Source organism: Arvicola amphibius, chromosome 3 (assembly GCF_903992535.2).
Source record: "Arvicola amphibius chromosome 3, mArvAmp1.2, whole genome shotgun sequence".
Lineage (NCBI taxonomy): Eukaryota > Metazoa > Chordata > Mammalia > Rodentia > Cricetidae > Arvicola > Arvicola amphibius.
The window spans coordinates 127,862,161-127,918,576 of NC_052049.1; the positions used below are offsets into that span (position 1 = coordinate 127,862,161).

The 56,416-nt window shown below is 45.3% G+C and overlaps 2 protein-coding genes across 2 annotated transcripts in view; one reads left to right on the plus strand and one right to left on the minus strand.

The window, feature by feature from the left end:
• Tmem202 (transmembrane protein 202) overlaps positions 1-4,642 on the minus strand; it is an 8,300-nt gene extending 3,658 nt beyond the window's left edge. Inside the window, exons 1-2 of the mRNA XM_038322221.1 lie at positions 4,565-4,642; positions 4,106-4,352 (exon numbers count right to left, since the gene is read on the minus strand). Coding sequence (XP_038178149.1) covers positions 4,106-4,352; positions 4,565-4,642 — 325 coding nt within the window. The remainder of the gene's footprint in view (positions 1-4,105; positions 4,353-4,564) is intronic.
• Positions 4,643-20,178: 15,536 nt separating this feature from the next.
• Hexa (hexosaminidase subunit alpha) lies at positions 20,179-52,186 on the plus strand. The gene is made up of 14 exons (XM_038323868.1): positions 20,179-20,622; positions 39,924-40,016; positions 41,504-41,569; positions 42,685-42,731; positions 43,184-43,294; positions 44,495-44,596; positions 45,730-45,862; positions 47,520-47,700; positions 49,090-49,173; positions 49,401-49,473; positions 50,008-50,191; positions 50,392-50,482; positions 51,036-51,140; positions 51,945-52,186. The coding sequence occupies exons 1-14, from the start codon at positions 20,370-20,372 to the stop codon at positions 52,006-52,008; spliced, it is 1,587 nt and encodes a 528-aa protein (XP_038179796.1). The 5' UTR covers positions 20,179-20,369; the 3' UTR covers positions 52,009-52,186.
• The last annotated feature ends 4,230 nt before the right edge of the window (positions 52,187-56,416 follow it).

Sequence of the window (56,416 nt, forward strand, 5' to 3'; positions counted from 1 at the left end):
AGCAACCTAGAACAAAGAATTTGTGTACCAAGACTATTTTAATTTGTTAGGAATGGTGGTGCATGCCTTTGATTCCAGCACTTGGGAAGTAGAGGCAAGCAGATCTTTGTGAGTTCAAGGCCAGCATAGTCTACCTTGTGAGTTCCAAGAAAATCAGAGGTACATAGTTGAGACCCTGTCTTAAAACAAACAAATAGATTATTTCAATTTTATCCAGGTGAGGTGGTACACATGGGTAATCCTAGCATTTAGGATGTACATGCAAGAGAATCAGAAGTTTTAGGTTAACCTCAACTACATAGTCAGCCGGAGGCCTGAGAAGGCTACTTGAGACCCTATCTTTAAAAAGAAAAAAGCAAGTTAAACAAAACGAAGCTTTAAAAAAAAAAGATATGCAAGATTTGCCTCATAAATTTCATTTTATTCTCTCCAGCCTGTTCCATATGATAAAAAATATAATCATTTCCATTGATAGAAATTATAAGCCTGACCACAGAGGTGAATTGCTTTGAGGCCTCCAACAAGTTAGCACATGAAAAAGAAAAGAATTTAAAGGTAGCATATATCCTAATGACTGGGACACTGAAATTGAGCAGGCCGTGTAAACTTGAGACCCATCAGCCTAGATGGTTCTGTGTGAAGCCCTGTCACCGAGGTAACTTTTGCAATATTTAACTCTCAATATCCCAATCAGTCCTTGTCTACAGCAGGAAACTTGGCCCAAGTTGGATCGATTTGATTCCTATGCTTGGAAATGTCGATTTCCTCTTTTGCTTGTGTGAACTAAAGAGCTGTAAGGCTAAGCTTGGAGATCATTTTTCGGCACCGACACACTAATAAACAGGAAAACCTGGACTGTGGAGATAAAAGAAAACATAAACAATGATGAGTGTCAGCTGGACATTAGAGAGCCTGGGTGACTCCGTGGCTTGGTTTTTCTTGTCTGGGAGCCCGGTCTTGAGTCCCTTCACACCCTCTGCCCTTCCTGGCCTTGGCAGCTTATGACAGTCTTATCTTTAATAAGTTCAACCTTAGGCTGACACTAGTTCACATGATTCTGATGTGTGTGTGTGTGTGTGTGTGTGTGTGTGTGTGCGCGCGCGCCTGTGTATGGGTGAGTGGGTGATGTGTGTAGGCAGCAAGATGGCTCAGTGGGTAAAAGGCGCTTCTTGATGCCGAGACTAAAAACCTGAATCGCACTGGGCTGTGGCACACACCTTCAATCCCAGCCCTCAGGAGGCAGAGGCAGGTGGATCTCTGAGTTGCAAGGCCAGCCTGATCTACAGACCTAGTTCCACAACAGCCAGGGCTAAGCAGAGAAATCCTGTCTCCAAAAACAAACTAACAACAACAACAAACAAAACACAAACAAACAAAAAAAAAACCCACCAAAAAATCTGAGTTGGATCCCTGGGACCCATAGGGTGGGAGGAGAAAACCAACTCTGGATAGTTGTGCTCGGACCTCCACAAATGTGCTACAGCATACACATACCTATGTATGCATATGAATAAATAAATAAATACATAAATAACACATGCATGTCAATACACACACACAGTGTTTGAAACAGGTCTGGCTATGTAACCCAGGCTGCTCTCAAACTTACAATCTTCCTCCACCTTCAAGGAATGAGATTATAGGCATGTGCTAGCATGCTTAATATACTCCCCCCCCCCTGAAATAGATCACATGATAATTTTTTTGAGATAGCTTTGTGTGATAGTTTTGTGTACCGCAGGCCTTCTCAAACTGACTTCTGATCCTCCTGTCTCTGCCTTCTGAATATTAAGATTATAACCAGGTGCCACCACACTTGGCTAATGCTTTGCATAAACCTTGCTCATGGTAGGCAAGCCTGCTGCCTACTTAACCACACCACAGCCCTCTACATTGAGACAGGGTTGCTCTATGCGGCCTTTTGCTGTCCTATAACTCACTACGTAGACCAGGCTGTCCTCAAACTCACAGACATCCTCTCGCCTCTGCCTCCCAAAAGTATGCATCACTAAGCCCGGCACCCTTCATTTTTATTTTAATTTTTCTTTTGGCAGAACTGGGGACTTGTGATGTCTTCCTGCTGCATCAACTACTAGAGATATTCCCAATCGGAGTTTAGTATTCAAAGGATGAAGGCACGCTGCTGGGAGTTCTTTCTAAGATGCACAGTGCACACTCCCTTTCCCCATAAGGAGAATATGCCCTTCTTTCATCTCACAACCTTCGCTAACTTCACCTCCTCAGCTCCTGCAGAGCTACATGAATCCTTGCAGCTTTGTGGGAGCAAGCAAAGCTTGGCCTCACAGAGTCTAACCCTCTCAATTAAGCAGTTCTACTCACAAGAATTGTAATGCCACAAAAGACACAGCCCAGTGAAACGCCTAACTATAGAGTTTAAAACATCTGTATTTGATTAGCTCCCATTTAAAACTCTGTATTTGATTAGCTCCATGGTTTTGTCTTTCAATCCATCTAACAAAAAAGTAAACCAAAGCCAAATGTCCTATCAATCACTGAATTCCAACCTTCATCTCCTAGAGAACCAAAATTCTCTACTTTTCAAAGAGATTTCTTTTATTTTCTTTCATTTATTTTTATTTTATGTGCATTGGTGTTTTGCCTGAATGTATGTCTGTATGAAGGTGTCAGATACTGGAGTTACAGACAGTTCTGTGAGCTGCATGTGGGGTGCTGGGAATTGAGCCCCAGGTCCTTTGGAAGAGCAGCCAGTGCTCTTAACCCACTGAGCCGTCTTCTCCAGCCCCAAATACTTTTTTTTGAGGGGGGAGGGTTTCTCTGAGTAGCATTGGAACCTGTCCTGGAACCCACTCTATAGATCAGGCTGGCCTTGAACTCACAGAGATCCGCCTGCCTCTGCTTCCCAAATGCTGGGATTAAGGCGTGAGCCGCCACCACCTGCGCCGGAAGCTTTATTTTCTCTTTGTGTGGTAAGTGAAGTGTGTGACACAAGTTGGGATTGTGGTGCTGTAGAGTGGTGTCAGAGGCCCTGAGCTGGAAGTAACTAGCACAGCCCTCGAGCTATCTGACATAGGTGCCAGGAGAACCATAATCTGGGTCTCTGAAAGAATGAGCAAGCACTTTTAATCCCTTGGCCACGGCTCCATCCTGATTTTGAGACAGCATCTCGCTAGTTGCCCAGAATTAACTAGAATTTGCTATGTAGACCAGTACTGGGATTAAAGGCAAGTGCTACCACACTTAATTCAAAAAACATTTTTTTGGCTGGGCGGTGGTCTACAAGAGCTAGCTCCAGGACAGGCTCTAAAGCTGCAGAGAAACCCTGTCTCGAAAAAAAAAAAAAAGGAAAAAAAAAAACATTTTTTTTTTCTTTTTGAGACAGGATCTCACTATATTGCTCTGTCACGGAATTTACTATATAGCCAAGGCTGATCTTGAACTCACAGAGAACCTCCTGTTTCTGCCTCCTGAGTGCTGGAATTTATGGCATATTTCACTATGGCCCACCCTTAATTCAAAATTTTAAAGTAAGACTTGTGTGTGGTGAGTGTGTGCACACACATGCATGTGTGAGTGAGAGAGAGTGAGCGTGTGTATGTGTGTGTGTGTGTGCATGTGTACACATATGCAGCACTGGGGGCAGACCCCAGGGCCTTGTATTTGGTAGGTGTGTCTTCTAATAGGTACTTCATTCCCAGCTCAGACTTCATCTTTCAAAGGGCAGAAAGTTTAGCTGTGAAAGTGTCAAAACTCTTAGAAACCCTGGTACAAAAGGGCCCACCTGTGTGTGTCAGTAAGAAGCCTAATCTAGAGAGAGGAGTCCAGGTTAAAAAAAAAAAAGGACACCCAAGTATCAATGGTGTGAGTCACTTGTATTCAAACCTGTCTTAAACTTACATAGTAGCATCTTCTAAATATCAAAAGAATACCATCAGCTCATAATCGTTTGGGACAGGAATCAACCTGAGCTAGGAAAGAGGACATATACAGGATACCAGCAGAAAGGGAAGTCACATTCACAATTTGTCTCAGGTCCAAAGATCTTGAAAGAAAAAAGGTGAAAGCACAATGTGGCAGAAAACTCTGGAACCGTAGGGCCTGTGACATCAACTTTCGTGGCACTCACAGGGTGGCTTGGGTGCGTGGCTCCAGCACAGCTCATGGTTGCATAAGGTCCAGAGTCCTGCGTTGAGCTCAAGGCCATTGTTGGTCACCAGGAATTGCACCCAGCTCAGGGGAGATGTGCAGATCAGCACCAGGAGGCTAAAGCCAGAGAGGCTGCCACCAAACATCCGGGTGTAGGTGTATCCCTGATCCACATACTGCTGACGCATCTGGGCTGGCATCGAGTGCTTGTTGGTGGGAAGGGTAGGCTACAAGGATGAGGGAAATAGTGCCCGAGAAGCTAGCCCCAGGTCCCCAAAGTCTCCTCTCTCTCTACCTCAGTATCTCCACGTGGGCTTGATTTGTAGGCCTGTTTTCTTACCTCTTGTTTAAAAGTCAACATTTCTAAGGTGGTCTTTTCTGTCTAGCTCTGTCTTCAAGTCCCCTTCCTTTCCTCCCCTCTGACTTTCTGTCTCCTCACCCTTTGGTATTTCCGGTCCCCTTTTATTTTGGTGACCTCAGGACTGTAGAAGGTCATGGTTTGTTCCTTCCTCTCCATCTTGGCAGCCAGTTCACTTTCTAACTGCCATGGAATTTGTCGCAACGTCTCCTCACGCATGGCCAGAAGAATCCTTGGTACACATCCTGATTCTCTTTCATTTTTTTCCCATTCTTATCACACCAGGAAGAAATCACTAGTGTGTGTAGTGTGTGTGTGTGTGTGTGTGTGTGTGGTGTGTGAGATAGAGATATGTTCACTACATTTCTGACTTTATTAAACAAATTTACACACCTATTCTCAGATGTTGTGTGCCAGACTTCATACCAGCCCCTGAAATATGAAGATGAAGGCACAGTTCTCTCAGAATAAATTTTAATAGTGTAACTCAAATTTTCATTGTTTTGTGATTATAACTGAAGATTGTGAGTGCATCCGTAGGCGTAGCCTACGCAGTTCTTGCTTTTGCCAGAACTCTAAGAGTCTTTGATATTGCTATGAACCTGTCAGCCACGGCCCTTTGTGCAGCATCCTTTTCCTCCCTTCTCACTCGGGTTCCCTTTTATTTGAAAATAACTAAAATTTTTTATTAGGCCAGTTGATGGTGGCACATGCCTTTAATCCCAGCACTCAGGAGGCAGATGTGGGCAGATCTCTGTGAGTTTGAGACCAGTCTGTTCTACAAAGAAAGTTCCAGGACTAAACAGCTAAACAGTGAATCCCTGTCTCAAAAAAAATTGTATTGGTACGAGTCTGTGTGTATTCGTGTGTGTATGATGGGTGATTTGGGGCATGCATGTAGAGGTCAGAGGGGCGTCCATTTTTCCTTCTATCTTACATGTGTTCTAGGACCCTAACTTGGATCACCAGGCTTGTACAAAGTGCCTCTACGTTCTGACTCATCTCGCTGTCCTCTCATTCCCTCTTTTCAGTATCTTCTGCTCATGTAAGGACACTCTACTACTGACACACTGCTGGCGGGACCCACTATATTGCCAGTAGTCATTGCCCTGGACATGAAAATCTGATGTGCTAAAGGTAACCACTCTTCAAGATACTGCGGTGGTGTAGGCTCTATATCTTTCCCGGGTCCAGCTCAGTCCATCAATGCCCTAATGATACTTGTCTCCTTCTTAACAACTGTCTGCACCTGATCCGAACCCCTCACCTCCTAAGAACGCAAAAAACCAAAGACACAATGCAGAGGGCAGTCTGTCCTTCAGACTGATGGTTGTTTCAAATCAATACTCTGCCACATTACCAGCTCTGGCTTGGTACATATATAAATGCTGGTTCCTGAAACTGGTTTGAATCTAGATGCCTGACTATAAGCTTGTCCTAGCACACACTCTTCCTGACTCCCATGACCTGCTTAAACCTGTTCTGTAGTCTGACTGGTGAGATCCACTAGTTCTTTATATCAATCCATGCCCACGCTGTAGCATACAGATTTCTTTGTGTGTGAATAATGTATTTGTATGTGGCATGTATCCACATGTATGTACATACATGTGATGTATATGAATACACATGTATATGGAAGCCATAGGTTGACATCAATTGTCTCCCTCAAGAAACCTGGAGCTTGCCAATATGGCTAGACTGATCAGAAAGGCCCAGGAAGACTAGTATCTCTACTTCCCCAGCACTGAGGTTACAGATTCACGCCACTGTTCCAGGCTTTGTGTGTGAGTATTGGGAATTGAACTCAGGTCTTTGTGCTTGTGTGACAAACTGTAAACAGAGGCTGCACTTTCATTTCCTGGCTTCCCAGACCTGAATAATCACACAGAAACCATATTAATTATAACACTGTTTGGCCAAAGGCTCAGGCATATTCCTAGCTAGCTCTTACATATTAAATTAACCTTTTTCTATTAACCTATGTATTTCCACAAGGCTGTGGCTTACTGGTAATGTTCTGGCATCTTTTTCTTCCAGAAGCTACATGACATCTCCTCAACTCCACCTACTCTCTCTCCACATCCCTGTTCAGATTTCCCACGTAAGCCATTGACAGAAACAGCTTTATTCATCAACCAATGAAAGCAACATATATACTGAAGGACATCCTGCATCAACAAACACTTCTTTTCCCTAAGGTTTTGTTTCTTTCATGTTTAATGACATGTCTATGTATGTTGGTATGTGCATGTCAGTGCAGATATCTCCAGAGACCAGAAGAAAGAGGGTCATTCTCCTATGAACTGCCTGATGTGGGTGCTGGGAACTGAACTCAGGTTCTCTGTAAGAAGAGCCTGAGGTGCTTCTTTTCTAACTGAGACGTCTCCCCCACTCCTCTGGTGTATCACAGGCTGATCTCAACCTCACAGTCCTCCTGAATCTGTCTCTTCCACACTTGCCTACTAGTGGGTACCAACACAGTCAGTCAGACCTCCTTCTGCCAAAGTACTATTCGGCTTATCCCGGCATTCGTTCCACACATGGAAGCAGAGTATTCAGTGATGAATGGCTGGATGACTAACACACTTTCAGACACATCACAGAGGTTGGAATGGTTAACACTATCAGAAGAAAATAGAGAAGCTGTGTTTTAAGGGATCGCTCAGGTAATCAACATGGGGAGGTGTTGGGGCAAAGACATTTGCCACGGCAGGAAGCATTAGTAGTGTGACTCCAACAGGTACAAAATAAAGGTTACAACCAGGTGTGGTGGCTCACACCTGTATCTCAGGAGTCATAGGGAGGATGATTACCCATGAGCTTAAAGCTAGCCTGGGCTACAGAATAAGTTCCTGGCCAACCTGGATAAAGTGTTAGATACTAAAAATACAAAACAAAACCATACCTTGCTTACCACAACGGGACCTGACCTTGGGACTTCCATTCTGCTGGCTAGCTTTCATAGAGTCAACAGGTACTCTGCAGGCTGCTGGGGGAGAAGCGACATCAGCAGCCTTACCCAAGCCTGGATCCTGGGGAAGATTCTGGGTAATGATACAACATCAACGCCCCTGTACTCTCTTTGCAAGCTTGATTGAATACAGTATTGGCACAAGCCACATTGAGACAGATGAGATACTAATATTGGTGGGGAAACTATGCTACCCCTGGGATCCCTTCAGCACTGGCATTAAACAAGCACACCACCAAACAGATGATGTTGATGTAATGTGGGGTATCAGGCCATTTGTGAACAGTGACTCATTTCTGGAATAACGTAATGCTGTACCCTTTAGAGGAACAGGTTGGCATCATCCAACTCTCAGGCCTACCCTGAGTACTACCCCAAAGAGCAGGACCATGTGACTAGCTAGGAATTTGCCAGGGTCTGTGATGGGTATATCAAAACAAGCACGTACATCTGGTGGCTGTGTGTATTGTCATACAGTACACATTCAAACCACTGTCGTTGTTCTGAAAAGCAGTTTTGTTAGAAGAAAATATGGAGTAACATCTTTTTTATTCTGAAAAACCTAATGGTTTGGCTTTTTTTCTTAATAAAACACAGTTAAAATATAAGCTCTAAAGAAATATCTTGTCAATGGGGTGACCTTCAGAAGGAGAACTTTTGCCCAGCAGATAACGGCAGCAGAGTAAAAGGGCTGTGTGCACAGCAGACAGGTGGCTTAGCATACGCCTATCTAGCTAAGGACTTGCTGTTAGGGGATGTAAAGAATTCTTTAGGATTGAGAGACCACTCAGCAGTTAAGGGCAAGTATTGTTCTTGCAAAGGACAGGAGTTCCCAGCACCCAAATCAGACTGCTCACAACTGCTTGTAACCCTAGTTCCAGGGAAGTCAACTCTTCTGGACTCCACACACACCTGCACACACATGTACATACACACACAGATATAAATAAATAAGTCTTTTTTTTTTTTTTTTTGGTTTTTCGAGACAGGGTTTCCCTGTAGTTTCTAGAGCCTGTCCTGGAACTAGCTCTTGTAGACCAGGCTGAATAAATAAGTCTTTAATTAAAAAAAAAAAAGAATTCTTTTACCAGGCATGGTGTTACGTGTCTTTAATATCAGCACTAAGGAGGCAGAGGTAGGCAGATCTATGAGGTCAAAGTCAGCCTGATCTACATGATAAGTTCTAGAACCACCAAGGAAACACAGTGAGACTGGGCTGGTAAGAAGGCTCAGTTAAGGCAGTGCCTGCTATGAAAGCTTGAGGACCTGAGTATGGATCCTGTTACTCACATACACAAAGCCAGGGGTAGTGGCATCTGCTTGTAATCCCAGCATGGAGGGAGCCAAACCAAGAAGATCATGGGTCTCACTGGGCTGCCAACCCAACCTAACTATGCAAGCTGCAAGGCAGAGTGAGAACCTGAGCAAAAAAAACAAAACAAAACAAAACAAAAACAAAGAGACCAGCACCAACAGAAAAACACCTGTAGTTGAATCTGACCTCCAGGTGCGTGTGCATACATATGCATGTACACCTGTACACACAGGAATACGTAAGAATTTATGTCTAGGATTTAGATAATTTCAATGATGGTTCCTGTGCTGGAGCTTGGGTCCTATCGTTAGGAATAAGGTCATCCTGGAAAAAAGCTGTTGGTTCCTGTATGGCTGAAGTGGTAAGCTGAGGATTTTACTTTCCATACACAATATTGTGATGACTGAATGTATGGCTTCGATAATACAGAAGCGATGCCTGGCTGTGGTGGCACACACCTTTAACTGGAATTAAGTTAAATTCACTCGGGAGGCAGAGACAGGTGGCTCTCTTGAGTTTGAGGACAACCTGGCCTACAGATTTAGTCCAGAACAGCCAAGGCCACGCAAAGAAACCCAGTCTCAAAAACAAAGAAATCCAAACAAGCGAACAAAAATAACAGGACTTGCCTAGCACGCACAGGCCCTTGGCTTGATTTCCAGCACTGAAAACAACAGCAACATGGCACTTGAGACAAAGTAACTTTTGAAAAATAGATTATATTCTTTATTTTTTGTACATTGGTGTTTTGTCTGCATGTATTTCTGTGTAAGGGTGTCAGGGTGCCAGCAACTGGGATTACAGACAGCTGTGGGTGCTGGTAATTAAACTTAGGTCCTGAGGAAGAGCAGCCAGTGTTCTTAACTGTTAAGCCATCTCTCCAGCCTGCAAGAAGTGATATTTTAACTGTGCTTTTAACACACACACACACACACACACACACGCACGCACGCACGCACATATGCACTCATGCACACACACAAAACTACCTGAAGAAATCGTCAGTGAAATGTGCTATTTGGAAATTTTATTTCTTTATTTTGTGTGGGTGTGTGCATGTGTCCCTGGTCCCTCCATCCACCATGTGAGTCCCAGGATTGAGCTCAGGTTTCAGGCTCAGCGGCCAGTACCTTTACCCACTGAGCCATCTCACCAGCCCAGGAAACTACCACAGTAATATATCACTCCTTTTCTGAAGCCAAACACTAGGATAGATAGTCAAATGGATATATGCTGTAGGTTTCTAGTCACTGGGCTGGGCTGTTGGGTTAGTCAAGGAAGGGAGCTAAAATGGGGGAGCACAGGCAGGGGAGGATGAGTGGAAGACAAAGAGTGATTGACAAAGTTTCCAGGAGCAGTTAGGAAATCCCAGTGAGCAGCAAGGCCCGGCTGGAATGATGTCCTGCAATCAGCCCTTGCGTTCTAAGTCAGTGCTGTCATACCTTCCCTAGGGGAAGGGGTGAAAGGGTTTGTGTTTCAGTGTGGTGCCCGCCGCACAGGAAATGCTAGCAACGCTGTCCTCCTGGCATTAATATGAGGATGAAAAAAGTGCCATTCCTGGGACAAAAGAACAAAAACCTCAAATAGCTCACATCTGAAAAGCCAAGTGGTGTGGTGCAGGCCTGCAATTTCAGTACTGAGGATCCTGAGGCAGGAGGGTTTCCTGTTTCAGGCCAGCTTTGGCTATGTAGTAAGGTAAGACCTTTCTATTAGAAAGGAAGGGAGGGAAGGAGGGAGGAAGAGAGGGAGGGAGGGAGGAAGAGAGGGAGGGAGGGAGGGGGGGAGGGAGGGGGGGAAGAAAAGGGGGAGGGGAAGGAGGGAAAGGGGGAGGGGAAGGGGAGGGGGAGGGAAGGAATTAAGAAAGGGAAGAAAGAAGGGAGGGGAGGAAAAGGGGCTGAATAAACATCTCAGCAGTTAAGAGCACTAGCTCCTCTTTCAGAAGACCTGGATTCAGTTCCCAGCACCCATGTTGAGTGGCTCAAAACTGCATGTAACCCCAGTTCCAGGGAATCCAACATCCTCTTCTGGCCGCCAAATTTTTAAAAACGTTAATATTTAAAAAGAAAGAGAGATAATAAAGAAGACAAAAAAAGGTGAAATTAAATTATATAGGTGGCATATATTTACCCGTTAAAAAAAAAGAGGATCTATAGGGGAGTGCCCCCTCCCCTGCTATGCTTGGCCTCTCAATTACCCCTCAGAAGCAGTCAGTATCACCAGTTACCCACACCTGCTTCAAGAGACTTCCTAGGGAAACAGATGTACCTCGTGTTCCCTCCTTGGAGTAGCCTTTTTCTCTGAAAGCCTGGGAGATGCTTTGTGCTTTCTTACCGAAACTGCTAGAATGCTTTGGTCAGGAGCACGCCCTGCCAGATGCCTGCTCAGTGCAACCTCATAGAGAGGCGGAGGACATCATCCAGTGTCAGCTGACAGCATCGTCATGTTTCCAAGGCTGCTCTTGTGTCACTTACTTTTAGTTTTAATTTTTCTTAAAAATAAAGGACATTGCCAAGTATGCTATGACAGTTTGCACATTTAATCCCAACACTGGGGAGACAAGGGCCGGTGGAGCGCTATGAATTCAAAGCCAGCCTGCTTTATTTAGTGAGTTTCAGTCCAGCCAGAGCAACATAGTTAAGACTGTCTCAAAACAAGCAAAAAAATGAACAAACAAAAAAATAAAACCACAAAACAAAAATTAAACAAAAACAAAAATTGAGGTTTTTCTTACTTTTGACTTTCAGTTAATATTTCACAATATCTCATGATCCAAGAGTCGTCTTTACTTAGGAAAGATTTTCAATCTAGTACAGTAAAGGAAAATAGAGGTTTAAATTAAATTACTGGGCAACATAATTTTTTAACAGAATATAACTTCAGAACCTGAAGACATTTTAAAATACATTTAACCCATCATCATACAGATGAAGAAACACGGATTCGTGTTATGTATGAGTGTGTGTGCACATGAGTATAGGCGCATGTGTGCACATGTGAGGCCAGAGGTGTCAGATCTCTCTGGAGCTGGAGTTACAGGAGGTTTTGAGTCACCAAGGATGGGTGATAGGTTTCAAGCCTGGGTCTTCTGCAAGGGCACTAAACAGTCTTAACCACTGAGCAATCTCTCCAGCCCTGAGACTACAGACTTTAAGAAACGTAGTGTGTAGGCCGGGCGGTGGTGGCGCACACCTTTAATCCCAGCGCTCGGGAGGCAGGGGCAGGTGGATCTTTATGAGTGTGAGGCCAGCCTGGTCTACAAGAGCTAGTTCCAGGACAGGCTCCAAAGCCACAGAGAAACCCTGTCTCGAAAAAAACAAAAACAAAAACAAAAACAAAACAAAAAAAAAAGAAAAAAGAAAAAAGAAACCTAGTGTGTGAATTCATAGGCAGAATGAAAACTGGCACGGGCCTGCTCTACTAACCTGCCTTATCACTAACACTGCAGTTTGTTAATCTCACAGTCAGTCATGTTGCTAGCAGAGCTTTTGTTTGTAAGTGCCTCTAACCAACTCTAAGGAAGCCAAAACTGCAATCAGTGGAAAGGTGCAAACAGGCAGAAATCACATAAGTGGAGCTGCTTGTCCACTCGATCTTTAAAGGAAACATCTGAGCCAGGCCACAGCCACACAATCCCAACGGCCACCACTAGCACAAACAGAACATCAAATAAGGTTGTCCAAGCTGGTGCTGCTGAGTCACGGCACTAATCACCCACGTGCTGCCATCTGGCAGCAGGGGTAGCAAAGGTCCAATTAGTCAGGGTGATGGCCATGCAGTCCCAGCTGTGCTGCCGTTAAAAAGACAGAGTTATTTCAAGATCAACTGGCTGAGACGGTCTTAGAAACATTTCTCCCCATGACAGTCACTTCAGAAGTTGAGATAATCCTTCTTTAAATACATTGCCATACACTGGCAAATTGGATTCTTTTTGGACAATTTATTTGAATAGCCAATGATGAATAACCAGCAACTCAAAACAGACAACTAATCCCATTTCTCTGCCTAGAAACATAATATTTTCAAACATGGGAAGGGAATTGTCTTCATGTGTGCCTCAACATGATTCCTGGGCTGCCTGAGGGGTAGTATGTAGACCTTCCAAATTTACAGCATCCAGCTGCCAGGCAAACCTCCAAGATGGATCTTACAGGACTCTAAGAATCTTTGGATTTCTGCAAAAGGGATCACTGCTCCGGGTATGTTTTTTGATTGTCAAAAACATTAACATCTAGACTGGGGAGATGAGATGGTTCAGATGTTAAATGCCTGATGAGCAAGCCTGAAGAACAGAGTTCAGATCTCCAGAACCCATGTAAATGTTGGGTGGTTATATTCGTTCACCTGTAATTCCAACTTCAGAAGTCGAAATAAAGGATTCCCAGAGCAAACTGGCTAGCAAGACTAGCCATATTATGAACTCTGGTCTGACGGAGAGACCATGCCTCAGTGATGAGGTGGAAGGGAGATTAAGGATGATTCTGGGCATTATCTTCTGACTCCCACATCCATGCACGCCCACACAATGTGTTCACACACATGCACACTGATAGAGAGCCTTGCTCAGCCATTATCTGTCAACACACAGAAAGGAATGTCTATTGAGACAGCCTGTCTTCCAAGGTTGTCTGTTTTCCCTGGGAAAACATTTTCAGGAAAGAGAGACATGTTGCTCCCTACAGTTCAAACAATTTCCTCAATCCCAAACCCCTCACCCCATCCCTATAAAGGAACACAAATATTTTGACCCCGGCAGACCCCATATTTACCTCACCATGAGCATTAATAAACACAGTCCTATCTGTTGAAGGTTAGACTCAGGACTCTTTTTGCCTTTTGTCTCTTTACTCTGCCTCAGAAATCTAACACACAACACACACATGGCGGGGGGGGGGGGGCGGGAATTAATAGTCAGGCATGGTGAAAGAGGCCTGTCACCCCAACATTCAGGAGGCTGGGCTATGTATACCAACAGTCTCAGAAAACAAAACCAGACAGATGTGGTGGTGCACACTTTTAATCCCAGCACTGGAGAGGCAGAGGCAGTTAGATCTCTGTGGGTTTGTGGCCACCCTGGTCTATATAGCAAGTTCCAAACCAGCCAAAGTTATTTAGTGAGACCCTATCTCAAAATAAACAAACAAATAAACAAGCAAAACAAAATTTTACCAGTAATAATTTAATTAAGCTTAAGAGTCAACTTGATGCAAAGTATTATGCAATATACTAAAAGTGTATAATGATGGTTAAAATATAGTCATGTGATTCATGGAGCAGGGGCTGAACATATATATTCATTATCACATGTGATTAGCTGTAGTGTGGGGCTGTGGGCTGCGTTCCCGCCGCCCCGCTCCCGGCTGCCTGCTAGCTTATGCCCCGAAATAACAACACACAAACTGCATTCATTTAAACACTGCCTGGCCCATTAGTTCCAGTCTCTTACTCACATCTTGATTAACCCATATCTAATAATCTGTGTAGCACCACGAAGTGGTGCCTTACCGAGAAGATTCTAGCGTACGTCCATCTTGGGCTGGAGCTTCATTGCGTCTGGCTCAGAGAAGAGAGGCATGGCATCTGTCTGACATAGCAGAGGCATGGCATCTGACTGAGCCATTTACCTCACTTCCTTCTTCCTGTTCTGTCTACTCCACCCACCTAAGGGCGGGCCTATTAAATGGGCCAACACAGTTTCTTTATTAACAAATGAAATCAACACAAACAGAAGATTCTCCCACATCAATTAGCTTCAGGGAAAGATATAGTTAGAACCAGACTATGAAATTACAGCAAAGAAACTGGATCTGACTGGGGAAATAAATGCCAATTTCCCTTACCTTTGGGGGACAGTGGGATCTCCAGGTACCAATCATGGAGTGGATGACCCTGAAGCTAGAAAATCAGGGAAGTCAGATAGCAGGGACCACCATGCATGAAGGAAAGGAATTTCATGTCATTTCTAGAAAACATTATCTTCTGAAGGGCTATGCATGGCCATGCAGAAAAGAAAAAGGATTACCTTTAAAAAAAAGAGCAGAAATTGGGCTGGGGAGATGGCTCAGTGGTTAAGAGCACTGACTGCTCTTCCAGAGGACCCGGGTTCAATTCCCAGCACCCACATGGCAGCTCACAACTGTCTGAAGATCCAGTTCCAGGGGATCTAACACTTCATACCAATGCACATAAAATAAAACAAGTTAAATATATAACAAATGTTTTTAGGGCCGGGCGGTGGTGGCGCACGCCTTTAATCCCAGCACTCAGGAGGCAGAGGCAGGTGGATCTCTGTGAGTTCGAGACCAGCCTGGTCTACAAGAGCTAGTTCCAGGACAGACTCTAGAAACTACAGGGAAACCCTGTCTCGAAAAAACAAAAAAAAAAGTTTTTTTAAAAAAGAGCAGAAATTAAAGAGCTAACCACTGTCATTTCATGATATTTGTTCTTCTCTGATGCACTGGCTAGGTTTTTGGTTCTTCTTGTTTGGGGTTTTTTTTTTTTTTTGTCAACTTTACACAAGCAAGGGTCATCAGGGAAGAGACAAGGACAATCAAGAAAATAGCTCCATTAGATTGGCCTGTAGGCAAGTCTGTGGGACATTTTCTTGATTAATGACTGATGTGAGAGGACACAGCCCACTGTGGGTGGTTTCACTCCTAGGCTGGTGGAACTGAGCTGAGCCAAGCCATGGAGAGCAAACCAGTAAGCAGCATTCTTACATGATCTCTACATCAGTTCCTGCCTCTAGTTCTGCCCTGAATTCCCCCAGTTACAGCCTGTGACATGAATGATTTAACAAAGTAAACCTTTTTTCCTCAAGTTGCTTTTGATCTTGGTGTTTATCACAGTAATAGAAAGCAAACTAGGGGCTAGGAGGTGATGGTGCACGCCTTTAGTCCCAGCACTAGGGAGGCAGAGGCAGGTGGATCTCTGTGAGTTTGAGGCCAACCTGGTCTATAAAGCAAGCTCGGGGATTAAGAGCACTTATTGTTCTTGCAGAGTACATGGTTTCTGTCCCCAGCATCCATGTGGCGGCTTCCAGCTGTCTGTAACTACAGTCTGGAGCCCTTTTCTACTCTGCGGGCACCAGGCATGCACACAGTGCTCTTAGACATACGTGCAGGAAAGCATTAAAATACACTAAACAATCAGAATCCTGGAGCCTGAGCCGGGCATGGGCGCAAATATTTGTAATTGTAGCTACTCAAGAGGCAGAGGTAGGAGAACCACAAGTACTATTGGCCTGGGTAACATAGTGAGACCCTGCCTCAAAACCAAAAATGTTCTCTTGCAGGAAAATGATTCAATCTGATGTATAATCTAGAAAACTCTGACAATGGTGCAGAAGTTAAAGTGAGCTGGGGATGCAGTACCCTCAGTGGGGTTCTGGGTTAGCAAGCATTAAGCCCTGGATTTTTTAGATTTGATCCCTGGCAGCACATAAACGGCATGGTGGCACACATCTGTAGTCCTGATCACACAGGAGGTAGAGACTGGAGGGTCAGAAGTTCAAAGTCATCCTCAGCTATACAGTGAGTTCGAGGCCAGCCTAGACCGCGTGAATAATAAAATGAGACCTTGCAAAGGTCTTTTCTTGCTTTTCTACTCGTTTCCATCTCTGAACCCACTTGTTCAATCAAACCTTCATCAAGTTATTTTAATTCTGAGTGGGAATTTCAACATTTATGAAAAAAATAAGATAACTTGTCATAATTAAACTTTTTTTTAAGTTAGAATCTCACTATATATCTCTGGCTGTCCTGGAACTCACTCTGTAGACCAGGCTGGCCTCAAACTCAGAGATTTGCCTGCCTCTGCCTCTGCCTCTTGAGTGCTGGGATTAACGGCATGCGCCACCACTGCCACATGGCTCCTAAGTTGTCTTTTATCACAACAGCAAGACAAGTAATGCACATATATCTGGTACAGAGCACAGCACTCAGGAACTTTCCACTTCATTTCACGATCCAGTTTCATCCAGCCAAATACAGCAGTTCCCTGGAGCCACCACAGGCCTCTGCTTTGGTTTGTCTATATTACTCATCCAACACACACTCCTGAAATGTCTGCTATGTGCCTGGCTCTCCTAGGGTCTTGGGTCCTTGAGTGAACCCATCACTGTTTCTTCTTGACTGCCATCACCCTCCACAAGCTGCCCTCTTCGCTATACACTGAGTAAGGCTGGCCTTTGAAATCCAACACCAGTGCTTCCTTCATGTGCTCGCTGGACAAACACTAGCTGAGCACTTCCTGCCTGCAGAGTCCTGGCTCGGGCAGTAAGGGCACAATGGTCTCATTCATCATGTGGTCTGATGGGGACATGAACAATCAAAGGGACCAAAATGAACCGTGTGAAATGGAGAGGAGGTGATGCTTCACTTGGGTCTTCCCCTCACAGCACACAAACAAGATGGCTGTGCATCATTGGACAGGATTAGCCAGAATGCTAGTCTCCCTGAGTCCTGTCACCCCAAGAATGAATCACTGTTTAGGAAGATGCCCCAGAGACTTGCCTACAGCCTGATCTCGCAGAGCTATTTTCTCCACTGAGGCTCTTTCTTCTCCTATGGCTCTGGCTTCTGTCAAGCTGACATGAAGCTAGCCAGCATACCTGTACTTTTTTTTTTTTGAGACAGGCTCTCTCTATGTTGTCCTGGCTGTCCTCAAACCCAGAAATCTCTCTGTTTCTGCCTCCCAAGTGCTGGGATTAAAGCTGTACACTACCACACCCAGCCCGTCTCCTGTCCATTTGTCTATCTTTACTTGAGTAAGAGCTGTGGGGGCTGGAGAGGTGACTGAGTGGTTAAGGGTACATACTGCTGTTGCAGAGGTCTTGAGGCCAGTTCTCAGCAGGCAGCATGCGCTGTGACTGTTTATTCACTCAGATTTTTGCTGCTCTCTATGCTGGATTCTGCACATTTGTTTGCATTAAGTTTTTATAACCATTTACAGTCCATACTTCCTGACTACCTGATGTACTAGAGAGTAATCGAAACATTATGGACTATTGTCTCAAGAAACTCTAAGTGCTTTGCTTGGTAATTTTCCTTTCTTCTTTTGGGTGTAACTCATTCACCCTGTGACGCTTTCAAGTAATTTTTTTCTTGGGTTCAGGTGAGGTGTCACATGACAAGATGCCTGGGCACATTCTCACTCCTCAAGTCCTATTTTGTTCTATTGTTTTTACCTCTGACCCTGTTTTGAACTCTCCTCAACTATCAGTCCTGCAGACCTGATTGTGAACTTGGCTCTTCTGACAATGGCTCTGGAATTCCCCCTCCTCCTTCCTCTTTCCAGCCTAATAAAAATAGAGAAGCAAGCGCACTGCCAGGGTTAGCAAATCGCTGCCGGAATCCACATTTCTCAATGTGACTCTATGCGAAGTCTCTCCTGACTGGAAAAGTGAGTATCCGAACCCTAGGAGCGCTGATAAAAACCTGAGTTTAACCAACGGAGGAATTAAGAATGGGGATTTGGCCCAGATGATGTGCTTGCCTCATAAGCATGAGGCCCGAGTTCAATCCCCAGAACCTATGAAAAAGATGGTACAGGCTTGTTATCCCAGTGGTGGGAGGCACAGACAGGTAGATCCGGGAACTCACTGACAGACCAACCTGGCCTAACCATGGAGCCCCAGGCCAGTGAAAAACCTGGTCTCAAAAAACCAAGGTATATTGCCGGGTGGTGGCGGTTACACATCTTTAAACCCAGCACTCAGGAGGCAGAGGCAGAAGGATCTCTGTGAGTTCGAGGCCAGTCTGGTCTACAGAGTGAGTTCTAGGACTAGCTCCAAAACTACAGAAAAATCCTGTCTTGAAAAACCGAAACCAAAACCAAAAGAACAAAACAAGGTAGACGGAGGTTACCTAAGGAATGACATCCAAGGTTGTCAGCTGGTCCACGCACACAAGTGACACATGCACACATGCACCCCAAACACACAAAGAATCCAGGAGGGAGGGAGGAAAGGCTTAGGATGTAGTTCAGTCAGCAGAGCGTTTACCTTCACAGCGTGCATGAAGCCCATTCACACCCCACAGCTCTATAAATCAGGTGTGGTGGGCACAGGCCTCTAACCCTAGCACTCAGGAGAATCTGAAGTTCAAGGTCATCCTCAGCTGTGCAGCAAACAGTCTGGTTACATGAGATTCATGCAGAATTTAGGACCTGAACTATGACTGTAGAAATTATCGCTCTCTGGATACTCCGGGTCTAGCCTATTAACGACCTAGCAGAAATTTCGTCTTTTCTTCTACTGTTCCCCCCATTCACCCTCAGGGCTGAGGGCTGAACCCAAGTTCTCTTGCATGTTAGGAAAGTTACCACTGAGCTACACTCCCAGTCAAGAGAAACTGCATTTTTCTTTTTTCTTTTCTTTTCTTTTCTTCTACTGTTCCCCCCATTCACCCTCAGGGCTGAGGGCTGAACCCAAGTTCTCTTGCATGTTAGGAAAGTTACCACTGAGCTACACTCCCAGTCAAGAGAAACTGCATTTTTCTTTTTTCTTTTCTTTTCTTTTCTTTTCTTTTCTTTTCTTCTTTCTTCCTTCCTTCCTTCCTTCCTTCCTTCCTTCCTTCCTTTCTTTCTTTCTTTCTTTCTTTCTTTCTTTCTTTCTTTCTTTTTCCCTTTGTTTTTTCAAGACAGGGTTTCTCTGTGTTACAGCTTTGTCTGTCCTATCCTGGAACTCACTTTATAGACCAGGCTGCCCTTGAACTCACAGAAAGATTTGCCTGCCTTTACCTCCCAAGAACTGGGATTAAACGTGTGCACCACCACCACCCGGCTCAAAACAAATTTCTTAATAAATTCTCCTAAATTATGTAAGTGAAAATGGCCTTGAATTACAGTCATCTTTATGCTTGCCCAGGCTGGCCACAGACTTAGAGCAATCTTCCTGCCTTTCCCTCACAAATTCTGGAATCACAACCAGAAACCACTACAAACGATTTCTAAAGCATACAACTTTGGGTGTTTTGTAGTTGCTTCCAGAACAAAGTCCTGATTCTTAGACTTAATATGTAGTTCCCTGCAGGCCCAGGCCCCAGGTTATTACTTGGGGGCATTTTCCATCCTGCAGCCCAAGACCCAGCTTGTATCGCTGTCTGCACTAAACACACACCACGGGGTGTGGAGTTGTGTGTGAAAGGAGGGGCAGTTTCAGGTAGGTAATAAAAGGGTATTTGTAAGTGGTCCCCTCTGGAGGCAGGCAACGGGGTGTCTCCAAACATTTTTTCCTATCCAAGATCACACTGTTGTTGAGTCCTCTGGAGTTGCTCAAGTGCCTTTTGTGCCACGTGACTTAGACTCTTGTTTTCCTTCTGCTTTTTCCTAGGCTGGGTTGGTTCTCCAACCGTAGGGGCGGCGCCTGTCCCTCCCGGCCCAGCCCCTAGGCTTGGATTACTGAGGCCCGGCCCGGGCGGGGACCGCTCCTTCACAGCCTAGCGTGCCGGAAGCTGCGGTAAACGGGGCCTAACGATCGCGGAGGTCGAGCTCAGCGTCCCGCGTGCTCACGTGACCCTTCGATTGTCACGCGGGCGCCGCTCACCTGACCGGGGTCTCACGTGGGCTCAGCCTGCCTTGAGGGCGCTTGCCGGTGGGCCATGGCAGGCTGCAGGCTCTGGGTTTCGCTGCTGCTGGCGGCGGCGTTGGCTTGCTTGGCCACGGCGGTGTGGCCCTGGCCCCAGTACATCCAGACCTACCACCGGCGCTACACCCTGTACCCCAACAACTTCCAGTTCCGGTACCATGCCGGTTCAGCCGCGCAGCCGGGTTGCGTCGTCCTCGACGAGGCCTTTCGACGCTACCGTAACCTGCTCTTCGGTTCCGGCTCTTGGCCCCGACCCAGCTTCTTAAGTGAGTCACAGCCTTTTCTTCCCTCCGAAGGAGCCGCCTTCTGTGGATCAACCCCGGCCCGGCTCCCAGACTTCCTCCTCATGGCTTCTGCCCTGCCCAGCCAGTCACCTCCCAGGTCCCCTTTTCCCCTTGCTTTTTCTCTAGCCGGGTACTCAGCCTCCCAGGCTTAGCCGCTTCTCCATTTGCCCCTTCATTAATCAGACTTCTGGGGTCTCAATTTGCCCTGAATCTTTTCTCTTGGACTGTAGGTTTTCTTTCTTTTTTTTTAAATGCCTGCTGTAGGAAAGACCACAGTTCAACCAGGCTGTTAAAATATTGAAAGTATGATGCCAATAGACATTTAAGGTGATTCTTTAGGTCATGCTCCAGTGGTAACCGGTCCTTGTGAGGCAGTGACCAGGGCTGCACAGTGGAGCTCAGCATATGTCTGGCACATAAGTTGCTTAGTAAATGTTTAAATTGTGAAAGAAATCATAGAACACAAGGCCCTGAACTTGCGGGGACCGCGACGGAGGCAGCTTGACTCTGACACGGATGAGACGGTAGATGTCGGGAAGTGGCAAGGGATGGAAGAGAACAGTGTTGGGTTCCGGTTGTGGGCCCTGGTACTGTAGATGCTAAGCAGATGCTAAGGGTGCCTCTTCCCAACGCATTTATTCTAGAATGAAAGTAAGAGAACTGGTTCTTCTGCAACCACTGTCGGTATTTGATTTGTTTAACCTTGGGTAGTAAGCAAGTGACTTAGTAAGTCACACGTGCCATTACGGTCTGAATCCTCAAAAGTGCCTCCTTGGGCCCTTTCTTCCCTGTCTCCGTAACATAGTGGGTTTTGCGCATTTGTTGGTTCTGTTGTGTTAAAGGACTGTTTGGTGTAAAGTGTGTACTTTCCTCATAGCTGTGAGCGAAAACGGCTTTATTGTGGCTCACCGGCAGAGGAAGTAGTCCATCATGAGAGCGTGGGAGCCTGAGCTTCAGGCAGCCTGTCACAGTGCACAACAGCCAAATAGCAAGGAGAAGAATTCGTCCCCCATTTCCCCTCTTTTCTTCTGCATCGAAGACTATGCCATTCACAATTGGGGTGGGTCTTTACTTCTGAGTAAAAATCATCTCTGAAGGCACCCTCCCAGACACAGCCTTGCAGGACTGAGCATCCTGCAAGGCCTCCTCGTTCTTGTGTCTTTCTAAGATCATCAATAGGAAGATGATCGTCAGATTTCAGACTTGGAGTGGAGTCTGATTGCGAGAAAGCTGGAGGAGCACAGGATGCCAACTTGTAGTCTCTGCTCTTGTCACAGAATTGGAAATGCATGGAGCAGGGTTGGGCAGGAGTAATGATTAGAGCTTTCCACTCTAGGGGCTGGGATTTGTGCGCAGTTGGGAGGTTAGGTAAACCCTAGGTTCAGAAAGCCTTGGGAGGTAGAGCCAGGAGGATCAAGAGTTCAAAGTCATCTTTGGCTCCCTAATGAATTTTAGGTCATCATGAGCTGACAGAGACCCTTTCTCAAAACAAGCAAAGAAACTCTCCACTCTTAAGTGGCCTGATGGTTTGTTCTTGTAGAAGACTGGGCTGCCTTTAAGTGAACTGCTTTCAAAGAGGAAGAAGTTTTACGATGCCGTTTATAATGTATGTGGAGAATGGATTTGGTACCTAATGAAAAATAATGATGAAACTATCTTTGGAGAGGAGGTAGGTACTAGGATCAACTGTATTTGGATGAGGTTCAGAAGTATACATTGATCTGTATATTAAACTCTCGGACTTTGGGTTAGTTATGCCCATAGTCTTCCACAGGCTGGGTGACTTTCCCTTCTATCTAAATCATAATCCTTTCACAGTAATCTGGCTAATTCTGAGCCTGAGAAGCTCACCTTCCTAGGGTGTGTATGACTAGTTTGGGTCTGGCATATGAAATCTGAGATGCCTTCCTTCTACTTCCTTACTGCGTACTTCATTCCAGACAAAAGTAAAATAGGAGGGCACTGGTGGGCTGGCCAGCTGACCTGTTCGTTGTCTTGGGCGCTTAGTCTCGCACTTGGGCATGTTGTGGCTTTTTTTGATTGTTAAAAGTCAGAGGTTTTGATTCCCTCACCCTTAAGAAAATGTTTAAACTAAAAACCAGGCATTGTAGCCTCTGTCTCGTGAGTGCTGGTTCGCATAGTAGTGTGGTCCAAGTCAGCCTGTATACTTAGTGAGATCTTGTCTCTAAGTGAATGAATAAATATAAATAAACAAGAGTTTAACCAGTCTGGTTAGGAGCTTTCTCCCACCACTGTTGGAGCTATTGACAATTGGAGCAGCTCAGGAGAATCAGTTGGGTATATAGACCTGAAAAGTGTTTGCGTGTGTAAAAAAACTTTTGTGACCTGCTCCAAGGTAACAAAAATCCATTCTCCTAGAAACATTGAATTTTCTTCTCTGTTCCTAGCTGTAACAGATAGCACCATGCTTAGGGAGGTGTTCTCTTGGGTTTTTGTTGTTGTTAGGGTTTTTGTTTTGTTTTGACAGCTGTCTTAAGTTGTAAATAGGTTTTTCCAGCTAAGTGTTGTATGTCCCTTGTTTGGGCTTGGGCATGGCTGAAGTTCGTTTTTGGACGTTGGCTCAAGTGCAGGAGGTAGGGTTGCTCAGCAGCTCAGCAGTCAGAAACAGCCTGATACTTCTATAAAACTTTAGGGGTGCAGATGGGGAACCGGCTTACCAGACACAATGCTACCCTTCAAACCTCCCTACTGTCCAGTCTTAACTTTACAGTAATGGTACTAAGAGCACACATTTGTGGCTGTCTTCCTTCTCTGAGTCTGGAGGCCTAGATTGGGCAGTTTCAGAGTTCAAGTCCACGTCCCTTTATATGTTGAAGTTGCCAGACTGTTTGCAATGTGTGCCATCACACAATAGTGGAAGAAGCCCTTGAGAGTAATTGTTACACTGTAAGGCACCCACTCCCAGGACTCCTCTGGCTAAGTGCTGCACAGTGGGGTTTGCTGTGGCAAACCTGACTTAGTGAAGGGCAGTGGAAAGCGGAAGGAAATGAGCATGTATGAACAGCTGGCACTAAAGATGCAGTGTGTCTTGTCAGCCAGCTCTGTGGGGTGGTTGTCCTGTGTTCAGAACTGAGCTTGAAGGCAGAATGACTGCCAGTCGTTTACAGCTCGTGGCTGTGGTAGAGGATTCCCTCTAGGTCTGTCTGTCCTCTAAGATTTCCTCCCTTCAGGGCAGTCTTGCAGTGCTCACAAAGATCTTTGTCAGGACGATTAGTCATTTGGAAAACTGTTAGCCTCTGGGAAAATTAAGATCTGATCATAACTTAGTGTTAGTGACTTCAAATAGTAACTTCTAACATCTAACTCCTTTTCATTATCATTCAGGTCATGAATGTTTTTTCTCTGCTCCATTTATCATTTTCCAGAAGTATTTCTAGCCACCTGCCTTCCTTCCATCTTTAATGCAATTAGTGCTTATTAATCAACTATGATTAGTTAATAGTGCTAAGTCTAAAGACTATGTTAATCAAATAGCTCTGATCCCTAGATAATTTTCAGTTATGAACTGGGGATGTAGCCGAGATGATAGAGCGCTTGCTAAGCGATCACAAAGCCCTGGGTTTGATCCTCCCCCACGGAAAGTGGGTGTGGTGGCAACCTCAGTGCTCAGTTGTGGAGGAGGATCTCAAGTTCAGCTAGAGTAAATTTGAGGCCAACTACGGAAAAAAGAAATCACAGTCCCTTGAAAGTGGGACTATACACATACAAAAAAGTAATTTTTTCCTGCGATATTTGAAGCACAAATGATTTTCAAATACAGAACATGTTACCCAAGTGTAAAAACACTGGGCAAGTGTAGTTTGAAAGGCTTTTCTTAGGTGTTTAATCAGATATGAAAGTAGGTGTTGGTGACGGGAGGTAGTCCATCTTGGAGAACAGCTTGTGGAAAAGGCCTCCAGGTAAGAAGCCTGCAAGCCTTATTCAAGAAACTCAAGATCAGTGTGGTTGACGCTCAAATCTCAGGTAGGTCAGCAAGTTCTGAAGAGTCACGAAGCTACCTAGTGAGCACTAAAAGCAGGAGCATTAAAGGAAGGCCAGCCAGGGTTGCTACACAGGTGGCACTGGCTAAGCTGGCTGCATGGGGGCATCTGTGGTAGTAAGACTTGGAGGCAAGGAAGGCAGTTGTTGTGGTTGTTAGTGACAGCAGTCCCTGGACTAAGTTGATGGCTACAGGGACATGGCCTCTCCGGACTGCACAGACTTCAGAGATGTGCTTGGATGCCTAGTGTTAGGATGAGGTGCTAAACATGGCTGCCAGTTCTCATTTGGTGACATGAGTGTGCATTCTCACATGTTGCTGCATCCACCAGGATAGAGGAAGATAAAGGAAGTACTTAAGAAGTATGCTGAGAAGTGAAAAGAGAAAGAATGGAAGTGGGGCGGAGGGGGTGCATGGACAACCAAGCCTGATCGACTGTAAGTCTGATTTGGGATGTGTCCATTAAGAGGTATCTTAACAGACGGCCAGTTGTGTGGTAATAAAACTTGGGAAATGAGTTTGGCTGTTTCTAGAGACAGGAATGTTCAGCAGGTGACTGGAGGCTGGTTGAGGAGGAGGGCGTTACTGATATTACTGGAAAACTGCTGAGCTGGTGTGTGGGTTAGTTCCTCCTCCTGAGTGTCCAGATCATCTGACAGCCACGAGACTCCAGGGCATGAGGTGTAAATACCAGAGTGACTAGGAAACTGCAGAGACTCCAGATTCCACAGCCCGACGGCCTGAACCACAGACCAGCAGGGAAGCCGGGTCTGGAAGTAGCACTGAGTCTCAACACCTAGTACCAGAAGTAGTTGCAAGGGAATTGGTATTGTTCAGGGAAAACCAGGGCTACATTTAGGGCAGCAATGGAAAGAACTGATAGCATTGGGAGCTAAGTAGGGTACTTGAAGAGTATTTGAAGGTGGGTGATGCCCTGTGCCGGAGTTTTGTAGAGAAAAGGAAGTAACCTTTATAGGAATGGGGAGTGTAGGGTCAAATGAGCCAGAGGGGTTTATACATTTCTTTGACCATAAAATTGCCAGGATGATGACCATCAAGAAGAGTTCCTGTGGAAACCCAGGTGTGGTGGCTCATGCCTTTAATCCCTGTACTCAGGAAGAAGAGGCAGGTGAATGTAGTGAGGAGCTGCAGGCAGGCCTGCTTTTCATCCTGCCTGGCTCCCGGCCACCGGCTAGCTCATGCCCCAAAATAATTACACAGAAACTGTATTCTTTTAAATACTGCCTGGCCCATTATTTTCAGCCTCTTACTCACATCTTGACTAACCCATATCGAATAATCTGTGTAACACCACAAAGTGGTGTCTTACCAGGAAAGATTCAGCATGTCTGACCTGGCGGCTGGCTTCATCGCATCTGTCTCCCTGAGCAGAGGCACGGCGGTCTGCCCCAGAGAGGAGAGGCGGGGCAATTGTCTGAGCCATCTACCTCACTTCCTTTTTCCTGTTCTGTCTACTCCACCTATCTAAATTTTGCCCTATCAAAAAGCCAAGGCAGCTTGTTTATTAGCCAATGAGAATCCTCCATCAGGTGAATCTCTGAGTTCAAGGGCAGCCAGGGCTACACAGAGAAACTCTGTCTGGAAAAACAAAACAACAGAAAAGTTCACGTGGGTACTTAACATGTGCTAAAGACTGTGTTTCTAGTCAACAGTGAACAGCCAATCCATCAGTGAATAAGCATGATTAGATATCCATTTGGAAAAAGTAAAATCTTTATCTCTTGCCAAACATAAAATAAATTCCTGGTAGATTAAGTATCTAAAGATCAAAATCTCTAAGAACAGCAAGGGGATTTGCAATTCTAGGACTTTCTAAACAATGGGGAAAAAACAAAGGAAAAGCTACCAGAAAACTAAAAAAACCCTGTGAGATTAAAGAACAAAAGGGACATGTGGCTTACATCTGTAATCCCAGACTCAGGAGGTTTAGGCAAGATTACCCAAGTCTGAAACCAGCCTGGGCTACCATGAGACACCATGTTTCAAAACAGCAAAACCCAAAAATAGCATAGAAAGGAAAAGTGGACAAAATAGGCCCAATATTTGCATCTTAAAAAGATAACATTAAGTGCTGGAGAGATGGTTCAGAGGTTAAGAGCATTGCCTGCTCTTCCAAAGGTCCTGAGTTCAATTCCCAGCAACCACATGGTGGCTCACAACCATCTGTAATGGGGTTTGGCGTCCTCTTCTGGCCTCCAGGCATACACACAGACAGAATATTGTATACATAATAAATAAATAAATAAATAAATAAATAGATTTTTTTTTTAAAAAAAAGATAACATTAATTCCATGGGAAGTACTCAGTGGTAGAGCACTTGTCTAAAACATGCAAAGCTCTGGGCTTAATAAATAATAAATAATAGAATAATAAATAAAGGAGGCAAGGTTAAGATCTAGAAAGAGCTCCATATATCAATAAAAGAAAATTAGCCGGGTGGTGGTGGCACATGCCTTTAATCCTAGCACTCGGGAGGCAGAGGGAGGCAGATCTCTATGAGTTCAAGGTCAGCCTGGTCTACAAGAGCTAGTTCAAGGATGGGCTCGAAAGCTACAGAGAAACCCTGACTCGAAAAAAGAAAAAAAGAAAATTAACTAGCCAGGCATGGCGGAACACGACTGTTAATTCCAGACTTGGGAGGTAGAGGCAAGAAGATTGGGAGTTTAGAACTAGCCTCAGCACATAGCAAGTTCAAGGCTACGTATGAGAACTCCAATTCAAAAAACAAACAAAAAATAAAGTAAAATTATTAAGTGGTATACAAAGAATCTGGCTAGTGATTACAAACAATGCTTAAATTTAGTTGTTATTGAGAAAATGCTAATTATAGGTATGCTTTTGTTTGAATGTTCCTATATTAGAGATTGTGTGTGTGTGTGTGTGTGTGTGTGTTTGTGTGTGAGACATGTGTAGGGTACTCGCAGAGTCCAGAAGGGGGCATCACATCCCATGGATCTGGAGTTATAGCTAGCTGTGAGTCACTCCATATGAGTGCTGGGAACTGAACTCCGATCCCCTGGATGAGGAGCGAGCTCATTCTTAACCACTGAGCCATTTTTCCAGACCTTGTTTTCTTTTTTAAAGTAGCAAGCAGAGGTAGAATTGAGGTGGGCTAATATTGGAAGAATGTGGAGAATGGGCCCACATCTGTGGGTTTGGATTATAAATTAATACAATATTTTGAAAGTATCATAACCAAAATTTTAATATCTTTAGTATTCTTGTCCCTTAAAAAAATGTGAGTTCAAGGCGAGCCTGGTTTACAAAGCAATTTCCAGGATAGCCAGGACTGTTACACAGAGAAACCCTGTCTTGAAAAATAGATATTAGAGAGAGAGAGAGAGAGAGAGAGAGAGAGAGAGAGAGAGAAGAAAAGAAGAGAAAAAGTAATTGCTTTGCAAAAATGTTAAACTTCATACACACCTGTTTATTAAAACATTGTTTATAATATAAAAAATTTAGAAGCATGGGGGACCTTCAAATCAGCTTAGTAGGTAAAAACACTTGTAGCAAGCTGGACAGCCTGAGTTGTCTCCAAGACATGGCATGGTGGCGGAGAGAACTGACGTCAGCAGTTTGTCTTCTCACTGCCACACACGTGCTGTGAAACTCCGCTAAAAACAGTAAAAATGTTTTTAAATAGTGGGGCATGATGGTGCCCTCCTTTAATCCCAGCACTTGGGAGGCAGAAACAGGAAGATCTCTGAGTTTGCTGCCAGCCTGGTCTACAGAGCAAGTTCCAGGATAGCCAGGGATGTGAACAAACAGGAACCCTGGCAGGGGTTAGAAACATCAAATGTCATAAATATAAGTTAGGTAAATTAAGGATTATTCCATCAATGGTTTCATTCAATATTTACAAATAATGATGGTGGATTTCTCATTGATATTTAAATATCTCCAAATCAGTTTGCTAAATAGAAAAATGTCATAATCTAGGATTCATTAGGACACATTTTGTTTTTAAAATTAGGTGCTGTTAACTGATGGTGGTGGCACACCCTTTAATCCCAGCCCTCAGGTGACAGAGGCAGGCTGATCTCTGTGAGTTCAAGGCCAGCCTGTCTACTTAGCAAATTCCAGGACAGCCAGGACTATTTCACAGATTAACCCTGTCTGAAAAACCAAATAAACAAATATATAGTTTTTCTTTGACCTGTATGAAATTGTTAGCTAAATTTCTCTCCTGAGATTGAGAATTGTGGGGAGATGTGCTTTTTCTGGTAGTCATGGCATTGGAAGGGACAGAACAGATTTTTAAAGTATGGAGAAAAAAATCTGATTTTTACAACAAAAGATGGGTTGGGACTGAGTACTCATCAGTGTTCTTTGTCAGTGCTGGGAGAGAGTGCACTTCTGAGTAGTTGTTAGTAATGTCTGGAGGATGAAGACTCTTGGGCAGCTTGGTTGAGTTTAGCAGATTAGCATCAAGGAGAGGCCCTAGGCTCAGGGCACTTGACTTCTGAGACTGCTATTGAATTGGGGGGTGGAATTGGTCCTGCAGAGGTACCTGATAACTGTGACTCTAGTTCCAGAGGATCCCTCACCCTCTTCTGACCTCCTTTTGCACTAGACACACATAATTTAGACATGCCTGCAGGCAGAATGCTTACAACATAAAGTAAATCTAACATTCCTGCCTGCCCTAGTCACACCTGTGGACGTCCATGCTGCAGATGGCCTCTGCAGACACAAGTCACATTCAGATCACATGCAGGAGGCTGCAGAGCCTTTCCCCCTCTCAGGAGGGACCGCCAGCAGTCTGCCTTAGCTCATCAAAGGTTTAGTCATTGTTACCTCCTGCTGAACTGTGAGCTCCTCATGGGCAGGGACCCCAGGGCAGGGTCTTCTTTTTACTGGCCCAGCCCCTGTACCAGTTCTTGATGCACTGACAGTGTGGGATGTGTCTTAGTTAGGGAAGGCCCGAGTGCGTGAGTGGGAAGGTGCGGAGAGAACAGTGTGGTCACGGAGCAAACCTTGTCACAGTTGAGGAGTACCAGAGCCTATGGGAGCATGGTAGGCATTAAAGAGTGGGAAGATGTCCTCAAGGGGTTTGACTTTCCTAGCTTCCAACCCAGAGGCCAAACCAAATGCCACATTATAACACAACCCCATACATTTTCTCTGCATTGCTAGGGTTTTGTATCTAGGGCATGACAGATAGGGATGCTTTGTTTAGGGGAGGAGCAAGCTGGGTAGAGGGGAGAGATGGTGTTGCACTAAGGTAAAGATTTATAGTCTTCAGGTACCATAAAAGTAGCAAATTTTTCCTTCCAGAGAAGTGAAGGACCTAAAGCTTTGGATTTACACCCCCAGAATTCTTCAGAGCATGTCTGAAAAGGCGCTTTGTACAGCAAGTCTGGGTATCTTCTTAGCGGCCCTTACCCCAGCCTTAGGACTTCAGAAATACTAGATTTGTGTGTAATTGATTCTTTAGGTTAACTGTTTGCTTGCCATTTATGCCTGACCATTGTGTACCACAGTCATTATGCATCCATAGCATTAAATGTGCATATTTTAATTCTAGCATCATTCATTTTTTCAGCAAACACTTATTGAATGACTGCCGTGTATCAGGCACTGGGAATACAGACACAGATTGGTCCCTGCTGTTGAGGAACTCACAGCCTAGGTGAGGAGATAGACAGCTTATGTTAATATAAGTTTTATGAAAAATGTATGTGTACTCCATGATCACGTAGGAAGCTCTCTTAGGAAAGGGTGGGGGAATGGCCAAAACAGTTTTATACATGGAAAACCAGAACTGTTTCTTAGCCAAACAAGTGTGGAAGAAATGCAAACTTTGTTTCAATTGGAAGAAGCAATCTGTGATGAGAAAAGAATGGAGAAGACAGGACAATTCCAAGGGTCTGAAAAGAGTTCACATCATTATAAAGAGAATTCTCAAATAGAGCAAGAGAGAGAATGAGTTTCCAGTGTCTTCTGGGCTTTACCTAAGAACCTTGGGGCACCGTTATACTAGGGGACATTTTTTCCCCCTTTGGTGCTAAGGGTCAAACCTTGGGCTTTATGATCTTTATTATGCTGGACAAGTGATCTATCCCTCAGTTATATCCCCTGTCCCATTAGGAGGCTTTACACAGGGATTGTAATAATCAGATATACTAAGAGCTACCAGAAGACGGCAAATTGGAATGAGGATTAGGTGGGGATGGGAGGGCCACCTGGGTGGTTTTTACCATCACCTAGGAGAGAACTGCACCTGGCTGAACCTGAGGTTCAATCCCAGTGAGGTGGAAAAATGGCACAACACTAAGAGTTCGTGATGATTTTTGTAATTGTAAGATTTAATTGAATCTTCTTTTAAAAAACTGTTTAAACCTCAGTGCTTAGGACAATGTTTAATGCATAGTAGGCAGTCTGTAAACATTGTTTTGAGTGAGTAAATGTGTAGTCTACTCAGGTGGAGAGTGTGCAGGAGGAAGCTTCTTGTTTGGGAGATTAAATGATGCTATGCTCAAACAGAGAAAGGCTCAGCCAAGAGAAGTAAAGAAAAAAGAATTCACTTTTGCATTGAAGATTCAGAGGCTCTTGAGACAGCTGAGCCAGAGGTGTTCAGTTTTATAGCTCCACAAAAGGGACTGGCTTGGAAAATTAGATTTGGAAGTCATGAGCTTATTGTGGGAGTAGATGATGTTGTCCAAGGAGATGGTAAATGAGGAGGAAGAAAGAAGGCTGGCGTCTGAGAGGAGGATCATGTTCAAGGATGGAGAAGGGAAACCAGAGAGCAGAGACCCCTACGTCAAGATTGTCTTTGTTGTGAGACAGGGTCTTGCTGTGTAGCCCTGACTAGCATGGAACCCACTACATAGATCAAGCTGGCCTTCAATTCACAGAGGTCCGCCTCTCTCTGCCTCCCAAGTGCTGGGATTAAAAGACTTGTGCTACCAGAGGCCAGGATGAGGGAGCTTTGTCAATGCCAGGGATGTTTGACTAGTCCAAAATAAGATAGTTGTCTCCAGAATACAATCTCCCTGTATTTATGATCACCGCTGTATTCCTGGCACTTAGTGAATAAGCCTAGCACATAGTAGGACTCAGTAAATAACTTATTGAATGAATGTGTGAATAAATTAATTAGAGAAGGTCCCATGAACCTAGTTACTGTAAGCGTGAATTTATTTACTATAAACGGAGGTGGAGTTTTTCTTTCCAAACAACCCAGAACCAAATAACCACACAAAAGCTTATATTAATTACAAAATGCCTAGCCTATTGCTCAGGCTTATTACTAACTAACTCTTACAACTTAAATTAACCCATTTTTATTAATCTACATTTTGCCACGTGGTTTGTGGCTTTACCTGTCCTCTAGCATGTTTTCCCTCTGGCAACTGGCTCATATCTCCCCCTGACTCCACCCTTCTCCTGTCTGTATTTTACGTTTGGCTTTCCCACCTAGCCTTATTCTGCCTTGATAATAGGCCAAATCAGCTTTATTATCAGCCAGTGGAAGTAATACGTATTCACAGTATACAAAAGGATTATTCCACAGCATTTTCCCCTTTTTATCTAACCAAAAGGGAAGTTTTTAATTTTAACGTAGTAAATTACATACAACAAAACAATTATCAAGTAAGAATTACAATTACAATATCTAATCTATTTGTATTTGACAAAATTAGAGAAAATATTTAATTATGTATCCTATCTTGGTGAGTTTAAAGTTTTGTATCTAATTTATCTTTTATCATAACTAACAAAACTATAATTATAATTATCTAGTCTTCAATGCCATCAAAGACTTGAGAAGGAAATAATATTATCTGAGTAAGCAGGAAGTGCAGCCAAGTGTCTTCCAAAAAATATGAGAAATGACAAACAGATGACTGCTTGAACAGTCACCCAAGGTTTCTCTGTAACATTGGGACATCCTACAGGCCTAGCATATCTGACAGACTTTTCTGTGAAGCAGGGAATTTTGAAGGCCTGTTGTACATTGTCTTGGCAAAGTTCTGTAGTCATCTTTCTTGTGTCCTGCTGGTTTAGTCTGGACAATAACTGTCAGCAATTGAAGCAAGGGCAATTTCTTTGCCCACATGACTAGCTTTTGCCATAAAGAAAATAAACACCATATGGAGCTCCTTTGATGCCCATCATCCTCTGGAGTATGTTGGTACTGCCAGGAGCAGATGTGTCTTGCTGTCATGAAAAGTCTTAAGTTATTAAACCATTTTAAATGCCATATTTTGTAGGTCTTTGAAATGTTTGAAGAATACCTATCTATCTGAAATATATCTTTGTATAGCTAGAAAATCTAACTATAAGTTTGACTATTAAAGATGACTGTTTTTGTAATTCAGTATTTCTTAATTATACATGTTTTTAATTGAGCTGTATAAATGAAATACCTTAAACAAGAGTAGAAATATATATATACATATACATACAGTATAACAAAATTAACCTTAAATTTTTATCAATAAACTAAAATTCATATCATTGTAAAGTATTTTGAGATTAACAGTTGTTTTCTTTTGATTAAAGTAAATTCAACCTACCCTTTCTCCCCATAATTTCTATATCATACCACCTTTCATCTTTTAGAAAGAGATTGACTATGACCAATAATAATTTGTAAGCAGCCCCCTCTTAAATGAAACAATATTTTGGGAATTTTGGCATAGTTCTCTAGACTGCTTCCTGCTGATTGGTGGGCACTGGTGATCTTTGAGGAACTCTTAGGAAATCAGAGTAAGTGTTAAGTCTTGGCTAGAGTAGACTGTGAGGCTGGATCATCTCTGTCAGCAGCCTTGAAGCTGTTTTGGATGTTGGATTATCTGGGTCATTTTTATTGGTGTCTGATCCCCTTGTTCTGAAAATACATAAAGTTTTTTTTTTTTTTTTTTTTTTTTTTTGAGATAGGGTTTCTCTGTAGCTTTGGAGCCTGTCCCGGAACTAGCTCTTGTAGACCATGCTGGCCTCGAACTCACAAAGATCCACCTGCCTCTGCCTCCCGAGTGCTGGAATTAAAGGCGTCCGGCCACCACCACCCAGCCAATACATAAACTTTTAAAGATAACATACATATCTGTATTAATACAAACATAAGCTATGCATTGTTTACAAGTCAGCCAAAGATAGTTTTTGTCTTATGTTTAAGCAGGTAAAATATACATAACATATCCTGTAGTTACTTTAGATTTATTTTTCCATGGCTGTGATCAGGATTTCAGAGGGTCTCTCTCCATCAAACATGATCACCTTTAACTTTGAATGAATCCACAGCCTTTACCATGGAAATAATGGCAAAACCTCTCCCCCAAAGCAACATACCTTTTTGACTTGAATTGCGGAGTCAAGATATTTTTTAAATATATAGGTTGGTTTAATTTAGTAGCTTTCACAATCAAATGTCTCTCAACAATTATTTGTTTATTAACAGTCAAAAATCTAAAGACAGTACAATAATATACATAATCCAGATTCTGTGTATTTTCCATATTTATGTGGTTTATTATATTTTTATTACTCTATTCCCTTTTGAGAACTTTATTATTTTTAAATTATTTTTTAAATCTATAACTGTTTTTAACTTTTTTCTTTTCTCTCCTAAGCCTATGTACTTTTTTCAAACATGCCGCAACCTGTTTAGAGGTCTTTTTGTCTGAATCTGTCCTTACTCTGCATCTCTAACCCTTCTTGTCTGTATAAACAAAAACCCTAAACCCACTATGCAGCACACGGCTGGGAGACGCCTCTCTACCATGGCCTATGTGAGACTTCAAGAATCTACAGCTCAAGCCTGTACACAGTGGCCTGTGTGAGAGACATGAACTATGAAGCTGCTCTTGGCTCCGTTTTTGTGTGTTTAGAATTGTTTTTTAAGCTTTGTTAGGTCTTATGTGAAAATTCTGACCCCATGTTGAAGCACCATATGAAACAGAGGAAGAGTTTTTCTTTCCCAATTGCCCACTTCCAAATAATCACACAAAAGCTTATATTAATTACAAAATATTCAGCCTATAACTCAGGCTTATTACCAACTAGCTCTTACAACTTAAATTAACCTATTTTTATTAATCTACATTTTGCCACATAGTTTGTGGCTTCCCTGTCTTCTAGCACTTCTTGTTCCTCTGGCTGCTGGCTCAAATATCCCCTGCATCTGCCCTTTTTCTCTCTTTATTTTCTGTTTGGCTTTCCTTCCTAGCCTTATTCTGCCGTGCTATAGGCCAAATCAGATTATCAAACAGTGAGAATAATACATATTCATAGTGTATAGAAAGATTATCCCACAGATTTTCAGAGGACTGTGTTGAGGGAAGTTAGGTCATAGTGGATTGTAGAGTAGATGGAGTGTGAGGAAGTGGCTAACAAGAAAAGGCAAACTTGGTCCAGGTGCCAGATACCAAAAGCCCTTGGCATGTGTTAATGTATTTACCTTGCTCTTATCTACTGGATAAGATAGACGCTTTCACAATCCCCATTTTACAGATGAAAAACCACAGCTCAGTGAACAACCTGCCCAGGGCTTTATAGTAAAAAGAGATAGCATCAGTATTTAAATTCTGTCTGTCCAGTCCCAACCACCCAGACGGCATTTCCTCTACAGTTTCTCTAAGGCAGGAAACCTAGAGAAAGAGAGTGTTTAAGAAGATGTGCACTTAAGGAAGATGCAAATTTTTTAATGCTGGTGGGAGTCAGTGGAAATAAATCACTTGAAAACTTGGTGGGGGGGGATAATTTATACAAGAGGAGCCTGAGGGGAGACCCAGAGTGCATGTAAAGGGAAAGCTCTTCCATTGAGGGAGCGAGGGAGGTAAGGACAGGTGCAGTGTTGCAGGTGTTCTGTGAGGTGGGAGGAAGGTAAGGACAGGTGCAGTGTTGCAGGTGTTCTGTGAGGGAGAGAGGAAGGTAAGGACTGGTGCAGTGTTGCAGGTGTGCTGTGAGGTGGGAGGAAGGTAAGGACAGGTGCAGTGTTGCAGGTGTTCTGTGAGGGAGAGAGGAAGGTAAGGACAGGTGCAGTGTTGCAGGTGTGCTGTGAGGTGGGAGGAAGGTAAGGACAGGTGCAGTGTTGCAGGTGTGCTGTGAGGTGGGAGGAAGGTAAGGACAGGTGCAGTGTTGCAGGTGTGCTGTGAGGTGGGAGGAAGGTAAGGACAGGTGCAGTGTTGCAGGTGTGCTGTGAGGTGGGAGGAAGGTAAGGACAGGTGCAGTGTTGCAGGTGTGCTGTGAGGTGGGAGGAAGGTAAGGACAGGTGCAGTGTTGCAGGTGTGCTGTGAGGTGGGAGGAAGGTAAGGAAGGACAGGTGCAGTGTTGCAGGTGTGCTGTGAGGTGGGAGGAAGGTAAGGAAGGACAGGTGCAGTGTTGCAGGTGTGCTGTGAGGTGGGAGGAAGGTAAGGAAGGACAGGTGCAGTGTTGCAGGTGTGCTGTGAGGTGGGAGGAAGGTAAGGAAGGACAGGTGCAGTGTTGCAGGTGTGCTGTGAGGGAGAGAGGAAGGGAAAGACAGGTGCAGTGTTGCAGGTATGCTGTGAGGGAGAGGAAGGGAAGGACAGGTGCAGTGTTGCAGGTGTGCTGGGTGGGTGGGAAGGGAAGGTAAAGTGTGTGGGAGTTCTCAGTCTGTTGAAAGTAGGGAGGTGGGACCAGGTTAGACTTGATGAAGGTGGCACAACCTTGAAATGGATGCCACAGAGAATAGAAGGGGGCAGTAGTGTACACAGAAGACAACTTTCTTGGATGGGGGGGGTTGTATATATGGTCTATGTATGTGTGTGCACCTGTCCATTTGTGTGCTGTAGGGGCCAGAAGTTCATGTCTGGTGTTTTCCACAGTCCCTCTCCTATTTTTTGTACAGAGTCTCATTAACTCTAGAACTCACTGATTGGACTAGACTGGCTAGGCAGCATGCCTCCAGGATTCTCCTGTCTTTGCCTCCCAGGCCTTTGATTGTAGGTGTGCACTGTTACCTCTGGCTTTTTTGGTGCAGGCTGGGGATTCGAACTCAGTTCCTCATTCTTGTGCATCAAGGACTTCAGCATTGAGTCATCTACACAGTCCTGTTTTCTGTCTCTCTCACAGGCCCCAGGAGACAGGTGCAGGAGGCACAGGGTTGAGGCACAGCTGGCAGATGTTAAACTGATCAGGATTAAAGATTTTGCTTGTTGGGTGTGATAGACAAGCTATTGAGAGTATTGTTGAGGTTATACCTGCATATCTGGCCAGCAAGGAAGGAAGTCGGGATGGGAGAGGACATACTGACAGGAAACGGAGGAGCTGTGTGGTAGAGTCCAGAGAAACTTGGTCTGTGGGCCTTCTGTAATGGGCCCTGCTCTCAGAACTCCATGTCTGTGGTGAAGAGGCAGTGTGGTGTTATCAAGGTATTGCAGAAGTGGAAGCTTGGCAGTGAGAGGATGAGGAAGGATGAAAACGACGTTTATAATTTAACCCTTAGATGCCTTTGGACTGCTTTAATTTTCCAATTACGTCTTTAGTTAGAAAAGCATACAAGCTTCTGTAACCCAATGAAGAGAACACTTCATTTAAACTGATGAAATGAGGGTGCTGAGCGAGGTAGGCAGTAGAGGGCGTGTGCAGTAGGACCCTGGAGAGCTTTCCCTTTTGGAGTCGCGAGGTACTGGTAATAGGAATGTGGTCCCACCCTGCCATTGTTTACAGGGAAGTGGAAGCCCACGACCTGTTCAGCTTGGTGGTAGCAGAACCAGCTTTCCCAGCCCTCAACTTAAGCACCATACCACTGGGCACCTGAGACTTTACAGCTTCCTGTTCTCCCAGCTGATCGCATGCAAACATGCCCAGGTGTTTGCTAGCTGAGCAGGCTCTTTGCCATGCCCGGCCTCCACTCCTCAGTTCTCAGGGCAGGAGTGTTGATGAGTGTGGAGGTGGCTGGACTGGCTCCTGCCTGCTTCCTGCTCTCTCCAGAGCCTGGCACAGCGGCCACATGGAGGCGGAAAACAGTGCCAACACACTGTTTACATCCTTTCCAATGACCCAGTGTCCCTCCTGTTCTGCCACCTCCCCCAGACCTTCCCTCTGGGAGCTTGTTTAACCCAGGCCTCTGAAGGGACTTCTTTATCATCCCAAAGCTAGGCAGTCTTGGGAGTGCTAGGATTCATCTCCACAAGATTGGAGGCAGGCGCAGAGCAGTTCATAACTGAAGGAGCCCTTATCTGAGAGACATTGTTCTGGGGGCAAAAGTGCTTTCCTGTTCTTCGGGTCTTTAAAGGCATCAGTGACACAGTCCCCTTGCCCAGATTATAGACAGCAAATGTGTGTGTGTGTGTTTAGAAAGAGGAAAATGACATTTAACAAAAAATGGGAACTTTCCTGCCTTCCAGATGGTGGCTCAGCAAGTCTGGTGTTTGCAGCCCGCCTCCTTTTGCCATCAGGGCAGTGGCTGTGGTAATGAAATGTGGGCACACTGAGGGCCGAGAGGATGATAGGGACTTTCCCTGCCTTGGGGTGATTGTCAGCACACAGTCAGAGGAGCCTCTGAAGTCACACTCCGCCAGGGAATGTGAGAGGGTGAGAGTGGCTGGCGGCGGGAGATGAGGTGTGGTTCACAGAGCACTGTACTCCTCAGCTTTCTTCGCCTGACTCCAGCTTGGGATTTGTGGATATGTGTTGGGAGAGCTAAGCTCCTTTGCTTATAAAGTGTAGAAAGACACTACGGACTCTGAAGGATGGAGCTGCAATGATAAATCTGAGTCAAATTCCTTTCCGTAGGGGTTTTAGTAGGAATTAGCGGGGTGGGGATACGGGATACTTAGTGTGAGGTGACAGATCCATTTGGCTCTTGTTGGGGTGTGATGGGAGGACTCCTTTACTGACTGGCTGCTTGGCATCCTGTAAACAGATGTAGACATAGAGGTAGGGCCTAGCATCCTGTGTCTGGCTTTCTTCACATGGTTTGTGTTTGGCACTTGGGTCCCTTCTGCTTGGAGATGGATAACATTTGGTGTTGTACTCTGGTTCTAAAGACTCTCTCTGCCTTCTGCCAAGCCAGCCTATCCCTGACTTTGAGTTTGTAGGGAGTCTCAGTGTTGTAGGGTCAGCGGCATATATATAGCTCCAGGAAAGAGCAGAGAGAGTTTATTCGATCCCATTGAAGGCAATAAGATCAGAACATTTGCATGCTGGGTAGATGTGCATACCTGAAATCCTAGCACTCAAGACTGAGGCAGGAGGGTTACTGTGAGTTTGAGATCAATCAATAACCTGTCTCAGAAAATAAAACAACAACAAAAAAAATCAGGTCACCCTGAAATTCACAGAGAAGGTTGGAAAATGGAGAGAAATGCATGGTATTTTGGCTTTGGCATTTTTATCTGCATGGCCTTGGGCCTGTAGGGCATCATTACAGAGTATGTTGACTAACGCAGGATGGCTTTTGCCTTTATGAGCAAAAGGGAAAAGAGTGGAAGGAAGCCGGATGGGCTGGTGGCCACTAGCTTTCACGGAGGGCATAGTTTCTTCATGTGAGACCCACTCTCATGGGTCCTCCCGTCTCCAGTCCCACCTGTCCCTCACCTCGTGGGCTTTAACAAATGGGAATGCCTTTACCCGGAGCTTTGAAGAGCAGCACTACATACAGTGTGCTAGTCTACAGTGAGGTAAGAATACACAGCAAAGAGTTGACCTCCCTTTCATGAAAAACAAATCTGGGTATGGACCTTAGGTATGGGAGCTTTATAGCTATAATTCATAACTAAAACCCGCACCCTCAGGAGGCAGAGGCAAGAGGATTGCCACTAGTTTGGGACCAGCCTTGTCTACGTGTAGCAAGTTCAGAACCAGCTAGGGCTACATAGCAAGATTCTGTTTCAAAACAGACAAATAAATTAATCATGGAAAAATGATTGGAGAGGAGCAAAACTATCATTGAGTCCTGTGACAGCTGATGTGCGTCACAGCCTTCCAGCAGTCTCGGAGTCTGCCACTCAGCGGGTGCTGCACACCCAGGTGTTCTCAAGCTGTGTCTCATGAGAAGCCGTTGTTGGGATCTTGGAATCATGCTTGGGGCAATACAAGTAGCTAGAAATGCAGAGTCCTGGTTAGGGATAGCTGCCAGCTTCTTTAGACAGGGTCAGAGCAGGCTGCTGGGGGAAGTGGGAACACAAGCAGACTGAAGGCTAAACATGACCAGGCAGGGCCAGTGCCAATGGTAAACGCTCTGTCCTCCTTTCCCTTTCAGAGGGGCGAGCGCTAGGGACCTGTGTGGAGAGCTGTGAGTTACCCTGCTGCTGCTGGGGCAGGTCAGCACTGAGCATTATGTCTTCACAGAAAAACAACAGACTTTGGGGAAGAACGTTCTGGTTGTCTCCGTCGTCACAGCTGAATGTAACGAGTTTCCTAACTTGGAGTCGGTTGAAAACTGTAAGTACCACACATGCTCCTTGTCCTCAAAGCAAGCTCTTGTCTGGGACTCTTTAAATTTATTTATTATGTATTAGTGTTCTGGGCACCAGATCTCATTATAGATGGGTGTGAGCCATCATGTGGTTGCTGGGAATTGAACTCAGGACCTCTGGAAGAGCAGTCAGTTCTCTTAACCTCTGAGCTATCTCTCCAGCCCTTGTCTGGGACTCTTTCTGGCTTTCCTGGGCTAAGCTGCTGCTGATTAGGGACTGGGGCTCAGCAAGTGTCAAGAGCAGACACAGAAAATGTCACACAGACTCTTCACTGAGTCCCAGGGGTGTGTTCTTTGCCTTCTGGACTGAGCAGGGGACTGATGAAGAAATGTGGACACATATCCAGGCATGGTGGCACACACCTTTAATCCTAGCACTTGGGAGACAGAGGCAGGCCAGGTCTACAAAGAGAGTACCAGGACAGCCAGGGCTACATAAAGAAACCCTGTCTCGAAAAAGAGAAAAAAAGTGGGTAGGAGAAAATATGGACACTTTGCTCCCCCCCCCAGGACATCTTATACTGGGGGAGGAAATTTGGGGTCATTTATACTACAGTGAAGCCAAATCCTTAGTCCTGAGATTCACTTCCCTGAGCACTGGATTTGGGACTTAGAAGTCTCCAGTGTGAACATCTCGGTCCTGGAATCCCTCAGATTCTTGAGTGAACTGGCCGAGGCCTGGAGGAAAAGGCAATGCAAGATGGCTGCAGAGGGCTGTCAGTGTTGCACCCTGGACTGTGCAAGATGGCTGCAGAGGGCTGTCAGTGTTGCACCCTGGACTGTGCAAGATGGCTGCAGAGGGCTGTCAGTGTTGCACCCTGGACTGGACTCTGCAGGCCTTCCAGCTCCCTCTACTTAAGTCAACGTCATACTTTTCAGCTAAAAGCTGATAGGAAGGATCTCATAGATCTGGTGGGGAAACTAACCTGCAAGCTGGGTGGAGTTTTGCAGGACCCTGCCTAGCTTAAACCACATGTATCATCTGCCAGGCCTGCAGAACCAGTGTGGTTTCTACCCTGCTGGGTGGTGGTGTTGATGACTGATTTATTCATTTGTATGTGTGAAATATGTATGTTTGTTCATACGATTGTGTGCAGTGTGTTCTTGTGGGTATGTGTATACTTGTGTATGTGCAAATGAAAGCTGTACCTTAGTATCGGGTGTCTTCCTCAGTTACTGTCCACCTAATGTTTCTTAAAAGTGTCTCTCGTGAGGTTGGAGCTCGTCATGTCACTAAACTGGCTGGCTAGTGAGCTCCTGGGATCTGCTTGTCCCATCCCCAGCACATCGGTTACATGTGCCACAGAGTCTGGCTCTTACAGGAGTGCTGAAAACCCAAACTCAGATTCCTTGTGATTGCAGGCATTTTACCTATCCTCAGTCCTGTTCGCTTGCTTGCTTGTTCAGAGATTAAAATAGAATACCTGATCTAGTCTCACTTTTGTCATTTCAGACACCCTAACCATAAATGATGACCAGTGTTTACTTGCCTCTGAGACTGTCTGGGGTGCACTCCGAGGTAAGCAGGTGGAGTAGGAGGTGACAGTGAATACCTATGTAGGAAAAAAAGAGGGCGGTTGGAGTATTTCCTCAGTTTGCAGCTGTGCATAACTTTACACTTGGTAGAGCGTAGCAGCACATATGGCAACAGGAGATAGGACCCTGCCACAGACACTGTCCTCACTCAGTACGTGATTGCAGAGAAAAAGTAAAGCTAACCCAGGCCTGCTGGAAGTGCATGCTGATAGTCCCAACTTATTGAGGAAACTAAAGCAGGAAGATTGCTTGAGCCCAGGAGTTCAAGGTCATTCTGGGCAATTGAGGTAGACCAGCCATCTCTTTAAGAGAGAGGACAAAAGAGGTGCCAGGCATTGGTGGCACACATGTTTGTTTGTTTGTTTTGATTTTTTGAGACAGGGTTTCACTGTAGCTTTGGAAACTGTTCTGGAACTCGCAGAGATCTGCCTGCCTCTGCCACCCCAAAGCTACAGAGAAACTCTGTCTTGAAAAAGAAAAAAAAACTAGGTGTGGTGGCTCATGCCTGTAATACCAGCTCTTGGGGGCCAAGGCAAACACACTCGAGTTTTTGTCATTCCAATGCTTGACCTGTATTCTTTGGAGAAAAAACACAGCCCCACTCTGTCCTCTGCTTTCTTGCACAAAAGGTGCAAGGCTTCAGGTATAAAGCATTTGAGCTCCCACTCCAAGTGGGGAGAGGCCCAAACAATACACAGTAATGTGCTTCAAGCCAGGTTCTGCCTAAACACTAAGGTCTTGTGGAGCCTTCTATTTTGAAATCTGGGGACATTTTTTGTGGAACCTCTATTGAGTTTCCAGAAGTAGGACCGTTGAGAACATGGAATATTCTGAACTCAGTGTACCTGGGCTTGGGCCTTGCAGACTCCAAGCCTGCTGCAGTTGCGTCTACCATGCCTCAGCCTCCAGCAGCTGGGTCTCCCCTCAGATACAGAGGAGGCCCAGTTACAGATACAACTTCCTTGGAATTCGGTGTTGTGATTCTTTCTTCACAGTCCACTGGGAGATGTGAAGTGCAGCATACTGGGTCCCCTTTTCTAAGTGGATGCATCGCTTTTACTCCCTGGGTCTTAATTTTGCCTCTCCCCTTCTTCACAGGTCTGGAGACTTTCAGTCAGCTCGTTTGGAAATCAGCTGAGGGAACAGTGAGTATGGATTTTCCAAGAGGGCATTGGGATTTCCTCCAAAATCTATCATGTCTTGCTTTAGATAGAGTCTTGATGGCTCCAGATTGCCCCAGTGGGAGTATTGGAAGAGATAAGGGTTGATAGAACTGGTCTGTGTAGAGATACACTAATGTGGGTCCCTTGGGTCATTTAGTAATTATCTTGATGCCACATTGCTTTGAAAAAAATAAACTTGCTAGCTTCAGGAAGATCCAGTATGTAGACCGAGTAGTTCATGGAATGCTTGTGTTTAGTTGGCATGGGACAGTTACTTGTGGGTTTTGATGCAGGGAGGTTGGTGGGAAGGACAGGATAGTTTGGAGAACATTCACACATTGATTTTGGGGATCTTGGGAGAGTTCCTCTAATTCTTCTGTCACCGTGATAAACTCCCTTTGAATCCTGAAGCATTTAATGTTTGATCCATGCAGTTCTTTATCAACAAGACGAAAGTTAAAGATTTTCCCCGCTTTCCTCACCGGGGCTTACTGCTGGATACATCTCGCCATTATCTGCCGTTGTCTAGCATCTTGGACACACTGGTAACCAGGCCTTAAGGCCTTCTTCATTTCAAGTATTGGTTCTGAGGTAATGGGGCAAGGGATAATATATGTCATATTCCTAAATAAAAGAGACGATGTCTAGGACTGGAAAGATGACTCAGCAGTTAAAAGTACTGGCTGCTCTTTCAGATGTCATGAGTTGGATTGCAAGCAATCACAGTGGCTCACAACCATTTATAGTGGAATCTGATGCCCTCTTCTGTCATAAAGGTGTACATACAGCTACAACGCTCCTATAAATAAAATCTTAGCACAGGGTGGGAGGTGTCTATGTATGACTGTATGAGCCCCTGGGGAAAGTGCAAAAGACTGCATGCTCCAGGATGAGAGTGGTTTGGTTACAGTGCTGCTTTTACTGTTTTGGAGGTTGGTTTCTCTTGCTAGGAAAAGCTGACTGCAGTTTAATCAAGTCACTATTATAGGAAAGTTTATACTAAAACTTTTGCGGTGGAAGTTCCTAATGCTCCTGGATTTGCTGGGCAGGCAGCTCATGTGGCTGCCTTTTTTCCCTCTCTCTCTCTCTCTCTCTCTCTCTCTCTCTCTCTCTCTCTCTCTCTCTCTCTCTCTCTCTCTCTCTCTCTCTCTCTCTCTCTCTCTCTCTCGTTACCTGCCCTGGAACTAGCTAGCTCTTTTTTTTTTTTTTTTTTTTTTTTTTTTTGGTTTTTCGAGACAGGGTTTCTCTGTAGCTTTGGAGCCTGTCCTGGAACTAGCTCTTGTAGACCAGGCTCACAGAGATCCTCCTGCCTCTGCCTACAGAGTGCTGGGATTAAAGGCATGCATGACCACCGCCTGGCTGACTGCCTTTTTCTTTGTCCCTTTGGGACCAAGGGAGCTACATATATGTTAGCCTTGGCTTCTGGGAGTTAAGTGATGTGGCTGCTGAGTTCCCAGCAGGCCTCCAGTCAGATCACAGAGATGGCAGGGGGACGTGTTGCTCTGAGATATATGGGGATTTTTGAAAGACAAGAGGGTTCTGCAGCGGCTGCAACTCTTCTCACAGTGTGGCCAGAATTCATCTGGGAGAGAGGAGATGTCAGTGGGCTCTAACCTGCTCCCCTACAGGAAGATCTGACTTAGAGTCCCTATGAGTAAGTCCCTGGAGCTTAAGGAAGGTTGAGTTTGCTATTATGTGTAGAGCAGTCTGCCAGTGCAGGGCTCACTCTGTGCTCCAACCTCCAGGACGTCATGGCATACAATAAATTCAACGTGTTCCACTGGCACCTGGTAGACGACTCTTCCTTCCCGTATGAGAGCTTCACTTTCCCGGTGCTCACCAGAAAGGTAGGATTTGCTCTACTGAACAGCTTCCAGATTCTCAAGAGCGGTGCTTCTCATCCCCAAGCAAAGGATGCTTCAGAGTCAGGACCCAAGGACTCAAGTTCACACATTAATTTGTTTTGGAACCATCAGGAGATAATACCTCCTGGTTTGGGTTTTGATGTGTTATTTACATACATTCTATTAAATGGACATCATTCTTTGCTGTTTATCTCATTGGCCTTATAATGCTCAGATGAAACAGTAGATGTGGCACTGGGGAGATAGGTAAGTCAGTAAAGTGTCTGCTGAGCAACATGAGGACCTGAATTCAGATCCCCAGCCATGGGTGAGAGTAGAGAATGGGAAGGGGGGAAGTCAAAATAGGTGGATCCCTGGAGCTTACTGGTGAGTTTTGGGTTCAGTGAGTGACCCTGTCTTAGTCATTGTTCTGTTGTTGTGAAGAGATACCATTACCACAGCATTCTCCAGAAAGGGTTTCTCTATGTTGCCCTGACTGTCCTGGAACTAGCTGTGTAGACCAGTTTGGCCCTGAACTCACAGATCCAACTGCTTCTGCCTCTTGAGTGCTGTGATTAAAAAGGTATATTCTACCATCACCCAGCAACCATGGCAACTCTTATAAAGAAAAGTATTTAATTGGGGCTTGCTTACAGTTTAGAGGTTTATTCTATTGTCGTCATGATGGGAAGCGTGGCACATGCAGCAGACATGGTGCTGGAGAAGTAACTTGAGAGTTCTACATCGGGATCCACAGGCAGAAGAGTGGGAGCCGCTGGGCCCGGTTTAAGCTTCCGAAACCTCAAAGCCCACCTCAAGTGACACACTTCCTCCAAGGCCACACCTAATAATGCCACTCCCTGGTGACCACACATTCAATCTATGACCCTATGTTGGCCATTCTTATTCAAACCACCACAGTCCCCATCTCAGAAAATAAGAAGTCATATGGGACACACCTAATGCTTACCTGGGTCTTCCACTTCCACATTTGCACACACTTCAAAAGAGAGCAGCAGATGTGTTAATTTGGGGGAAATTATGATAAAGACCCTTGAAGAAGTCCCCAGTACACATGGGCTGTAGACGAGTGTTCACAGGGAATGAGAATCCGAAGGGTTTCTTCTGTCTTTCAGGGGTCCTACAACCCTGTCACCCACATCTATACATCACAGGATGTGAAGGAGGTCATTGAATATGCACGGCTTCGGGGTATTCGTGTGCTGGCAGAATTTGACACTCCTGGTCACACTTTGTCCTGGGGGCCAGGTAAGAATAATGCTGCAATTGGATGGGTCTGCCCAGAGAGGGTTCCAGAGTGTTGGCTCTTATATGTCACATATCCTGCCTTGGCCCTGGGGAATCTGTTCTCCATCAACTGCTTAGAGGAAGTTCTTTCCCGCTGCCAAGCAAGCAGATGACTTGACTGAGTCTAGGGGTACAGTCTTCATCCTAGCCCCTGCTACCCATGCTGTTCCCAGGGTGCCCCAGTCTTCCTGTCTGTGGCAGCTCCTGGGAAATATTTAATTTGTGCAGAGGAGAACACTTTTACTATTAAATTATGGGCAAATGGGGCTGGAGAGATCATGTCTTACCAGGTAAAAGAGCTGGTTGTTCTTCCAGAAGTCCTGGGTTCAATTCCCAGCACCCATGTGGCAGCTAATAAAAATCTGTAACAGTAGTTCTATGGGATCTGGTGTGCAGATACATTTACAGACAAAACACCCATACACATAAAACAAATGAATCAGAGAGAGAGAGGAGGCTAGGCATTTTGGTACATAGCTGTAAACCCAACCCTTGGAAGCTCACAAATCCAGCCTGAGGCTAATAAGTATACCCAGGCTTCTACCCCCTCAACAAAGGGGAAGATGTTTCCCAGACACTGTTGTGAGTTTCTTTTTTTTTTTTTTGAATCTATTTTTTTTTTATTAAAAATTTCCATCTCCTCCCCTCCTCCTCCCCCTTCCCTCCCCTCCCTTCCACCCATACCCCCAATCCGCCCCTCTCCAAGCCAAAGAGCCATCAGGGTTCCCTTCACTATGTTAAGTCCAAGGTCCTCCCAGCTCCCCCTAAGTCCAGGAAGGTGAGCAACCAAACTGACAAGGCTCACAGTGAGCCCGTCCATGCTGTAGAGTTCATACTCATCGCTGTTGTGAGTTTCTTGTACCTTAGAGTAGATACTGAGGAGTTTGATCCCCAGGGTGGAATATCTGTATGAAAGAATTTAGGGGGTGGGGAGGCACAACTTTTATCCCAGCACTCAGGAGGCAGAGGCAGGTGGATCCCTGAATTTGAATCCAGCCTGGTCTACAGAGTGCATGCCAGGACTACACAGAAAAACCTTGCCTCAATTTAAAAGAACAAAAAACAAAAACAAAGAAGTTGGGGCTGGCCTCTAGAGATCACCATTACTTTGTACTCTCAGGAAGATTGAAAAAGGCTGCTACCTGGCCGCAGCCAGAAGCAGAAAACCTCCCAGCCCAGAGACACCCGTCAGGAAATGTGGAGCTTATGATAAAGACCCTTGAAGAAGTCCCCAGTACACATGGGCTGTAGACAAGTAGCAGGAGCTAAGAGGAGAGATTGTCAATGTGTGCAGTGAGCCATTTCTCTTGCTTTGTTGCTGAAAAGCCACTGGAGAATAGCAACCTTGAGGACCTGGTGATTTATGCTGGAAGACATGTATCTGGTCAGAAGTACACATGAGTAGTTATGTGCCTATAACCCCACCTCCATCTCTGATGGCAGGTAGATTTGGATTTATTTGATCGTGACTAAACGGGTTGTTACTGTGAGTGCTGGGTGCTACATGTGTGGATGAACACAGACATCTTCTCTATAACCTAAGGGCCTCATGTGTAGGAGCAGTATACATGGGAGTCTGTGTATTTATAACACTTGTGTGGGTTCTCTGTTAACTTAGGTGTCCCTGGGTTATTAACTCCTTGCTACTCTGGATCCCATCCCTCTGGCACCTTTGGACCCGTGAACCCCAGTCTCAACAGTACTTATGACTTCATGAGCACATTCTTCTTGGAGATCAGCTCTGTCTTCCCGGACTTTTATCTTCACCTGGGAGGAGATGAAGTAGACTTCACCTGCTGGTAGGAGCCTTTTGGACTTCGTGCACCAGCCTGAGGGTGGGTTACTCAGAGAATATAGGGCAGCATATGGTCCTACTGCCACTACTTAGGGAGTATCTACTGAGAGAGCCATATCTCAGCCCAGAGAGGCCCTGTGTGACTACCAAGGCTGTTAGTGTGAACCCTTCCAACTTTCTCACATCCCTGAGATATTTATGGATATACTCATTCTGAACCCATAACTGTCTTGGAAAAATGGGGCTAAAGAAAAATAATTTCTACTTACAAAGCTTAAAATTAAAATTAGACAATCAAGAGTCTAGTACAGGGCCTGGAGAGATGGCTCAGCGGCTAAGGGCTCTGGCTGTTCTTCCTGAGGTCTTGAATTCAATTCCCAGCAACCACATGGTGGCTCACCACCATCTTTAGTGGAATCTGATGCCTTCTTCTGGCATAAAGTCATGTATGCAGATAGAGTATTCCTATACATATAAAATAAATAATTAAAAAGTCTAGCACAGATAAGGGGAGGGACTTAGTCTTACTGCAACTTGATATGCCATGTTTTGTTGATACTCATGGGAGACCTACCCTTTCCTAAACGGAAATGGAGAAGTGGATTTGGGGGAGGGGGGGCAGAGGAGGCGTGGGGGTAGGGAGGACTGAGAGGAGAAGAAGGAGGGGAAACTGTGGCTGGGATGTGAAATAAGTCTAGTACAAGCTACAGAGCACTTACTGATCTGTCAGGAGGCAGCTCACAAATGCCTGTAACTAGATCCAAGGGATCTGCCCTCTTCTGGCCTCTGCGGGACCCTGTGGGACCCTGCGGGACCCTGCACACATGCATACACATAAAGAAAAAAATCTTAAATCTTAAAAAATTAGTTTATTACAAAATTGAGATTTAATTAAGTGATAAGACCTAATTAATGTTAACTCATAAAATCCAAATTCTCAGATCTATAGAGCTCAAAAGAGGCCAAGGGGCTTCTGAGAAGTTGGCTCCAGAGCTGTGTCTGAGAAAATAGCTTGTCTTTTGGGAACATAACGAGAAGCACATGGAAGCAACACAGACACTGTAGGACAAGGAACCTGCAGCAGGTCACAGGTCATCAGCTCTGTGTCCAGCTAGAACAGCAGAGGGGGAAACCATGTCCAGCTGCTACAGCTCCTGCTTAGCCTTGGGTTTTGGTGTGGATGGAAGGTGCGCTCTCCCTGACAGTTTGTCTCAGCCTGTGTTCGTGGTTCATCGCAGCTTCGGGTAGCCATACCCTCACTGGAGGACTTCTGCTGTCTCTCTAGTGGTTTCAATATTTTAGGTGAAGGGGAAGTTGCCAGGTGCCTAATCTCTAAGTTGTCATGATTTCAGGATGATGAAAACTAATCATCCTTTTTTCTTTTGCTACTCAGGAGATCCAACCCCAGTATCCAGGCCTTCATGAAGAAAAAGGGCTTTACTGACTTCAAGCAGCTGGAGTCCTTCTACATCCAGACGTGAGGAAGGAAGGAGGGTGGGGCGCATTAAGAGTCACCTTCTGTGGGGGATGGTCAGCCTCTGCCCCCAGAGGTTCCCTTATCCTCTCCGTTCAGGCTTGGAGTGGTCAGATGGTAGACCCAGAGAAGGGAACGCCCAGTCAGGGATAGGCCCTGCCTGGCTTGGCACCTAGAGGGCTGGCACACACGGCCAGGTGACACTTTGCTGATGTTCCTCTCCTCTCCAGGCTGCTGGACATCGTCTCTGATTATGACAAGGGCTATGTGGTGTGGCAGGAAGTGTTTGATAATAAAGTAAAGGTGAGCCAGGGTCAGAGAAGAGGAGCCCCTGTCTCCATCTCCCTGGCCCTCCCCGACCTTTGTAGGGAGCAATCCTGCTGTGCAGTAGGCTTTCCTGGTCAGAGAACTGGGTGCCATTGCTCTCTGACTCTCTAAAAGAGCGAGGGTGTGACAGAACCTCTTACCTAACTGTGGCTGCTTGGGATTCCTGAGGCCTTATGTGCAATTTATAGGCATGAATCCTCTGAATCTTGAGCAGGGCGACTTTTTCCTTCTTAGGCCCCACTGCTTTTCCCCTCAGCTCTCACCAAGTAATTACTACTTCCATATAAAGAGGAAGCTGCAGTGGGCTGGGAGGGAAGCATCAGGGAGCTCTGTCAGAAGGAACACCTCAGGGTGTGTGTGAGATGAGTGACTGGAGTCACAGGAGCAGCATCCTTCGCTGCTTAGGAAACAAGAAGCACACTCCCCTTGGCCCAGGTATCTTGCATAAGAACGAACCTCAAGAATCTTCTGAGGTCCCTATCATGACTGCCCTTTGACCTTTCATGGCAGATTCGACCAGACACAATCATACAGGTATGGCGGGAAGAGGTACCAGTAGAGTACATGAAGGAGATGGAACAGATCACTAAGGCTGGCTTCCGGGCCCTGCTCTCTGCTCCCTGGTACCTGAACCGTGTAACATATGGCCCTGACTGGAAGGACATGTACAAAGTGGAACCCCTGGCATTTCATGGTGAGAGCAGGGTACTCTCTTGGCTGATAAAGTCTGGGTTGAGATGCAGGGTGGAAGTTAAGAGAGGCAGGGCAACACATGGCGATTTAAGAAATGAAATGACCTGTCTGGGGAGGCCACACTGGAAGGATGGTTGAAAGTGACACACACCCCACCCCTACACACACCCTGCCTGTGGTCCCTGTGTTGTTTTCCCTCAGGTACCTCTGAACAGAAGGCTCTAATTATTGGAGGGGAGGCCTGTATGTGGGGAGAGTATGTGGACAGCACAAACCTGGTCCCCAGGCTCTGGTAAGTATTTTGGGGTGAGGCCAGGAGGGCAGAGAGGTCAGGCTTGAGGGCTGGGCTTCTGTGAACCTCACAGGCTCACTCCCTTCAGCCTGCCAGCAGAAGGGCATTGAGACGCTACTTCTCTGCATCTGAGGCTCCTGTCTCCTTTGTGTGCCTCCAGTAAGCATTAGGTGTGCAGGAGAACGGCCACTGTCTCAGCTTCATACCTACCATAAAGAACACGGGGTACTTGCTTGGGATCCAGTTCTGGAAGAGTGAGGTCATTTCCTCAGTAGCCTCCCCAGATGTGGTTGGGTATACCAAGTTAAGGTAGCTCCGCAACCATCCATGCTTCTAAGGCTTCCTGTGTCTTTGAGAGAGGAGGAGCTTGGGATCACTGTCTGCATGCTAATGAGGATAGTTCTAATGAGGGTGGAGCTGAGCCTTGGAACTGAGTGAGAGCCTCTGCCTTGCTGTTGTCATTGAACAAGGAGTCATTCATGTCTCTCTGCCTTGAGCTATTCTGGGAAGGAGGATGTGTGGGGCCCAAGCTGCTGTGCACTCCTTCCCATAGGCCGAGAGCCAGTGCTATTGCCGAGAGACTGTGGAGCAGCAACCTGACAACTGATATGGACTTTGCCTTTAGCCGTTTGTCGCATTTCCGCTGTGAGCTGCTGAGGTAAGCAGGCTGTGGGCAGATCTGAGGCTCAGGAACCCAAATTGAGAAGAAAAGAATAAGAGCCGAAACTTTGGGAAACTTACTGTGCCAGGCACTGTTCTTGACAGGCTCCACCCCATTGAATTTGTGTCACAGTCCAGCAGGTGGGGAAATTGTGTCCCCGTTTGAGGTACAGATATCTCCTAAGTACTTTGCCCAAAGTCAGCAGAAAGCAAGAATTGAACCTGTCAGCTTTGATGGGCTCTCATGCATGCCTTCACCTCCTTTGACTGTGGGCATGTGTAAGCAGGCATTTCCTTGGTTCAGTCATTGACTGGGTCTTTATAACCTAAAACACGGCCTAGTGCAGAGGAGGTAATCTGGGCTGAGTCTTGCAGACACCGGGTGACTCTGATGTTTTATTATCTCTAAGCATGTTCATTTGAATAATAATGGAGATGTGCTTGGAAGTCCCTAAAGGTCAGTTCTTAGTACTTGAGTCAGAGACAAAGGACTCAGTCTTTCTCCACTGCTGTCCTTGTAGAATGTTAGAAGTAGGAGTGGACATCCAAGTGGGCCAAGAGCATCAGACACCCCTCAGGCCCTGACCTCTTTTCTATCATAATTAGTTTGGGGGGCTTTGGGGAGTAGAGACCTGCAGGATAGAAAAAGGAAGGTTTTTCATTTAGAGGAACTTCAAGTGATTTGGGTACAGTAATATTCTGAGACTCACTAAAATGGGGAAGAGCTGTGGTTATTGTGCAGAAGGTCTTGCTATGGTCCAAGGCAGAATTACTCACCGGCATTTTTTGTGTCCTTTTACAGGCGAGGGGTCCAGGCCCAGCCCATCAGTATAGGCTACTGTGAGCAGGAGTTTGAGCAGCCGTGACCAGCAGCACTGAGCACCCAGGAGAATGCTGGCCCTAAGAGAACAGTCACGGGGCCAGGCTTACACTGTCTACCGGCCAGGGAATAGAGCCCCTTGCCCATGTGCCCCTGTGACTAGAGAGAAGGAGGATGGTGCTGGCACTAGTGTTCAATAAAGAGTGATGTGGCATTTTCTCTAATCAGCTTGAGTTGCTTGTGTAAAGAGCAAAAAGGATCATGAATGGGCCTCAGGAACAGCCAGCATAGCCTTCTGCATCTAGGTGATGGAGCTAAGCAGGCCCGTGGGTTAGACGCAGGATTGCGCCTTGGTGGTCACACAGGTTGAAGGTACCATGTCACTGCCACACTTCTATCCTCAGAAAGGTCACTTCATTTTGTGTCACTTCCAAGGGTTCTGTATATGCAAGAAGATGCTATAGGAACTAAAAGGAATTCCAGCCAGTGGCAAGGGTTCCAGAAACCTCTGGTGTACTCTCCTTCCGGTTTCTTGTGTTGAACAAATACTTTGATTCAGGCACTGTGATAAAGTGTTGCATTTTTCTTTTCTCTTTTTGTTTTGAGACAGAGCTTCATGAAAGCCAGACTAGTCTTGAACTTGGTATGTATATGTTGGAACTTCTGAGCCTTCTGCCTCTGCCTCCCAAATCGTGAGATTACCATGTGCACCACCACTTCCAGCAAGGTGCTAAATTTAGAGGACTTGTTTCTGGAATCCCTGAGCAAATCCAAAGTAATGCAGACAGCTTCGCACTCCTCCGTCCTGGTTTTCAGCCCAAAGCACCATGGAGTGGATGACACAGCCGGTTGGAAAGTAAAGCCCTGGGGGCAAGTTCATGTTCCTGGAGGAGGGTCTTTCACCTGTGTGAGCTGGTGTTCTCCAAGAGGAATTGTCTTGCTGTGGACTCAGGCTGCCCCCTGCTGGTTGCAGTCCCTTTGCCTGGTCTGCAGGTTCCAGGTGCCATCTTTCAGTGTACTGGATTGAAGCTTTTGGAAGGCAGGGCTGAGAGGTAATCTAAGCTAAACTTGGCCCTTAACTGCTAACCTTCAGTCCCTCAGTCAGGTTCTTTGGGAACCACTAGAATCTTCTGTCATGCCATGTCTATAAGAATGGAATGAGCACCTTCTGCTAGAACAAATTCTTAGGAAATTTTCACAGTCCCATCTTGCCAAGCCTGGGCTTCTAACCTGGAGAACCATAAGCTAAGGCTTCAGTTACACCAAAGGAACTCTCTTACCTCTAAGGCAGAAGCTTGAGGAGTGCTTTTGGACAAGGACTCTGCAGAAATGGAATCATACAGGCAGGAATGAAAATATAGACACTTGATACCTTCCTTCTGTATCACCTTTTTCCCATGTGTTTGTGTTATAGACTTTATGAGTTTTGCTCACACACATCTCTGAATTGTGTGTTCTGGAACTGAAGTGATGGACAATTGTGAGTCACTATGTGAGTTCTCTGCAAGAACAGCAAGCACTCTTAACTGATGGGCTACCTCTCCACCCCTCCCTTATTTTTTTTTCTCCTTTTTTGAGACAAGAATCTCACCATGTAGCCTTGGATGGCCTGGAGCTCATAGAGATCCACCTGCCTCTGCTTCCTGAGTGCTGAAATTAAACATGGGTGTCACCCTCACACACGTGTGTGCGTGTGCACACACACACACCCCACCCAGTTATCAGTGTCCTGAGACAATCTACCACAAATTGGGATTCCTCCAATGGTGTCATGCTGGGAGAAGGAGAAGGCTGAGGACTCTTTGTTGCACACTGAATAAACCTTTCTGCTTCTGTTTGGTCTGTTGAGACAGACCGAGATCTATTAGGGCTGCCAGCCCCAGGCTCTCGCCTGACAACTCTAGTAACAAAAACACTGTTGATGAATTTAAATGCCCCTGCCCTCTCCCACACCTTTGGTGTTCCTACTGTTTGGGCCAATGTTAAGAGAAAAAGCAAGCACTGTTGCGAGTCAGTGAAGGAAGAAACCAAGAGAACAGGTTTTGTAACTAAGTTTGACTTTTTACTCTCTCTGAAACATTTTCTTTAATGTTCAAAAGTCAGTGTAGCCTGGTCAAGACAAGGTAGGACATGCTTTTCCCCAGCTTTCCCAGTTGCTGCTATGTCCAGTGTCCATGAGGGCATTTATCTGAAGATTTCAGACCTCAAACTGTCCTGAGGCCAGAGACAGTGGTCTACAGCCAGCAGCCAATATGTGCAGTGCACAGAATTGGGCTTGCTAGGGTTCTTGATGCAACCACCAGGGGGCAGAGAAGTACCCATAGTGGCCTGGCAGCAGTCATCCTGGACTCCCTGCCACTCCCTTGAATCCAAGGAGGTTCCGGAGTGAAAACGGAGTAAATGGAGAGAGAGCTCTTGGCCAGCTGTGCACCTTCCAGGACGGATAAACTGGCGTCCCCAGTGTCTTCAAGTGCACTTCAGTGGATCATTGGAGGGATATCATATCAGGGCTTGGAGGTATAGGTGCCACCATAGCACTAAGAATGCTTGGTGGTATCCAGAAACTTCTAGACCATTGAAGTGTGTGGGAAGTCAGTAACTGAGAAGAAAAGGGGAAAGTGTTCTGTATTCATATGAGACATGCCATCTAATATTCCTAGCACCTGTGAAATCTGGATGTATGTCATTTTTATCAGTATCTTTTGAGGTTAACCTGAGCCATGGTCCAGATGATCTGGCATAGCAAGCATGTGTATCATTGTTTTTGTTTGTGTGGGTTTTTTATTACCTTGAAAATCAAAATTGGATGTTTTGTTAAGTAAAATTGTTTTTTCTTTACAAATAAACTCTGAACGGCTGAAAATTAACATCCTTTCCTATACTGCTGTAAACACTGAGCACTATAACATCTCGGCAGTCACCTCCTTCTGTTCCTGTTAAATTAACATCCTTTCCTATACTGCTGTAAACACAGAGCACTATAACATCTCAGCGGTCACCTCCTTCTGTTCCTGTTACTGCAATGCTTGGGAATTGAACTCAAGGCTTGCACATGTTAAGTAAGTGCTCTGCTCCCAACCTATACCCTACATCTGGAGCCCAGGTTAAATATCTTAAAAAGTAGAAACATGGGGCTGCTGAGATGGCTCAGTGGGTAAGGATGCTTGCCACTAAGCCTGAGAGCCTGAGTTCAATCCCCAGGACTTACGTGGCAGATTGACTTAGAAGAAGAAAGCTAACTCCTGCAAGTTGTCCCCTAGTCACATGAGTTCTGTGGCTCATGAGCACACATGTACAATTCACAATGTAATAAACATTTTAAAAACAAGAAACATTAAGTATGTCTCTTTTCAATCCTATTCCCTTCTCCAGAATTTGACTTAAATCACATTTTCTCTGCAGTGTCTGATACTTAACTGATTTTTTCTTTTTGAAAATTTGAGCTGGGTGGTGGTGGCGGCACACACCTGTGATCTCCACGCTTGGGAGGCAGAGGCAGGCAGAGCTCTAAGTTTGAGGCAAGCTTGATTTACAGAGTGAGTTCCAGGACAGCCAGGGCTACATAGAGACACCTTGTCTAAAATAAAACTAAAAAATACATAATTTGAGACAAGATATGATGTAACTCAGGCTGATCTTAATTCACTATGAGCTTTGAATCCTGACCATTGTCCCTGCATGTCCTGAGTTCTGGGAGTGCAGGCATGCATCATTGTTGTGAGTACTCCTGCAGCCAGAAGCCTTTAAGATACCAGCCCACTTTGGGCATACTCTCATGTTCTATAAATGCAGATGAAAAGGATGCATGGTCCTTTAAAAAAAAAAAAAAAGAGCTTTCTTAGGCTTTATGTGGATTACGTTGCCCCATGTTGGGCACCAAATTGTAGTAGTATCAAAAGAGTTCCACAACAGCCGAGAATGGAGTTTGTTTGTTTATTGTTCATTTATTTGGGGATAAACCCACAGTAAGGATAGTGATCCACAGTTGTCTGTGTGCATTGGGAACTGGAACTGAGTCCAACAGAAAAGGGCCACACACTTTTCATCTGTACTTAAAGTACATGAGGCCACGCCCAAAGTAGGTTGGTATCCTAAAGGCTATTGGCTGAAGGAGTTTCCACACCCATCCTACTAATAAATTGTTTATGGATCACTTTTTAGCAGACACTGGAGGAGGAGCTTGCTCCACTTTGCTGGTGTGTAGCCAAGTGTGTGAACGAGAGCCGGTGGTCAGTTACCTTAATAATTTATCACCAAAAAAGGAAGCCGGGCGGTGGTGGCACACGCCTTTAATCCCAGCACTCGGGAGGCAGAGGCAGGCGGATCTCTGTGAGTTCGAGACCAGCCTGGTCTACAAGAGCTAGATCCAGGATAGGCTTCAAAGCTACAGAGAAACCCTGTCTCGAAAAACCAAAAAAAAAAAAAAAAAAAAGGATCTTTGAATGAATGAGAAA

Bases quoted from the DNA above. Each gene is read 5' to 3' on its own strand.
- Hexa (XM_038323868.1), top strand. From the start codon at position 20,370: ATGGCAGGCTGCAGGCTCTGGGTTTCGCTGCTGCTGGCGGCGGCGTTG. The intron at 47,701-49,089 runs GTAGGAGCCTTT...TTTGCTACTCAG, and splicing joins GAAGTAGACTTCACCTGCTG to GAGATCCAACCCCAGTATCC. The intron at 49,474-50,007 runs GTGAGCCAGGGT...CTTTCATGGCAG, and splicing joins TGTTTGATAATAAAGTAAAG to ATTCGACCAGACACAATCAT.